This window comes from Thalia democratica, chromosome 4, assembly GCF_965202585.1.
Source record: "Thalia democratica chromosome 4, ktThaDemo2.hap1.1, whole genome shotgun sequence".
NCBI lineage: Eukaryota > Metazoa > Chordata > Thaliacea > Salpida > Salpidae > Thalia > Thalia democratica.
Genome location: NC_139168.1, coordinates 47,315,166 through 47,387,254, shown reverse-complemented (window position 1 = coordinate 47,387,254; position 72,089 = coordinate 47,315,166). Strand labels below are relative to the sequence as shown.

General features: G+C 25.5%; 2 protein-coding genes across 2 annotated transcripts; both read left to right on the top strand.

Annotated features, from left to right (window-relative positions):
- Positions 1-8,576: 8,576 nt before the first annotated feature.
- On the top strand, positions 8,577-17,915 carry LOC145834189 (cytochrome c oxidase subunit 5A, mitochondrial-like). The gene is made up of 4 exons (XM_082941563.1): positions 8,577-8,678; positions 10,916-11,001; positions 13,405-13,554; positions 17,629-17,915. Exons 1-4 carry the CDS (start codon positions 8,603-8,605, stop codon positions 17,749-17,751), a joined length of 435 nt encoding a protein of 144 aa, XP_082797689.1. The 5' UTR covers positions 8,577-8,602; the 3' UTR covers positions 17,752-17,915.
- Positions 17,916-41,633: 23,718 nt separating this feature from the next.
- LOC145834188 (ras-like GTP-binding protein RHO) lies at positions 41,634-51,623 on the top strand. Its single transcript, XM_082941562.1, has 4 exons — positions 41,634-41,819; positions 44,447-44,596; positions 46,649-46,806; positions 51,131-51,623. Exons 1-4 carry the CDS (start codon positions 41,664-41,666, stop codon positions 51,246-51,248), a joined length of 582 nt encoding a protein of 193 aa, XP_082797688.1. The 5' UTR covers positions 41,634-41,663; the 3' UTR covers positions 51,249-51,623.
- Positions 51,624-72,089: the final 20,466 nt, after the last annotated feature.

Below are 72,089 nucleotides of genomic sequence, written 5' to 3'. Positions count from 1 at the left end.
GCGTTTCACTGCTCTCAAATAAATTTAAGAACAGATCTACGGAGTCTATAAAATATTAACACACATTAGAAGCGCCCCTGAGTTGTAATTGTAGTACTTTAGAAAAGATCTTGAGTTAGATAAAAACTAAAGTTTTAAGGTATGAAAACTTTCTGATATCAATAGTTTTCCGCACCCCTACCAAAAATGTAAATATTGGTTATAAAAACCAACTAAAACAACAAAGAAAAATAACAAAAGCATAAGCGTTTTCACGACAACATTTTTAAATTTATTGAGACTGACAGAAAAAGAATATTGAAAGGTGAAGTGTAAAAATATTTAACAATGAAATCAATTGAAGTTAAAGATTTATGTATTGAAAAAAAATTGTTACATACTCGGACAGTTACTAAGTTTCAACGCTGAATGGAATATAAAACTTCGACTCTTACTGAAATAGATCAAAAATTAAAACTTTTTAAAATTAGAATCTCAGTTTTATAGTCCTTTCGGCTGTGAAATTTAATAACTGTTTGAGTTTTAAATAGATTAATAACTAAATCTAAATACAATGGTAACATACAAACGACCACAAACACTTATATCTTTACTAATAATTTATAAGATCATAATTCATAAAGTTATTGTTTAAAAAGAAGGTTAGTATCCTAACGGAAAATTTTTGTTAAGCGAGGTAAAAAAGAAGGTACCGTAAAAAAAAGCTTATTTGATTAAAAAGCGAAAGAACTAAAAAATTAAAATACTACTAAAGTTGTAAAACTTCGGAATTTATGTGGCAAGTGCATGTGATGAGTTCTATAAGTTCTTTTTCCTGGACAGAACGTTAAAGGTCTCCGTGGTGATTTAATAATCAAAAGGTATGTTCGGGCACCAGGTCCTAGGAGAAAATATTTTGAGCGGTTTTTTATTTTGATGTTGTTGTATAACAAATAATGTATTCACTGTATTGGTCAGAAAAAACGTCCTATTCTAAAAGGTAGTGTATACTTTGCACTGTATAGTACTTATATGCAACAGCAAATATAATGCATTTACAGACAAAATTTTGAAAGTACGATCACAAGTGATGTTAATAAAAGAAAAGCAAATAAAACTGCTCTACTCAAGAAAACACACAACTTTTAAATTCTTTATAAACAAGCACTAAATTATATTTAAAAACACTTCAAAGATCATTCAGAATTACACTTTATAGATGTTGACATATAAGTACTATACAGTGCAAAGTATACTCTACCTTTTAGAATAGGACGTTTTTAAGACAAGTTAAATAATAATATCAAACTGTACAGTATAATTTTTTTACAGAGCTCAGTTGAAGTGTGTTGACTCGTTTAACACACAGAAACATATGTCTATGTAACAAAAGAAGGATACTGTACAGTTTGATATTATTATTTAACTTGTCTTAATATTATCAAAACATAGTCGATGATATGTAAATAAATTGATAAGTCTAGCAATTCAAATTAAAATAACTTAGGTAAATATCAAATTTGAATCAAAAATTAGTTTTGTTTTTGAAAACGGAATATAAGCAAATGTTTCCAAAGTTAACAATGTAACCCTTTAAGTTGTAATAAGTAATAATATTCAAAAACAGTTTTTTCAAACAATTTAGATTGGCTCGTTTTGTATCAAAAGTTTCATTTTTTTATGTGAGACTTTTGCAATTATAACTTTTTTATACAGTTTTTACTTTTTTTTAACATAAAAAGTTACAAAACTACGTCATATTAGTTCACCATTATTCAAAAGTTTAGCAAAAAAACACAACTAAATCTACTTAAATTTGTTAAGTCTCTGGTTAGATGTTTTAATTAAACAATCTAAGCTTTTCTGAGTTTTATTTTTTTTTTCATGGGTTGCACAGGAAACAGGAAACCCGTTAAAACACGACCCTGGTCTAAAGACCTGTTTTACAAAAAATCATTTTGATAATCGAGGCATACAAGTATACAAAAATACGTTGTCTAACAATTTTTACGTTTTAATAGTAGTTGATGGCTCAGTAAATTGTGAATATTGAAAATTTACTTTTCAGCTACTTATTTAGAGTTTTAATTTATATTTAGCCTATATTCCGTTATTTTAAATAGGGTTGTGCACAATAATTGTAGCTCTGACACTTAAACGCTAATAACTCTAATTTTTTTCCTAAATAAACCGAAAATTAAATCTATTTTGTAACCTAAATATACTTAAATATGTAAAGTCTATGGAAAATAATGCTTTAATTGAATAATCTAAGCTTTTTTCCCTATATTTCTTTTTTCAGGGGGTGCACAGGAAAGCAGTCAAAACACGTCCTTGGTAAGTTGGTTCCAATCATTTTAATTGTTTAGATTTATCGTTTAACATTGTACTAGCACAGTTGATAGACAAAATATTACCCTGGAAAAAATGCAAAACTGTATCTAACTATTGTACGACTCGTTAACTTATATGTATTTTATGTATACCAGATCTTTGAACTAATTATTTTGACAATTTCTAAATTGTCCCTAAAAAAACTATTTTAAGTATGAAAACTTTTGTCATTAAAAAAAAAAAACTTTATTAAATTTTATAAAATAGAAAAATTTAAATCAAAATGAACTAACAGAGTTTTTGAAACCATCAAATTATGTAGTTAAAATTTTTTATATAAGAATAAAATAACTTGAAGTATGCTTATACTTTTCTACAAAGGATCACTTTATTTGAAGATTGTACATTTTGGTGTTTTACAAAATGATGTTTAAGGTCAGTATAATATACAATACCTCACATAGTAAGTAAAAATTTTGCAACTTTTTTAGTACTTTTGCATTTTCTACTTATGGTACATTTTGGAAATTCTGGCATAGAAATGTTTATTAAATTATAACTATATTAGCATTGAAATAATTGAATAGTAAGTTTTTGTATGAGAAGCTAATCTAAAGGTTATGCATACCTTGTGTACTTTTTTATAAACTTTCAAGTAGCTACTTTTTTTTTGGTATATGTGTTGGTTTATGGGTTTTGATTTTGCAACATTGACTCACTCAGATATTGGGACCATATGTTATTAGGCCACACTATTTCAGTGTTAGCTTTGTTGATAAAATTTGTATTATTATTGCTCTCTTTCCTGGACATGACATTAAACTGTATCCTGGTGTATCATTCAATAACTGAAAATTTTTTTTGTTCACCAGGTCCTTGGACTAAATTTTTGAGCGCTTTTTTTCCGTTTAATAAACAATTTTTAATGTTTAAAAAATAGATAAGCACTATAATTTCAAATAGTTTTTATACTTGGTTAAAGATATTATAGAAAATCTTCATGTTAAATTTAACCTCTTCAAAGCTGCTAAAAAACTTGATATATAAGAAAATTTGAAAAAAAATAGGAAATTTGAGCATAAATTACTGAAAAACCTCAAATTTTAACATTTTTACACTAAGACACAAACATTCTAACATATGGATAAGAAATTTTTTGTATCATCCAAAGTTTTCTAGATTAAAAACTTTTTTAAATAGCTTTACAGTATTTTATCTGTTATACTATTTACAGCATTGCCACAAAACCAGGAATTTGAGAAAAAAACCTTGAATTTTTAACTTAAAAACCTGGAATTTTAAACAAATTTTTAAGTCAAGTAGTACAATTTCAATTTTCACACAAAAATCTATCATACAAGTAAAAATTTTTTGTCATCATTAAAGTTTTTTTTCTTAAGAAACTCATTTTAAGTAACTTAACAGTATTTTTCAATGTTGTTATACTACTTAACACAGTTTTTAATCTCAACTTTAAACTAAAGTTAGACCTAAGAGAAATTAAAAAAAACAGTTGCAACCCTAAATTTAAGGCAGTTTTCTACCTCTAATTCAGTTTTATTAAAAATAATATACCAAAAAACTTGTAATCAAATAACCTTGAAATAAATTCAGAAAACAAAGAATAATATATTCTAAAACCTAAGCAACCCTGCCTATTTAAAAAATAAAACTCTTGATTTAAAATTAAATAAATTGACCAATTTAAGATAGTCTTCACATGTTGGCTACTGATTTTTTGATTTTTTTTACAGTTTTTTTGATCTTCCAGCTTTTCAAGATAACAAATTTCTTTGTATCTTTTGTAGTTAAGAATTAAATTTGAGATCAAAAAATGTTTCTCTAAAAAAAATAGTTGTTAACTACAAAGAAACTGTTGATGCAGTAACTAATGAGTAAGGATTTTTACAAACAGGGTTCAGGGTTGCTATACACTCAGAATGTTTAAAATTTTTTGAAAATCTCAGGAAATTTTGAACTTTTTTTTTACTCAAGCTGACTCAAAAGATAGTTTTTTTAAATAAAAAACTTGGGATAATTTTAAGATTTTCTTAAATCTCATGACAATTTTTTTGTAGATTTTGAACAGGGTTCCCACTTCCCTATAAATCCTTATAATTATCTTTAAATCCCTATAATTTTGCAATATACTGAAAAGTCCCTAGAAAAAATTGAAAAATATGTGAAAATCCTTACATTTTTTGCTTGGTGACTGAAATTTGAAAGCCAAAATAGCAAGACCGTGTGGTAAACAAACACATAAAATGAAAATTAATTTAAATTTTCAATCAAAATCTTTGCAATCTAAGTACAACTGTACAACTCTGTTGTGCCACCTAGCTGATATTTTTTCTCTTTTTATATTAAATACAATTTATCTAAAGTTTACTTATTTAACTAATTATAGCTCAAAAACCCTTGAACTTTCATAATTTTTTTATTAAGACTGTGCTTATAAACGGTTTATGACATATTTTACTTTCTGCACCTTGAAAATATGTTCTTATGTTTAAAATTCATTGTTTTTTTTTGATAGTTTCCCTATTAATTTGCTATTCTTTATGGATTTCCCAATAATTTTTTTTTTTGAAATTTTAGTGGGAACCCTGCTTGATGAAAACTTTTAGATTTTGTTGCAAAATGTTTTATTTTATAATTAATTTTGTTAAAGAACTAGATTTTTATTAGTTTTGAAACCTTAAAAAAAGATTCTAAAGATTTGAAAAAACTCCAGATAAGCCCGGACAGTTTTTGGCCATTCAGGAACGAGGCTGAAGTTTTATAGACATTTAAATTCAAGATTCTAAACACATTCTCATTTTTCACTTATATTTCATTACTGCACTTTAAAACTTAGTTTAAATAGTTTTTTTTTTATTTAGGTGTTTTGTATCCTTAACTTAAACCAAAACCACATAAATTTCTAACATTAAGTCACAATTTTTTTTATATTATTACCCTTACAACATAGTAATTAAAGATTAATTAGTTAATGCACACAAATAAAGAACTGTATGATTTTGCTGAAGAAGCATTGGTACATAAACCAATTTGATTTAATAAGTTTTTACTAACTTTCTGTATAAAATTAACTTCAAAATAAAATAAGAACATATATGTTTGTAATAAGTTTTAATGCACAATGAACTTAATAAAAAATACATTAATTTTTGCAACAATATTATAAATAACCATGTGCAACTGTGCATAAAATTAAACTTGTAAAAAAAAAGAACAAATTCTATCTAATAATAGCATGAAGAATTTTCAAGAAGACTTTGAACTTATTTGCACAAATCGCAATGGTAACTACTATTTTTTAAATTACCAAGTTCTGCTCTTGTATATTGTAGGCAACATTCATAAAACCAAATGCTGCAAATATCACATTGGATCTTAAAAACATACAAATTATTAGTTTTGTCTCTGAGATTAATATAGAAGTATAAATTCTGTTTATTTTTAAAAATAAATGTTACCTTTACTTACCCATCGCAGTGGACGAGGATAACCACTTAATTGTCTTGTTAACTTTTATTTTTTTCTTACTTTAGGCATAACTATTTCTAGGTCAGCTGCTGCAAAAGATTAAGTAGTAGTTTCTAAATCCAAGTTCTTCTGTTTTTTTGGCTTCCATACCTCTTCCACCGATAAAGTTCTGTCATACTCTGAACTTATTTTAGCGAAGTTATTTTAAACTTGTGATTTATTTCATGACCTATATCCCTACACCATATGATTGGTTAAAAACAATAGTCTCATATTTATTAATTATTTATAAAATATTTTAGCAGTTTAATATATAACTACATGCCATGCAAGGATTTATATGCTTGAAGTACAAAGTCATCAATTAAGAGGTGTGTGTTCTTTTTTAGAATTTGATGATTTAGAATACAGAACCAATTCTCCGCATGTGCATTAGTGTCCCTAAAACTATATCTTTTAGTGTTTGTAAAAATTATAAGTGTTTGTTTTGTGGTTTTAAAGTGTTTTTACTAGACTTTTATTTTTTAGTATTTTTGAGGTACCCTAACTATTTTATTTTTTAAAGTAGAAAATTAAATCTTGTTTTGTCTATAGTTCTATGCACATGAAACAAGGTTCTGGAGTTTCATTGCTCTAATGCGACTACAAGCAGTTTTAAAGTGTGTTTACTAGGCTTTTTTTTGGTATTTTTAGAGGTACCATAACTATTCTATTCTTAAAAGTAGAAAATTAAATCTTGTTTTGTCTTTAGTTCTATGCACATGAAACAAGGTTCTGGAGTTTCATTGCTCTAACGTGACTACGAGCGGTTTTAAAGTGTGTTTACTAGGCTTCTTTTTTATAGTATTTTTCAAGGTACTGTAAATTTTCAAGGTAATCTTGTTTTGTCTATAGTTCTATGCACATGGAACAAGGTTCTGGAGTTTTATTGCTCTAATGTGACTACGAGCAGTTTTAAAGTGTGTTTACTAGGCTTTTTTTTTGGTATTTTTAGAGGTACCATAACTATTCTATTCTTAAAAGTAGAAAATTAAGTCTTGTTTTGTCTATAGTTCTATGCACATAAAACAAGGTTCTGGAGTTTCATTGCTTTAATGTGACTACGAGCGGTTTTAAAGTGTGTTTACTAAACTTCTTCTGTTTTTCATCTTTTTTTTTGGTATTTTTTGAGCTACCATAACTATTTTGTGTTTTATATGTAGAAAGTTGAATCTTGTTTTGTCTTTAGTTCTACGCACATGGAACAAGGTTCTAGAGTTTCAATGCCCTAATGTGACTACAGGCTGTTTTAAAGTGCTGTGATGACTATAAGTATAAAATGAGAATTTGTTGAGAATCTTGAATTTAAATGTCGATAAAACTTCAGCCATGTCATTCAGGAGACTTTTTGACTTAAAAAGTCTCCTGAACATTGCAGGTTGCATATAAGTTGATACTTAGGATAACTCATTGTATTTTGAAGTTTATTTTCAAACTCAGGCTGACTCAGGATAGTTTTATTCTTTCATGAAAAACTCAAGATAGTTTTAGATTTTTTCAGTAATCTTAGGACAGATTTTAAATGAGATTTAGTTTCAATATTTTGTTATTTTATAACCAATTTTGTTGAAAAACTTGATTTTTACTAATTTTGGGAAGTTAAAAATAATTTTTAAGATTTGTAAAAACTCAGGATAACTCTGGACAGCTTTTAGACTAAAAGAGTGGCAACCCTGCTGAATACACTTTAAAACTTAAAGTAATAATTTCATGTAATTTGTCCTTTTACTATCTAAATTAAAGTGGTTGACTCATTACAGTTTTAAGCTAATATATGCATATAAAAAATAATTTAAGTTTTATGTCTGACTTTTTGACTAATTTTTTTTTCAGGGTTGTCAAAAAACCTGAAATCCAGAAAAAACCTGGAATTTGACAATTTGAACAAAAGTGACCTTGGAAAACCTTAAACTAGAGAAATTTTGAAAAAACCTGGAAAAACTGGAATTTAGAACAAAAGTCATTATAAAAAAGGATATTAAATAAAATTATACATATAAAATAATAAAATTTTTATTAGGTACAATAAATATATCATACTTTTTTTATATCATTTAAATTTTTGTTTATTACAAAACACTTTAAAAATAGCGTTACAGTATCTTTTAGATATTTTTAAAAATGTTTTAGACAGTTTTTTAACTTCATACTTAAAAAAAAAAATATTTTTATAAACTTAAAAACACTTTCAATAAATCAGAAAACTTAAAAAAAAATTAAAAAACCATAGGCAACCCTATTTTTTAAATTTAAGCATATATAGTTGGACTGTTTTAATTCATGAGTTAGTGAGTACAAAGCACTTTTTTGCTAAATTGATTTATGATCTCTAATAAAATAATTTAAAGTGACTTTTTTAACTTTTTTATTAATTTTTATGACAATATCAGTTTTGTTCTAAAAGCTTAAATACAAAATATAAGTATTTTTCGGTAATTTTCCATATTCAATTCAGTGTACTTATATTTTTTTGAATATATTTAAATTGACACCAAGATAACTCTTGTTAATTAATTTTAATTAATTTCTGAAATTAATGTAAATAAATAATTTAGTTAAACCAATTCAATTATTAAACACCATATCAATGTGTAATAATAGTGTGTAATAACAGCTAAAATGTTTATTTTTTTCAAAATAGCATAGTGTATTATTTATCTATTCTAATTAACAAAGTTGTAAAAAAAGATTGATCAAGTAAATTTTGTCATGTTTATAATAATAGCTTGAAATTTGTTTTAGGAATCAATAAATAAAAAACATGTTACGTTCAGTTTTTAAGTTAGCCAGAGTTACCACCAAAGCTTCAACACAGCTCAATGCTTCAAAACTTGCAGGTTTATAAAATAACAAACTAAAGCTTTTAAAAAAGTATTTTTTTGATTAAGCACACATCATTTACTACCTTATAAAACAAAGTAATTGATATTTTTTAAACTAAATATTGTATAAGTCTTTATCTAGTTACATAGTTTAAAAAAATTAGAGTCCAATAGTTTGTTGTGTTATTGTTTGTTTTATATGTACCAGGGGCAACTTGTGATAATGGATGAAGACTAGTTCAAATGCAATTATTTATTACATTTTGATTGACATTTAAAAAACACTATAGTAAAAACACTAAACATGATATTGATATACTTAAAGTAGTTTATGTTACTCCATAACCCATATAAAATCACTATGTGTCTACACTGGTACATATATTCATATAAGGCAGAGGTTGGCAAACTGCAGCACACAGGCAGCATTCAAATTTTTTTTCAACTAGTCTTAGTAAATTTTGTTTTGAAAAAAATACTTTAAAATTTTGGCGTTATCTTTAAAAGATAATCTGTCCCCTAAACTATTTTATTCAGAAAAAATTATATATTTTTTAAAACATGTAACCTACATGGAATTGTAGGTATAGTTAGTGTTTTCATTTTAAACAACATGAACCCATATTGCCTGATTGGTCTTTCTGGATCATAAATAAACCTAAAGGGCTTTTAAAAATGCAGATAGTAAATGTGAGTATTGCTTAACAAAAGTTAAATGAAAGCTTTATTATAAAATAAAATGTTTAATAAAATACTGTTTAATAAATAAAATGTACTAAATAATAAAAATGACAAAAATATAAGATTATGAGATAAAAATGTAAGAAGTACTGCCATAAAAATAAAAGGTAATATATTAGTTAAAATTTATCTGGGTTAAAAATACTGTCTTGGTCTTATTTAACTGTTACCTAAAAGACTGGTGGTTATTAGCCTGGAGGACACCACTTTTAACCTACATGGAATCGTAGGTATGGATTATAGTGTACTTACACTATTATCCATAATAAATAAATAATAATTAATCTAGCCAATACTGTTACTAGTATTAAATCATACTTAGGGCTCTATACAAAACTAAGCATGACATGAATGAACATATTTTATAAAAAGAACAATTGCAAACACAAACAAACATAAAGAACCATGTACAATATAAAAAACTTTCTTCTCAAGAAGTTTTATTCGAACCTTTAAACACAATTTAAATTTAAGAGAATACACTTTAAGAAATGTATAAAATAATTTTACATTTAATTATTTAGAATTTAAATCAAAAAATTGCTTATAAGAAATACCATTGTTTAAAAATTAAATTTACAATAAAACAACAAAAAGTACAAATGTCTACATGTTAGTAGCAGCAAGGTGGTCTAGAATGAATTCCTGCTCCAACTGATAAGAGTTTATATTTGGGGATACAAACTTGCATCAGTTAACTTGTGACTGCTCTTTATTTTCTCCTTATCTTAACTCTCATAATTTCATCAGTAAAACATGTGAGATTTCTCTTTAACACTTAGACCTGGTTTTCTTAAAGTGGGCCTTGATAGATATTCAGGAGGACATGTGCAGTTAAAGAGCCACAGGGGCTGTTAGGTCATAATTCAAAACTTACACTAGAATTCTGGAGTTGTTGATGTAGAGTAAAAAGAAAGGTATTAGGTACTTTTAATGGTAGTTTTGAGATCTACACCAGATATTCTGGATTTGTTGATGAGTAGCAAAAATAAATCTTGTTGAAGGGGGCAATAGCTTTTTTAATTTCTTTAAAGAGGGCTATTTGAAAAAAAAAACCGAAACCCTGACTTAAATGAACAAGAACTTGTGAAAGTTAAGAAGTATAAACTAATAATCCAAATTTATAGAATCTAAAAAATTTAATTAGAAAAATAGATATAGCTAAAATATAAAATAAAACAGTTCACAATAACTAAACGTGTAAACAATTGAATGTTCTTCATACAATAAATCTATAAAATCGCTTTTAAACATTATTGAATAAATTAGTATTGTAAATTTTAATAATTGTATTTTATAATTTATAGTACCAGGCTTTTTTTTTAACTTATGAAGTAATGCTTATTTATAATAAACAAGGTGTATAACACTATTGCTGTAATAAATTATTTTTTTTTAAATTTTCAAGTTATATATGTATTGTTAGTTATTTCACATTCTTACCAAAATATATAATTAATTTAAGAGACAACTGCTTAAAACAAGTAACTTTAAAAAGTACTCGTTCTTAGGTGTGCAATCATTAAGAATGAGCAGTTCTGTGCAAATAACTGATCAAGAAAGAATTGATCAATGGGTGACATACTTTGAACATCCGGTTGGTAAAATTAATAGTTTTAAAATAATACATATCAATTGTTTAAGCATAAAAGTTGAACTTTTATAATAGTAAATATTTGGCATTCAAAAATTTAATTTCTATAAAAAGTTTTTTTGATGTATTTTTTGTTGTTGTTTTGTTTCTTAGTTTAACTTATTCAATTTTTATTAAACATAAATTACATTTCTCATATTAATAAATAAGTAGCAGAAAACAGTTGAGTGAATTTTTGTTTAACGTTCAAATTTAGGAAATCAAAAACATAAAGTCATTAAACTATGTTTCAAAAGGGAACAAGTCACTTTTACACAAAGTGAAGACTCGGGCTAGGGTCAGAGTTAGGGTTAGGTTTATCGTTAAAGTCTGGTTATATTGATTGTTAGGGTCAGGATGAATACGTCCAATGTGACACTTTGCAAAAGTGAACCTATTTCAACTATTAATTTATTCAACTTTTTTATACTATTGTTGATTTTTTGTCTCTTGTTGAATAAGCTAAAAATACTATAAATGAAAAATAAAAATTTTTATTTTGATAAGTTTGAGGGCAAAGTTTATTTTTAAATTTATGTTAACTTTGATCCAGTTTAGTTTCAGGAAAATTTTACAAAATGTTTGATTTTAAAAATATTAATTAACTTGTTTAAGTTTTATCTATGACTAGTGTCACTTAGAATGTAAATATTTTTATTTAAATTTGTTGTTTTTTACATTTAAGTGCTTTAAATATTTATTAGTATTTACCAGGGTTGCCACATGGTCAAGAAAAGTCAGCAAAATTTAAAAAAATGACAAAAGTTAGGAAAAAATGGGGGGTTTAAAAAAAAAAGTCAGGAAATTTGATAAAAAAAAAAAACAGATTTGTCAGTTTAAATTTACAAGTTTCCTTATTTTCCAAAGCCTTCAAATGGTATAAATTAGTTAAAAATATTTTTAAGTCAGAAAAAAATTCCTAAATTTTCCTAGAAATTTACAAAATTATTTAATTTCTAATGCCTTCATCTAGTATAAATTAATAAAATATACTTTATAAAACTGCAAAATTTTCCTGTTAACATATTGAACAAGTACCTACTTGAACAAGCAGATTTTGTAAGCTTTTTAGTATTGATGATCTGTAGCAAGGACACTTCCATAGTGAAGCTGTGATATATACACAAAAGTTTAAATGCAAATGGTGTTCATGTACTCTGTCACTGTCAAATATAGAAAAAAAAGCACTCACTGTACATATGAATGGAGCTGGACATAGAAATAAAAGGCCAGGAGTTCACCGAATCCAATCATTTTTCTATAATGCTGGATCAAGCTCCAGTGGGGTAAGTGGTGAGAGCAGCGGCAGAGTAGCAAGTTGTGAGAGCAGTGGTGTAAGCCCATCAATAGGTTTGGTAAGTAAGTCACAAACCACAACCGCTGAAATTTTATTGGCATTACATACTGTCAAGCACAATTACTCAGCTAGTTTGTGTAATAAACTGGCGGAGCTGAACAAAAAAATGTTTCCTGACAGTGCAATAGCACAGTCATGTCAGATGGCCCGAACAAAATTATCATACATGATAAATTTTGGACTTGGACCACATTTGGAAAACACATTGCTGGAATAATAATGGACAAGCTGTGTTTATAAGGTAATAATATAAGCATTTTGCTGATAGAGCTTTTTATTACAAATACATTAATCATACACAGATAGTTCAATATATGTAATGGAAGTTTGATGATTGAATTCAGCAAAAAAATGTTGTATTAACCTATATTTAAATAAGATTGAAAGTTTTATATAGTTTCAAGTGTTAGATGATGTATTTTAGAATAAGTTTAAATTAAGAGTTTGATTTAGAAAAGTCAGGAAAGTTTTGGTAAAAAGTCAGGAATTTTTTCTCAGCTTGATCTGTGTCAACCATGATTTACCGAAATTAACCATAATTTACTTATTTTTCTACTGCTTTACTTGGGAACTGGTCAAATATGCACAAAGACATTAACGCAAGAAGGTTCTCAAATGCACGAAGAGACACTTTTGCATGAGAGAAAAAAAATAAAAAGAAAAAAAGTTACCGACCGAGGGTAAGGGTTAGGGATAACAGTGATAGTAAAAATAACAAAAACAAAATATTCAAAAAAAAGTAATAAAAAGAAGTGCAAAAACGTCTTGGTGCATATTTGACCCTTTGTGCATTTTAGACTCCTACCCACTTGACTTAAATTATTGCTGTTGTGTGGATACAGTTTATAAAAAGTTTTCAAAAATAGTTTCACATATAGATCCTCTTTTTAAGTGCTCCGTTGTAAATTTCTTACTATTGTATATCAAGATATTTTCTTACTAAGAAGAACACAGTAAAAAAAAATCAAAGTTAAACTATACCATTGCTTTATTGTATTTTTTGCTTACAGGAGACTGATAACTGGAATATTCGTGTTGCTTACGAAGATATGATGAAAGAAGATTGTTATTTGGAGCCAGAAGTCATTCGTGCTTCTCTCTACGCAGCCAGAAGAATCAACAATTTGCCACTTGCCATTCGCATACTTGAGCTTGTTAAAGTAATTTATCACTTTAATATAAATAATGTTGTTAAATAGATTTATAAGTTTTTCCAAAATACATTTTTGAGTTTAATTAGAAATGGATCATAGATTTCTATTTAACATAAAAAGTCATATTGAGACCAGTCATTAACTAAATATTAAGTAATTTAAATTTGTAAAGCATAATGTTTTTTTTAAAACAAGGTTGCCAAAAAACCTGGAATTTGAGAAATTTTGAACAAAAGTCACTACAAAACCTATTTTAAACAATTTTTGCATGTTAAGTATTTAAATTTTAATTGACCCAAAAAATCTATCATCTAAATGAAAGGTTTTGTCATCATCAAAAAAATATTTATTAAAAAACACATTTAAAGTAGCCTTGTATCTATTTAATGTTGATGTACTAATTAGCACAGTTTTTAAACTTAGCTTTAAACTTTAAATACACCCAAAAACGTGTAATTTTAAAAACTTAGAAAAAATTCAGAAAATCTGAAAAAAAAGTTCAAAAATTTGGCAACTGTGGTAAAATAAAAACTACAATTTTATAACAAAAACAGTTTTGAAGATCACCTGAAGTATAAAGCTAAAAAACCTAAAGTGAAACTATTTTAACCTATTGTTTTGTATCTTTCAATTTATTTAATTTTCTCTACTTAAATAAAAAAGTATTTAGGACTGTATACCATGTTTCATTTAAAACAATAAAGTATCTAGCGTAGTATATGTATTGACTAATTCTTCAAAAACCTATATCTTTTTATGTTTTGAAAATTGTTGTCGCTATGGAAAGACCTCAAGTTTTTTGTATTTTATTATTATAATAAAAATACTCTGGGTTGCTACACATTCAGGATAACTTAAGACAGCTTGATTTTTTTTTAATCTCAGGATAACTCAGGCTAGACTTTTTTTTAACTGAGGATGATTCAGGCTTTTTTTTTTTAGTCATAACTACTATGGCCAGATTGGTTTTTTTATAAAAAACTCATGTTGGTTTGAAAAGATCAGTTAAGATAAGTTTTGAAAATCTTAGTTAAGTTATTTTCTAGATCTTAAATGAGATTTAGTTGTTTAAACTCCAATATTTTGATTTTCATTTCCAATGTTAAAGTATTTAAAAAACTCAGAATGTCTAAGAGAGTTTAAGGTATTTAGGTACATGGAATTTTTTTTTGACTCAAAGACAGGCAACCCTGGATAGTGCACCAGTATTTCAGAAACATAATATTAACACACAAAAATAAATCTCAAACAAAAGCAATAATACCAACACAGTTGAAAATTTATGCACTGTTTAAAAAACGTATAAAAACTAAACAACCAACGTCTACATTCAAACCGTTTTTATAGAACCACTTTCATAACAAAAACACTACAAAATTTTTTATAGGCTAGGAAGTAAGTAAATATGAGCAAATGTATCAGAATTATAAATTAACTTTCACAAACAAAAACAAAAGACATCCATTAGAACTATCTAACTAAATATGGACTTAAAAAGATATAAATGTAGTTTACCATATAATCAAGGTTCCCAAAAAACCTGAATATATCTGGAATGCGACTATTTGGGCAATAAAAACCCAGAATTTGAAAAATATTGGAATTTTGAACAAAACCAGTAAAAAGCCTAGAATTGTAATAAAATTTTTAAACAACTTTTACAAGTAAAATAACAAAACTTGCACTGGATACAAAATCTCTATTATATACAATTTTTGTATACTTCAGATTGTTTATTAAAGAACTCATTTAAAGCAGCATTACAATACATTTTCAGTAGTTTTATACCATTTAAAACTTTGAAATTAAAAATTAACTAAAAAACCTTATGCTTTCAAAAACCTGGAAAAAAACAAAAATCCTTTGGCAACCCTGTAAAATGTAATGTAGCTAAGCATAAGCAAAATTCAATTCTATAAATGGGTATTATTTATGCTCACTAGAAAATTAAAACCGAAAAAGCTAACAAGCTAGGTATTTAATAAAATATATGAAGACAAAGCATATGCATCCATTACAAAAAAAAAATTGTCTAAAACACAGCCAGCCTTAAAGTTTTACACAAAACCGTTCCGTTTTTATTAAGTTTTTTGATCAAGTAAAAAAATTGACTATGGGTGATTATTTTTACTTGATTTTTTCTGGGTTCATTTTTTGCTTGGTAAAAAGTTATTAGTTGTTAATCAAACATTTGCTTCAAAAAAATAATAAAATAATTGTTAAGTGAAAAAAAAAACTGACCAGGGACAGTAAAAAAAAAAAGAATAAGTAAAGCAATATGAAGAAAAAAAAAGTTACTGACTAACGGTAAGTGTCAGGAGTAACAGTTATAGTAAAATAAAAATAAATTATTTTAAATCTGTACAAAAGTGTCCCGCATATTTGACACCTACCCTCCTCAAGTTAGGCCATATGGGGTCATTATTTACTTAAAAATACCTAGGGTTTTTATTATTACTTTTTCAAACTTTTCGGTCATTTTTTACTTGATCCAAATTTTCTAATTAATTAACTCCAAGTTTTACCAGTCTTTACTGATTAACTAGTCTGCAAATTAAATGTACTATAATTGTGTACTAAAATAAAATGCAGTAAATGATCTAGTTTGACTAAAAGATTATTACTTTACGACTAAAACATTTTCCCACCAAATAAACATTACTATGAATAGGACTTGGTGCATAAAGCAATTAAAATTGATACACGTGTAAATTAGTGTCTATTTTATGTAATGTAAAAATTATTTTATTTAATTAAAAACTGAGGTGGGAAAAATACTTCATGTATATTGAAAAAAAACTACCTTTAAAATATTGTATTGTATCCTGACTTCAATATTACTAAGACATTTAATTTAGTAGTCACATGTTAGCTTTATTTTATTTAAACTGGTGAGCTTCTTAATGCTAGTTTTTATTTGGAATAGTTTTTCATACTGTATAAGTAACTGGATTAATAAAGCATTACAAGATATATCAATTCTGTTAAGTTTCATGTAATGAATATTAAAAATACCAAATATTTAGTAGTTTAAATTAAGTAAAAAAAATATATTTTTTATATTTTGAATTAAAAAATAACAATTTCAAATCCAATTTAGTACTAATTTCACATTCTGAAAATAGTCCTATGTAAAACCTACAATAATTTAAACATAAGAAAGTCTTTGATTTTTAAGAGAAGTTTTAAATACGTTTTGAATTTGAAATTTTCTCATTTTTTTTTTAACAAAAGTGAATCTTTTAAATATATTCATAATGTCTTTAAACTTTTATGCATGATAAATTATTTAAGTTTATTAGACTAAGAGCTCTAGAAAAGTTATAGATTGTTTAGTTAAATTGGATATTTTACCTTAAAATACTCTATAAAATACCTATATTACATCTGAAATAAAACTTGATAATAGTCAATTATTTAAAATTAAATTGTATCAAAAAAATGAAACATTTTTAAAGAGGATAAACTACAATTACCTTTGATATATCTGATTTTACTTTTTATGGATTAAACTGTTGGTTTTAACTATTTTGATAAACAAGAATTTATGTGAGAAAACAATTATAATTAAACATTTAAAAGCAAATAAAAGATGTCACTTTTTACAACAATGGGTAATTTAAGCATGTAAATTAATATTTTTAATTAAAACATTTTGTTTGTTGTATTTTTATGTTTTAGAAATCCAGGTAACTTATTTGAGTAATGAAAGGGTGAAATTATTTACTTACATAAACTCAACAATCTCTTTTTTGTGAAAGTATAAAGTAATATTTTTTTAACTTTGAGAAATAATTAATGTTGTAAAAAAATCTGTCAAAAGTCTCAATAACCATTTTTCATCATTAAAATCTTATCTTAAGTTTAAAATCTTACTAAAAACTATGTATAAAAAGCTATACAAGTTATCTAACCATTGTATAACATAACTCAGTTGAAAAACATTAGTTAGTTGAAAAACATTTCAGTGTTATTAATACACTTCAATTTATAAGTGAATGATTAAAAATTTTATTTTGACTGTATGGTTAAAGTTTATCTCTTTAATTTTTAAAATGTTATTCTAATAATATTTTTTAGAAAAAGTGCAAAAATGATGCAGATGTTTATCTGTGGACTATGCAAGAGTTGACTCCCACTCTTGACGATCTCGGTTTAAAAACTGTTGAGCAATACGGATTACACCAACCTACTGAAGATTAATTTTTACGCTAATCGCATGTTTCTGGTTTAATAAGAATTTCTTAATAATCACAATAAAAAGTTGATTAAATTCTAACTGAAAATTCACTTGATATAAATTTGTTTTAAATGTGTTCTATGACATTCGTATCTTACAAAGCTTAATACATTACAGTTAATTGGAACATACTTTGAAAATACTTTTATATAATATTTAACAAAAAAAAGTGTAAGTTTTATAACTCAGTTGTCTAATTTGTATCAAACATAATTTACAAATAAAATCAAATATAAGATAAAATAAACTACGACTGTTTTGAACCTGTTGTGGTTAACAACAAGGTTGCCGCACACTCATGAGGATAACTCAGGATATTTTGAATTTTAAACTCAGGCTGACTCAAGATAACTTTGTTTTTTTAATGAAAAACTCAAGATATTTTTAATTTTTTTTAGTAATCTCAGGACAGATCTTCAATGAGATTTAGTTTCAATATTTTGTTATCTTATAATTAATTTTGTTGAAGAACATGATTTTTATTCAGTTCAGGAAATTTTCAGGTCGCCTTGCATAGTTTTTTGACCTAAAGAGTTGCAACTATTAAATATTTTATCATAAAGTAAACTGTTCGTAACGATTAATACTGAAAAAATAAACAATAATATAAACGAAAGACTAAATTTTTAATTTGATTTATGTAACTAAATAGTTTGCTACTACCGCAAAGAACCATTCTTAACATCAAAGTAGAAGTTTATTGAACTACAAATTGAACAAAGTAGCTTTAAACATAACCTTGAATTTATTGTTGACATTTAAGATTATTTCTAGTTTTAGTCTTAGCTTGATATATTTAAAAAGTTAAACTTGTAGCTAAGTTAAAACTAAATAAATAAAAGAGTCATGCTCTAGTAAAAAATCAACATTTTCCTGTCTTAAAACTTGCGAAATTCCTTGTAAAAAACAATTTTTATTTTCTCTAGTTAATTTTGAAACTTTTTTCTTCTCTCTGAATTTACTTTTTAATTAGTTTAGAGTTATCTATGTTCATGTTCTTAATAATTACCAGTTGTAAATTAATTTATTACACTAAAAAGATAAATAATCGAACTCCTTTTTTTTTATTAAAAACTGTTTAAAACCAAGAGGAAAAAAGTGAGATAAAAATGTATTTGCGAATTTCTTTTAAAATAGTACATAAAGACTTGTATAATTTTTTTCCTTAGCATCAAAAAAGTTTTGTTCAAAGTAAAATACAAAAACTAAACATAAAATAATTTTATATAGCGTGAACTTTTTTCTTATGTTCGAAGAGCATAATTTTGTAATTATTTTAAGCGAACTATGATCTAGGCCTTTTTCAAATCAAAGCTAGTAATCTACTGGATTAATGAAATTTAATACGGATCTAAATATTAAAAATTTTTGGTTGTTTGTAAAATATAAAGAACACAGCGTACGTATAATAAATAAGTTTTATGTCACTACTAGATAATAATAAAGCATTGAACCAATTTTTCACGTGTTAATAAATAAATTCAATTGTAATGTTGACAAACTTTATTCTAAAACGACCATAAATAAACATGTGCTTAGCAAAAATTTGAAGCGACAAAGTGAAATTACATTTTTTAGTACGATTACGAACTACATTTACGATATATTTTCTTTGGGAACGGGTCAAAATTGCGCGAGAGTAAAATTAAAATATCTAAAAGATAAATTAATAATAAAAGTTACTGACCGAGGGTTAGGGGTAACAGTGGTAGTAAAAATAACTAACAAAAATTGTTATTAAAAGAATATACTAATAAAAAGCTAGGGTTAGGGGTAACAGTGAAAGTAAAAAAATTAATCAATAAGAAAAAAAAGCTACCAAGGGTTAAGGGTGACAGTAAAAAAAATAAAAAGTGTTTTTAAGGAGCTTTGCGTTATAAGTTTATTGTCAATTAAATATAGATGTTTTTTAGAAAAATTGTTAATTAATTCAGATCCTTAGCTTTAGTTTCTTATTCACAATTTGTACCTTATTTAGTTCAAAAAAACACTCAAGAAGGTGTTATATTTTAGATTAAACTTTAATAATCTCAAAAAATAACTGTTCAGTATGGTGCATCTGTTGCCCCGACCCTTAAGTTTCCAAATGATATTTTTCAGCGTAGGGAATCACATAAAAAAACAAAACAAATAATATTATATTCCTAGCTTTTATCACCGTTGCGCACTTAACATTTTTCTGAAAACAACCCCTATGTAAATAATGGGAACGGGTCAAAATTGCACGAGGTTAATAAGTTGCATAAAGACAAAATCGCACGATGATACTTTTGCACAAAGACAAAATTTCGCGGAGAAAATTTTGCACCAAGGGTCATTTTTGCACGAGAGTAGAAAAGGAGAAAAAAAAAATATAAAACGGAAAAATAAAATATATAAATCAATAAAAAAAAAAGTTACTGACCGAGGGTTAGGGGTAACAGTCATAGTAAAAATAATAACTAATAAAAATTACAATAACAAAAAGAATACTGAATGAATAAAACTTAAACAATTAAAAAAAAAGCTTACCGACCGAGGGTTAGGGGTAGCAGTGAAAGTATAAAAAATATTGTAAAAAAAATTCAAACCGTGCAAAGTTAGTTGTCTGCTCGTGCGAAAGTGTCTTCGTGTAATTTTATCTTCGTGCAATTTTGTCCTCTCGTGTAAAAGTGTCTTTGTGCAAAAGTATCTTCGTTCAATTTTGTGACTTCGTGCAATTTCGTCCCCTCGTGCTATTTTGTACGATCGTGCAAATTTGACAGATACCCGTAAATTATTTAGGACCTTAAAAATTCAACTTTTAAGTTTTTAGCTGAAGTTTTTTTTAACATTATACAAGTTTTAAGACGATTTGAAGAAAGTTTTATGGTGAATTTTTTTTGTTTTCTGTACTTTTTTATCACTTTTCGTTGTTTTAAAGTTTTTTTAAAAAAATCAAGATGTGCCTCCGTGAAACCTTCTTTAAATCACTTTAAAACGCGAAGAGTGTGTTTTTATGATGATTGCTACATGTACAAAAACTTGCAGCTAAAAATTTAAATGTATAATCCCATACAATTTATATAGGGGTTATTTTCAGAAAAAATTTAAGCGTACCACGGTGGTAAAAGCTAGGAAGCTAATACTTTTTGTATTGTTTTTTTATGTGATTCCCGGAGCTGAAAAATATTATCGTTACGCTTTTTAAATATTTTCATTTTTGAGCGGCAACAGATACACCCTGTTGTGCAGTCCACTCTAGTTACGTCCAAAAGTATTAAATATTTTATTTGAATTTTTTATTGATGTTTTTTTGTTTTTAAGAAAATATAACTCCATAAAAAAGGTTGACCCCTTATACTTCTTATAAGTATTAATTATAAATAAAAAATAGTTTTTTTATCTATCTATTAACAACTAAAAAGAGTAAATTAAACAAAAGGAAAACTTTTTAAAACATAATTAAAATAAAATTGATTGATAAAAAACGTAACACTTCAATAAAAAATATCGTATTTAGTTCACTCAAAACAGAAACAAAGCATTTTTGTAAATTTTCACAAAACATTTCAAACAATACAAAAGAGAATAACAAGCGTAATATACAGTTTGAGATCAGTTTTTTTTTTCTTTTTCTAGAATAGTATAAAATTAGTATAATTTTTAGATAGAAATATTTGTGCTATAACTTGTTTGATCATCAGACCACAAGCCTTCGGTAGACTTAGACCGGTTTCGTCCTTATTCTGACTCATCAGTGAGTCACAACTGAAAAACTTGCAGTCACCAATCTACAAACGAGCTATAATGACTCATCCTATGATAAAACATGAAGCAATCGTTTGCTGGTACCAGCAAAAAATGACTGGTGACTGACTGGTGAGTTCAAAAAAGGACGAAACCGGTCTCAGTCTACCGAAGGTTTTTGGTCTGATGATAAAATAAGTTATAGAACAAGTAATTCTATCAATACATTAAAATAGTTTTATGCTATTCTAGAAAAAAAAAGTCTACCGTAAGCTTGTGGTATGATGATCGAATTGGTATGATCAAGCCTTATGTTAACTTAAGCTTGTCTCACGGCACACGAAAGTCCAGGTTTTGGATCTGTAAACTTTTCTTAATTTTTTTGTTAGTACAACTTATAATAGAAGTTTTCCTAGTTGAGAAACTTGAGTAAAAGTTAACTAAATTATAGTACCGAATAAAAAAAAGTTAGTCTGAAAACATAAAAGCAGCTTAGTTCTAATTGTCTTAGAAAAGTTCTTAGTTTTCATAATTACTTCTCTCAGCTTTAAACAGTACGTTTTATCTTTTTAAAAACTGTACTAAAACATAGTTTAAAACTTGTCTTTGGACCAATTTGGAATGGGCAACAGCCTGTAGGTTGGGTCTGACCCGTCAAGCAGAAACATCTTTTGAGCGAAGAACTTTTTTGTTTGAAGATGAATTGAGCAAGATAAAGAACATTTAGCTTATACGTAACAAATGTGCTCTTCAAATGTTTTATTAAATTTATATACAATAGAAGTAATACTTGTTTAATGATTAATTCAATACGACTTTGCGTTCAGAAATTTATAAGAAATATATACTGTACAGTTTTTCAAAACTACGAGATAAGCCAAGTTTTATTTTATAATATGTCCGTCCCAAAAAAATTCTGTGTAAATCTCGTCAACCGTAGACTAGAAAAGTTTCTTACTCCTATCGTAATTAGCTAGTACATTAGACTACCGCTTAAGTACGCACTTTTTTTGGTACTCACCTCGCCTTAAGTACGCACTTACCTAGAAAGACAAAAAAATTCAAATTTTCTTAGACTTAGACTTTTTCTAAAGACTTGTTCCATAGAGTCATTTTCTGACGCTTTCCATCCATTTTTCTAAATTTTTCTAAAATTTCAATTTTTTTTTATTCAAAAACTTTCAGAATGTCTGCAAAAGAAAGGCTAATTTTAATGTGACATAATACAAAACTAGTTAACCACAAAAACTAGTTACAATTTTTCTAAAGTCAAAACAAAAATATAAAAAGAAGCAACAACAACAAAAAACTAAAGTTAAAAAAAAATAATGAGCATCTTATCATTGTGCACTTATACTATAAATGTTTCTAATGATATAAACTTTCTTATAAAAACAGTCCTGAAACGTTTTTCTTTCAAACACAAAAAAAAAACAAACACTTTTTAGCTAATGGAAAATTATAATAAATGTATTAACTAAACTAAACTTAGCTTGACTAGCATTATGTAGAAACTTTTTAATAAAAAAAAAAATCATTTAAAATCTATTAAAAATTTTGCAGATTAGAATTATGTATCAAATGTTATTTAAAATAAAAAGACTTGTTTATTTAGTTTAATTATTTGGTGGCTAGTTGTAAAAAAGAAAACAAACAACTAAATTTCATATTATACTATGTCGTCAAAAAGTACGCACTACCCGTGTTAAGTACGCACTTTTTGGTCGGGTTCAATTTGCGTACTTAAGCGGTAGTCTACTGTATTTATTTCGGCTATCATCAACGAAGCTGAAATGTTTTGCGCCATCAATGATAAATAATTAACTGCGTCACACGTCTAACACTAACAGTTATCGAGACACCCGCAACTGGTTTCGTCCTTATAAGGACTCATTTGGCAAGTAAAGTCGCGAGAAACCGCTTTTGATATAAACCCAATCGGGTTTAAGTACATAGTCACTGAAATAAGCGTTTCTGAGCAAAGTTAAAAAAGTTGACGCAGCTGAATCGTAATTTTTTTTTTCAATTTTGTTAACAAACGGTCGCTCCAGTGCTTGTTCACTTTAGCTCTCTTAGTTAGATTTGAACAGCGGCTTCTTTCAAATTGCCTAATGATTCCTTATAAATACGAAAACGGTTTTGGTTTGTCTCGGATGCTGTTGTTGATGATTATGTGATAAAACTTATTGTTTATAATTGAAGACAATAAACGACACAAATATTCAGTTCAAAGTGTAGTTTAACATTATACAATTTAAAAATATAACTGGATAAAGTTCCAGATTTGGTAGACCACTTATTTTAGTACGGTTGAAATTGCTTATCTCTACTTGATTTAAAAGTTTGTTATTAGTACTCATTAATGTATCTTCTTTTTTAAAATTTTAATTTACTTACTAATTTATTTGTGAAAATTAAAAACTTGTACATTGTGATAATATATATTTTTAGTTTCAAGCAGGGCTGCTTGAAATACAGGTATAAGAGTTTTTTTTTTTTTGGTTTTTTAGCCTAGAATTTTATTCTCGAGTAGTTGTGTAGTATTGTTCTCATAAAAGTCTGACTATTATGCCTCTAAGTTTTATTGTCAAAATGAATAGTTAACTTTTTGCTGTAGTGTTATAGAAAAATACCAAGTATACAAAACTTTAAGAAAACTATACAAATATAGTTTTCTAAGTTATTTATTTTTATTATAGTAAAACGATGAAAAAATATAAATATTTAAAAATTACTTAGTCTTAATTCTAAATAGTTATTATTGACAAATTAAAATTATAATATTGTCAAATACTTTATATAATTAAAAAAAGATGAGTTTATTAGCGTTTATAAAGTACTGAGATCTATTGTAATTGTTGCTTTTATAAAGACAGTTGTTTAAGTTTTTGAAGTATGATAAGACTCGTTAAAACTTTTTTTTTAATTAGAGTTTATAAATAATGATAATCGTGTAAGTTTAATTATATAAGAAACTTATAATCTTATATTAGTAATCTTATTTTGTTTAATAACAACATAACAAGTATAATTCATTAAGGTTATAGTTTATAATACTGTACAATGTGCATTCTCGCTAGTAAGCCATATTGGGCAAGTTTGTTTTGTAATTATGCCCGGCTTAGCCTTAGGCCGGACACCAACAAAATATAGCTTTGTTTTATTAATCTGCAAATTATATAACAAAATGCACACTGTTTTTTTTTGTTAATTTAACTAATTTTTACGTTTTCAACGAAACAATCGTTTAAAGTAGACAAAAAATAAACAAAACAACATTTTAACAAAACCAAATAGTACAAGTTAGACATGAACTTGAAACTAGCATATTGTTTTCATTACGGGAATATAAATTAAAAAAAAAAAAACATTGGTTTTAGCCAGGTTAATTAAAGTTTAAACTTTGATTGAAACCGGACAGATAAACAAGTACCATATGTACAAGGACCATTGTACTTGTTTTTTATAACTAGTTTTAGTAAAACAAGTCAAAATATATTTATATTAAATTAAAAGTATTTAATTTTATTTTTTTAACTATTTTGTTAATTCACACACTATTTATGATTTTATAAAAAAAATAGTAAAAATAAGATAATTAATTTCTAAATATATGATTTAGAACTTCTGACAAACCCAGTTTAGCACGTTACATAAGCCTTTTATTAACGTTTTTTTAAGTAAAATTAATAAATTTAACAAAATAAATTGCTTCATTCTAACTTTTACAAAAACTTAGTCTATAAGTCATTATTTTCTACAACTTAAATATGAGTTAGAAAATTGTAATTTATTTAGATATGGGGAAAACTTTAACTGCAAATAATGATAAACAGCTTATATATTGTTATTATTACTATCATAGTTTATTGAAAGACAAAAAAGACGATCAATGTATTTGGTTCAAGAACCTGGTGCACGAAGAACCTTTCGGTTATAAAGTCGCACACCACGGATACCTTTGAATGTCTAGTCCAGGACATTACATTTATTTCTAACTTGCAATGACTAGCGTCCTTAATTATCGAGTAATTTTTTGTTTTTAATTTTCTGTTTATTTTGTTATTTATAAGTTTAGTAGAAATGAATCACTGAATTATTGTCGGAAGGAATTTTGTTGTAATTAAATATTACTTGAAACTTAATGAAAATAAAAGTTTAAATTTTCAAAATATTTGTAAAACTTTAAGCTTTTCGAGTCAACGTGATTCTTTATCGAAAGTTAAATGAAATTTAAAACATTTTAGGCTTTGTACAACTACGTCATAATTAGTTTAAATTTTATACCAATCTTTAAAACTATTTTAAAATTCATTATACTTTTGATAAAGAATCAAGTTGATTCGAAAAGATTTTAGTTTTACAAATTTTTGAAAATTAAAAACTTATATCTATTTAGTTGCAAGAAGTTTTTAAATCACAGAATATTATCTAAACTCGTCGATAGAAATTTCTTAGATAAGTTGAACTAGAAAGCTATCTAATATAAATCTTAAAAAATATTTAATACTTATGTATACCTTTTTTTTTTCAAAAAAGTAAAAGAAAACAAAGTTTTCAATAAAAAACTAAAAGCCTGCGTTTTTTGTTAATGCTTTTATCATTTTTCAATCGTAGATTTTGTACACTTTTACCGTACTATAATTTAGCTTTATTTAAAAAATATTCTTTCTTTACCACATCACCTTGTTAATCATTCTCATTTTTAATCAAAATTTATATAAGGAAATATTTTATTTAAACCTTGTGTGTTTTAATAATCGTAAAAAAGTCGTTGTCTACTTATGATTTATTAGACTAAACGGTTTTTTAGTTTAAAATATGTGTTTAATTTTTGTAACATAAATTAAAATAAAAAATATATCTCAAGAAATACAAATTTTTTAATATTTGCCTTCTTAAAACATTCAATCACTAAAAAAGTATTCCAAACTTTATTGTTTAACTAGTAATTATTATTCTGAATATTTATTAGATAAATTACTTTTATGTTTTGCTTTAATATCGAACGGTGCATAGCTGCATTTCTGTATTTATTCTTAGATTTCTATTGTTTATAAAAATATTATTTAGGAAATTAGTAAACTTTGTGAGTTAAAAACTGAGGTTTCAACGTCATATATTTTGATTTAAAAAAGTAACTTTTGGTAGTGATTTTTCTCAATTTGTACCTATAAATACATACTTTTGCTGTAAAGTTATTGAAGCGTTACACACGTCACCTTCGTTGCTGGTTCAATGTTTCCGCTTTTGGCTTTTAAATAGGTGTGGCAAGGGACATTGTAATAAAGTTTTACTTTTAAAAGTAAGAATCTGTAATAATCAAATATTTATTAAATTAAAAAAGCAGTTTTTAGTTATTTTAGAATAAAGTAAATAATAAAAAACATTGTAACTTATTGAGTAACTATTAAATTTTTTTTTGTGTATGTGTTTGCCATGAGTTTTTATATTTGAAAATCAAACTCAAAAGAGTTTTCAAAGCCTTGTGACAATCAATTTATTAGCAATTACTTATTTTAGTTGCTTTTAGGTTTATTTGAAATTGATTTTATTGAAAATTCATTGTATTGATTTTTTTAAATTTGCATTGACTATAAAAGTAGTTCAAATACATTAAAGACGAAATGCATAAAATAGCATTTTTTTCAGAGACTAAATAAGCTTTAAGCTAATTAAGTACAGTAAAATGTTTATAAATTGAAGTGATAGTTATAGTAGTTTTGTATAAGTTCAATATCATCAATGTAAGTAGTATGTATTAAAAAATTTTATTATTAAAACTATTTTGTGCTAGTTTTGTAAATAATTTTTAATCTTAAACAAGTGAATAAAGTTTTTAAAACACATTTATTTGTTTAAAAATTAGATTATATATCTAAAGATATTTAAAAGATTTTTTTATATAAATTTCTTTTTTATTGTTGTACCTTTAATAAGTGACCTTAATAATTGCTTTTGCAAGTAGCAATAACATGTTCAACTAACATACCATTGGTGTTAGTCTTGTGTATCTGTTGTAGTTTCAGTTAATTTTTTTTACTGACTTTGTACTGTAAGAAAAAAAGAAAAATATGAGTGCTTACAACTATGGTCAATGGATTGGTGTGTAGAAAGACCTTTCCGTCATCAAGCTTCACACAAAAAATTTTTGTAACTTTGATAAAATTGAACTTTAAGATCAGTATAAATAAATTTTGTTTTTTATTTAAATTAAATAAAGAAATTAATTCTAAAAGAAAAAATAATGATATCCACTCTTTTTTAAACAAATTACTTCCAATATTAACTATTAAAACCATAGTCTACCATAAGCACCACACCGTCTCCTCCCAAAGATTTCAATTTTTATGATCATGTAAGTTCACATTTTTCTTTTTGCCCTCTCTACAAGAGCAACCCTAAATAATGCAATAAAGGTCAATAATAAAACAAAAAGGGAGAAGTGGTAAAATTGCTATAACTAATATATTTTCCTTTTATATATGTAAAAACAACATGAGTATGAGCATTAAAACAGAGTATAACCTATTCTAATAAGAACAAAAATATCTTATAGTATTCCAATTTAGACTAAAAAGCGTAATCAACCAAGAAATAATTTTGTGTTATATTATATAAAACAGAAAATTAAATTTGACCTTTGTCTGATTGATATGTTTATTGAACAAAAAAAGCGCTCAAATATTTGGTCCAAGGACCTGGTGTACAAAAAAATCTTTTGGTTATCGAGTCATACACCAGGATACAGTAAAGTCATGTCCAGGACAAGTATTGATTATTAAGCAATACATTTAGTCCAGATTGAAACACTTAAGATATTTTTGTTCTTCTAAGCTTTTTGGAATTTCCTCCCATACTTTACATCCAAGATAGGATAAGGATTTAGAACCATAAAGACTATATACTCTAGAAAAATAATAATTTTTCACTAAAAATCTTGTTGAATGAATGTGAATTTTGTTTATATTTGTAAAGTTAAGCTTGAAATTAACTGGCAATATAACTTAATTGAATTTGTACATAAAGACTCCTACTCATACAGAAAGATGTTTTTAACATCTAAGAATAGTTAAAAAAAAATTATACTGCTAATACTTTCATTCCATCTATTAAAATGCATGCACCTTATTGCTCTATTTATAAGTATATTGATCTCAGTGATTTTAGTTCTACTTGCCTTACCCAACAAAGTAATTCATATTTAACATGACAATAGATAAATAAAAGTACAAAAAATAAACCATTAAGTTAACTATTCAGAAGATTGACCATAAGCAAAAAAATAAGAAAGTTTTTTTTTTAGGCTGGCCAAAGTATCATTATAACACAAAAATTATAAGTTTGAAATCCTTGAAAATCTTAATGATTTTTGTAACTTTCCATAAAATTTTTTACTATACTTAAATTTAATTTCTACTATACTTAAAATTTCTAGGAATTTTTTACTTATCTTAAGTATTTTATTAAACTTTGTAAAGTCTATTTGCAAGCAGCAAATAAGTATTTTTTTAAGTTAAATTTTTTTTAGTGTTTTCATAATTACATCACTTTAATCTTTGCTGCATATTTTAACATAACAAGATAAAAAAAAAGGTATTTTCACTTTTTTCACAACGTGATCTTATTTAGTAGACCTTTAACTAAGCTAGTAGTTGCATTTTACAAATAAAAATCAATAAAAAATCTGAAAATACCTGGAATTTTAAACAATTCTAAAGTGTGTTCACAAAACCTGTAATCCGGAAAAAGCCTGGAATTTGACAATTCAGGCTAAAAGGCTTGGAAAAACCTGGAATTTTAACAATTTTTATAAATTAAGTAGTAAAATTTTGGTTTATGACAAAAACTCTATCATAAAGATAAAAAAAATTTGTCATCAGTAATTTTTTTTTTATTAAAAAAATATTAAAGTAGCTTAACAGTATCTTTTCATTGTAGTTATATTACTTAACACAGTTTTAACCTTAAACTTAACTTTAAACTATAAGAAACCCAAAAATGTGTACATTCAAAAACTTGGAAGAAATTTCTTAAAAAGTATTGGCAACCCTGATTTTTATAGTAAACTAATGAAGTTTTGAATTGACACAAAAAATCTATCATATAGATCAAAATCTTGTCATCTTAAATTTTTTTTTTTAATAAAAAAACATATTTAAAGTAACTTTACAGTATCTTTTCAATGTTTTTATGCTATTAACACAGTTTCTTACCTTAAACTTAACTTTAAACTAAAAAAAAAAACCAAAAATGTGTGCTTTTAAAAACCTGGAGTAAATTTTCCAAAAACATTTAGTAATCCTGAATAAAAATGCTTTGACACCCTATGGACTTAATGCACAAGAGCAACATAATTTTAAGGAAAAGAAATAATGTTATTATTTTTTAATCGCTATTTTTACTGCATTCTTTTTCTATTTATTAAAAAAAAATTAAAAGCAGTGTTGTACACACTTAGACTACCTCTGGCTAATTTGAATTATAAAAAAATCAGGATAACTCAAGCTAGTTTGATTTTTTTTGAAGTTTAGGCTATTTTTCTAAAACCTGAATGAGATTGAGTTGATTGAATTTTTAGTATTTTATAATATGATAGTCAGATTATGATCTTTTAAGTATTTTTGTAATTTCATATTGTTGATTACAAATATTTAAAAAAATGCATTGACACTTGCTCTACTTTAATATACTGCATGATAATCTAGAGATGGGCAATCCTGCTTACTAAGCATATATTCTGGCCTGCAATGTATTTTTTAGTTTAAAAGTAATTAAAAAAAAATCATAACAAAAGTTTAAAGTACTATCATTTATTTTATAAATATTCAAAATATAAATTTAAGCGTTACTAATTAATATTCTAGCAAAACAAGTACACTGGAATATATAATAATAACATATTCAAACCTTATTCTTTCTTTATTACATTAAATAGCTTTGTTGAAGTGTGTTAACTGTTCTGTAACTGTTGTAAACACACAGAAACATGTGTTAGTGTAATAAAGAAAGAATACTGTCTGAATTTGTTATTACTATTAATTTTATATTCATTTATGTTTTCAAGTGCAATTTTTCAAGCTTTTAATGTCTGCAAAGCCTTCTTTAAGGGCATAGGGGGGGTAAACACCCTTTTTTGGTTTTTGATCTTATTTTATTAAGTTTTTACTAAGCTACAACATGCTTTTTACAGATTTAAAAAATTCAAAATAATTTTTGAGATATAGCCGGTCAAAGTCAGAGGCAACAATAGGATCCTTATGGAAGGCGCAAACTAAAACGTCAAATAACTAGAAATCACTAAAAATCTATCTCCTCTTACGTTTTTTAAGATAACTACATGAAATTTTCAGGATATGTTCCTTGCAGTATTTAGAAAATTCTGTCGGAACAGAAATTAAAAAAATTAAAAAATAAAAATTTTAAAACAAAAAAACAAAAAAAAACTGTTTTTTTTGTTTATTTTTTATATAAAATTTTTATTTTTTATTTTTTTAAAAATTCCTTCCGACAGAATTTTCTAAATATATCAAGGAACATTTCCTGAAAGTTTGAGGTAGTTATCTCAAAAAACGTAGGAGAAGATAGATTTTTAGTGAAATAGTCTATTTTTGCCGTTTTAGTTTGCGCCTCCCATAAGGATTCTATTGTCGGCTTTGACTTTGACCGGCTATATCTCAAAAACTATTTTGATTTTTTTAAATCTGTAAAAAGCATGTTGTAGCTTAGTAATAACTATATAAAATAAGATCAAAAACCAAAAAAGGGTGTTTACCCCCCCCCTATGCCCTTAAACAATTCTACATTTAAAAGAGTTTTTTTAGCAAATCTAGCCCACCTACTAATACTTTTAAAATTACCCTCTCATTACATTGATAATATATATTTAAGCCATAAGGGAGTATTTGAAATAATTTATTCTTTTTATTTTTCTAATTATGAAGAACCAGTAGCTACTATTTATTTTTTACAGCTTTTAGGTATTAAAAATATTTTTTTGAGGTATAATTAATAAGTTGTAGATTTCAATAGTGTTTTATGGAAGGTACATATCAAGGCAAAAAAGACTACTTGGTTAAAAACTTATCATCTCTTAAATTGTTTGAGCAACTATTTTTAAATTTTCTCTGTATAATGTTTATAAAAACATAAACAGCTTATTTTGGAATTTTTAAGTTTCAACATCAAGTTTAATAAAAAAGGTACAATTTTTTTAAAAATTATAAATTTTTGTTTTTATTAAGAAAGTTGTTGAGAAAATGTTCTTAATATTGTAAGGAATTTAAATATTGGTTATGACCATAAAAATGTTAGTGTAACTAAGTTATTTATATTTTAGCTTATTATATTCCAACTTCTAAAAATTTTATTCAAATTTATTTATAATTCATCAATAAATGATTATAGTTGTTTATTATAACTATTTATAATTTGATTGCTGTATATAAAGATTTAAAAAACTCCTTATTCCTAATTTTGCGTTTACATTCTTTTAAGCTTTAAATGTTTTCTGGATTGTTATACCCACAGACCACTAAGGCTAGTCAAAATCTCTTTTATTTAATTGAAAAACTTCGATTGAACCAGACTTGTTTGCAGTTTTTGCAAAGCTCAGGCTATTTATTTCATTTTCTCCAAAATATTAGGCTATTTTATAACATTCCAAATTTAACTTTTTACTTTAGAATTATGATTTTTTCCAACTGTTATGTAATTTTTTGTTATTGTAATGATTTTTAAATGTACTGAAGCTTAACTTAATATGCTTTTGACTCATTTTTTATTAAGCTAGTTAAAGCTAGATTTTGTAGTTTTTATTTATTTTGGTATATTTCATAGTGTTTTTTAAAAAAGTGTTTATAAGCACACTTACAGTTATGATCTTGAGGTACAAAAAAAATGTGTCAGAATGGTAGTTGTAATGACCTTCTTAACAAACTCTGGCTGTTTTTTGCATGGATAATATTACAAAGATAACAATCTTGTAAAATATATGATAGTTTAATTCAATTGGTCACCCTGTTATTTAGATTTTATTATTTTACCATAAAAAAACTAACAATAAACGGTTTTCTAGTAGTTTTATTATGATCAACTAGAAGTTTATGGTTAAATTTTGTATTTACAACCATCTGATACTTTTTGTAGCATTAAAAAGTTCTGAGTAAGTTTTAATAGATGAGTAATGACTTTTTTATAAATTACTAAATTAAAAAAAGCATTACTTAATTAAAGTTTATTTCCTTCTCAAACTTGACTTAATAAGTAGTGGATTAATTATTAGTTGAGATTTCATTTAGAATCCTGTACATGTATAGTAGACACATACATTAAAAACTATTTCATAAGGTATTTGTATAAAGTTTAATAATTTAAGAATAAAAAGTAATTGTTGAACTTATAAACAAGACTTTGTATGTTATTGTATCTTAATATAGTCATGTAGATTTTCCAAGTTTTTATTTTCTACTATTAACCTCTTTTTAAAGCCATGTGTTTGAAGGAAGACTCTAATATTTATATAGATTTTAGCAGGGTTATTATTTCATCAAGTTAATTTTAGACTAAAAAAAGCCAGACTAGTTTAATATTTTGTGCCTTAAATAGTCTGGATAAATTTTACTTATATCAATCTTGCACTAGTTTCTATTTTTATTTAATCAATTTTAGTTAATTTTTGTTTCATACTTATATTACACCTTTATCTAAATAAAAAGTTTATTACTTATTTGATGGTCATTTTGCACATTTTAACCTAGTTTTTAGTAATGCTCAAAATACTTACTAGATTTTTACTTTAACATTAAACTTTGATTAGTTTTTGGTTACTTAATCAAATTCTATGCTTAAGAGTAACACTATATTTATTTATCAGTTGTAGTTAAGTTATTTTGAAAAAAAAAAGATTTTCACTAAAAAATTTTTACTAAAAATCTATCTTCTCCTACGTTTTTTGAGATAACTATTCTGTTTTTGCAGTTTTAGTTTGCGCCTCCTATAAGGAACCTATTGTTGCCTTGGACTTTTACCATCTATATCTCAAAAACTGTTTTGAATTTTTTAAATCTGTAAAAAGATCTTAAGGCTTAGTGATAAATATATATAAAAAATATCAAATTGTATAAAAAGTGTTTATGTCCTTTACATCCCTATAAATTTGCAATATTCTACAAAATCCCTATAAATCTCTAGAAAAATTGAAAAATATGTGAAAATCCCTAAAAATTCCTATAAATTACTTTTTTTTGTTTGGTGATTGAAATTTAGAAGCCAAAACAGCATGTGGTGAAAAAACACACAACATTTTTTATATAGTTTTTAATACTATATACAATTTATCTAAAGTTTGCATATTTAACTAAAATTAGAGCTCAAAAACCCTCGAACTTTCGTAAATTTCTTATTAAGACTGTGCTTATAAATTGTTAATGACAGATTTTACTTTATGTACCTTGAAAGTATGTTTTTAACGTTTAAAATTCATTGTTTTTTTTATAAATTCCCTATAAATTTGCTATATTTTATGGGTTTCTCTATAATTTTTTTTTAAATTTTAGTGGGAACCCTGTATTCTCTATCTAAAAATGTATGTGGTCTTCATTTTATACTAGTTTTATATTTTGATAATTAAATGTTTAACTGTATAAATTAAAAAAAGGGTTGTCCTAGTTTCTGTATGAAGTAAATCTAAGAAATTTTTTATTAGTAATTAATAAAGTAAAGTATTAGTTATATTTAGGTAAAGAAAATTATAATTTGATTCAATCAGGGTTGTATAAAATTATACATGAAGTTTTTCAGTTGTTGTTTCCATTTAAAAATGTCCTAAAAGAATCTATAACACTTTCAAATTGTAATTTTTGCAATAATTTTTATCTTATAGTTTTACATTTTTTATTCTTTTTTTCTTGTGGGTTTAATTTTTTTCAAACTATGTACTAAACACAGAATTCTCTTTATTTTACCATGTAACTATAATTAAAAAAAAAACTTAATATCACAATAATATTTAAGGAATTTTCCTATGTTTAAGATAAAAAAGGGAAGCAGAAACATTGAAATGATTGTTATATAATTTAATTAAATGTTTAAAAAAAAAAAGTTCTGATTTGTTTTAAGTATAACACTTTATTATTATTTTGATAGCGTACCTGCTATTTTTAACTAGCTATTAGCTGAAGCAACAAATTCTGATGTTTAGGGGGCAGAGCAATATAAATTACCTATTTGATTGTTTTTATCTTTAAAAGTGGAGTTTTTGTTGAAGTTGATAAAATGTTTGAAGTTGAAAATTAAGTTTAAAGTATTAAAGTAGTTTATGATGCTCAGCACCCTCTATAACATCATTGGGGTAAGTAATCAAAATTTTAATATATTGTGTTAAAGTTTTAATACTAATAACTACAGGGTTGCCACTTTTCCTGGACACATAGAAAAACCTGGATATTGACAATTTAGGCAAAAAAAACCTGGGAAAACCTAGAATTTGACAATTTAGGCAAAAAAACTTTGAATTTTAACAATTTTCACATGTTCAGTAGTAAAATATTGATTTGACTCAAAAAATTTATCATATAAACAAAAAATTTTTGTGTTAAAAAAAAATATTTTATATTAAAATACATATTTAAAGTAGCTTTATATTATCTTTTCAATGTTTTATACTATTTAACACAATTTTTTATCTTAAACTTAACCATTAACTAAAAATAGACTCAAAAATGTGTACTTTTAAAAACCAAAAATTTGTAATTTGGAGAAAATTTGCCAAAAACATTTGACAACTATGCTTATCACTTTTTTATTTTTTGAGCTAAAGATCTCAAATATATTAAGAAAGTTATTTGATTAAAAAGCATGTTGGATTAAAAAAGTACAAGACATACAAAAGAAAAGTTTTGTTTTTTGATAAATATTACAATTTTTTTTTTTTCAATTTAAAAATTCTTGCAGGCTAGTTGTTTAAATATTCTTAATAGACTAACTTTAAAGTTTTGAACAAAATTAGTTTTAAAATGAAGAGAAAAAATATTTAATACCTTTTCTTTTGCCTTACATACTGAATTATGGACTTACTTAGTTGGATTCTCTATACATCAAGAGCTTCTTTTAACTCTAAAAAATTGTATGATAACTAGAATAAAACTACAAAATAAAATCATCTTTAAAAAACAAGGTGGACCCCTATGGTTTTAATAATACAATTGTATTGTAGTGGTATAGGTAGCTTATATCATCATATGATCAAATTTAAATTACATAAAAACTCAAGTTTTTTATTAGATAATATCATTTTTGCATAAACTTAGGTCTAAAACAATCTAAGTTATAATTTTGCAGGGTTGCCACACACTCAAAATAACTCTAGCTAGTTTAAAAGTTCTGAAAAGTTTAGGCTAACTCTGGATAGTTTGATGTTTTTTAAAGCCTATAATTACTCTGGCTTATTTTTTTTGGGAAAAGTTAGTTGGTATACTTTCCTAAATATCAGGCTAGTCTCTTTAACATAGGTATTTTTTTTCTAGAATTTAGTTTTTTATTTAGCCTTTTTTAGTTTAATGTTATTTTTTTATTATTTTGATATTTTTAGATACTTAGCTTAATTAATTGATTATTTTTGTTTGTTTTATGATCAGGTTATCATTTTCTACTTTTCTATAAAATTTTACTAACTCCGGCTAGTTTTTGCTCACTCCAGCTGGCTTTTTTGTCTCAGAGAAAGGACAGGCTGATCTTGTATAAAACATTGACAACTTTTATTTTAGAATATTTGTGAAAATTTTGTATGAATAATAGAAAAATGCTACATATAGAATAAAGTGTATTTTTTATGACTACAGTTAAACATAAAAAACAAATTCTACAGTTTTTTTTTCTGATTTTTAGATTTTCTTTATTTATCACACCTTATGACAGTGGTTCCCAACCTTTTTGATCCCCCGCACCCCTTAACTCTCTTAATTTGATCTCGCACCCCTAACACTATATGCTATAGTTATCTATTAAAAACTTGATTATAAAACCATTAATTTCATTATTTAATAATTTGTAATCTAATTTTTATGATAGTTGACACATTGAAAGATATCTTTTGCTTTTGTAGTTCTATTCAGATGTTCACAAAATAAAAAATCTTTTTTTTATTGAACCATCATGCACATATCTCACTAGTACAATCAATTGACTACAATTTTCAACATAGGTTGATTCGTCCAACCGGAGAGATTTTTTAAAGAATTAGCTTTGATTTCAACAATGACTTGATCCAAAACATATGAACTTAAATCTTTAATTTGACTTTGAATAATATTATTAGATAGCGGCACCAACTCAAGTTTTTTTGAAGCTTCTTTTCCCAGAAGATCTTCTGTCATTTGTAACACACATGGCTTTATCAACTCTTCAGCAATCGTAGAGGATTTTTGGATTAAGCTACGTTATACGCCACATGGTAAGAAGCCAATAAAAGAGGTTTGCCAGCAGTTACAAAACCGAATTTTGGAAGTGTTTCTCGTGATTCATAGCGGATCCTTTTAGATTTCAATGACTCAAAATCATGACTTAAAATATCTGCTCCATCATGTCGTTTGTTAAAATGTTCTTGCAACTTAGATGGCTTCAAATTTGAGTTCGAAAATACAATGTTACATAACATGCATTGCGGTTTTTGCAGGCATTCAACTGTTTCAGTGCAAGTAAAACCAAACTGAACATAACTTTCATTCCACTTCCTTATCTTTGACATGATTAAGTACTAATTAAATTAACTGTATTCTAAGAAAAATAAAAAAAAGTCAATTACTTTTTCATTTTATTTTATAAGATTTGAAAAAATATTAGAAGTGAAGAAAAAGCACTAGAAAAGAAATAGATATTTAAGCTTCAACTTAAAACTAAAATTTTTGAACATTTTGTAATGAATATATGTACTTGAAAATAAAAATAAGCTGTTCTAAGTTAAGCTTATGTAATGTTTTATTTTTAAAACTATTAGCAGCTAGGAGGTTTCAAAATAATAAAGTTTTGAGTTAAGATTTTGAAAAGTTAAAAGATATTTAGTCTTAAATTGTCAAAAAGATATGTATAAAAGCAAATACAAAAAAAGTTTGTAGGCTTACAACATAAATAGAAAAAAGTAGATTGAAAAAGGTAAACGGTTTAAGTTCAAAAAAGGAATTAATACAAATAAAGTTGATGCATTGAATACTTTTGCTTATCTATAAAAATTTGTTTCACTTAAGCTGAAAACAAGTTTTTATAAATGGTATAACATACAGTAATTGTTGTGAACTTTACAATTTACTGATGTTAAATCTTTAAGCACCACTTTCTGCACAACTAAGCTTAATAAAAGATTACATTATAAATGTGATAGACTTAACAGAACCTGTTCTTAACAGCTAATAAAAAACCTGCTAAGGATACTAATTTTTATTTAAGTATTTCAATTAAAATAGACGCTAGCTCATAAACTGTTTTAAACAATTAATTGCCATTTAATAAGATAAAATATTTAAAGAATAGATGGTTAAAATTCACAGGTGTAAATCTCTAAGAAAGCTTTACTGAAATGTTAATTCTAAACTAACAGCTATTAAATGAAATTAGTAAAATTAATTTACTTGTAGAAAAGCGCTCTTGCTCTTTGACGTATTAATAAAACTAATTTATTCAGAAAATTAGCAACAACTCATTTTTATAACAAAATATACTTTTTAACTTTATAAACTTTATCTGAGAGTGAAAATCTCCTTATTTGTTTTACAAAAATGAAAAGCCATCTCGCACCCCCTGGAATGCTGCCTCGCACCCCCAAGGGGTGCGAGCACCCCTGGTTGGGAACCCCTGCCTTATGAGTTATACCTTGTATTTTACCCTTTAATCTTAATTTTAGTTTTTTGACTAGATTTTTTATATCATTGTTTTAAAAAATTGTAAGTGTTTTTTGAGATAAATGAAAAATATAAGTTTGTAAGTTCAACAGTAAAGGCATGCAACTTAAGCGCCAAAAAGTAACTTTTTTACTAAAAATCTATCTTTTATAGTTACATTCTCTTTTGTAAATTTAACAGTTTGATTTTAACTAATTTTCAAATCAGTGAAACTTTAAGAAATTTTAATTTAAAGAAAGTTTTCCATTTTGTTTTCAAAACTAGATTTTATTAATTAAAGTTAAATTAAAAAAACTTATGTTTTTGTGTCAAAACTTTATTCCGACTCACTGCGTTTCACTGCTCTTAAATAAATTTAAGAACAGATCTGAGAGCAATGAAACACCGATAGTCGGAATAAAGTTTTGACACAAAAACATCTGTGGTATATATTCTGATAATATTAGCTTATCAGGATCTCCAGGATTTGACGCCTTTTAACGTTACATCTTAAAAAAATTATTAAATTCACATAAGCTCAAAAATGCATGAAAATTTAATTTACTTTAAAATATCTGAAAGTTTGTGGTATCTTGCTCTTAACTCCAATTTTAATCTGTAAAAGTGTACAGTAATGTGCTTAATTTTTTTTTTATTGTAGAAACAGGATTACCACACACTTGGTATAACTCTAATATTTCAAGGTTTTTGAAAAACTCCAGATGAAATAATATAATTTTTAAAAATCTCTGGACAGTTTTTTGTTATATATTTGAGATTAAGTTCATTTAGTTACAATTATTTGTTATTTTATAACCAATTTCCTTGAAAAACTTTATTTTTTATTTGTTTTGAAAAGTAAAAGACATTCCTATAAGGATTTAAAAAACTTAAGATGACTAAGGACAGTTTTTTTGACTCAAAGGTTAGCAACCCTTAAAAACTTAATGTTTAACTTTTTTTTTGAAAAATCTTTCTAACTTTTTGTTTGACAACACTTTTACTTAATTACTAACTAAGGTAGCAAAAACATAGTAGTCTTAGGTTAACTTTAAAAAAAAACTGCTATAAGTTTATTTTCATTTGTCATTTCTAAACATTATTTCAAATGCTTGACTGTTTAGAATTTAAATTTTCATTTAATTATATTGCAAAAGTATTTAAACTAACTCGTTGTTTAATAATTTTATATATAGTTAATAAAAAAGAATGGTTGAAAATTTTATATTAACCATAGTTTATGTTCGTTACTTTATAAAAAATTATTTTATAAAAGTGACCAAGTTATTTGGTTTAATTTCATTGCACTACTTGCTTGTCTTGTAGTACAATGAAAGTCTTGTAGTATAATGTAGTACTTGCTTGCTTATCTTAATAATAATTTGAAATGAAATGACTGAGTTTTTTATTATGCAAATAACGCTTTTGAACAAGAATTTTATTATTTAATTTTTGGAATTTTTAAATTAAAAAAAAAAAAGCTATTTAAATTGCAATGAGTTTCAAATGTAGTTTTTGTATTTTAAAGTATAAACACTGCATTCTTTTTAAAATTATTAGGTACTTAATTAGTGACTACCTTTTTCAAAGTGATAATAACAAAGTTCAATAGAAGTTAGTTGTTGAATTTTGTCTTTATTAAAACATTGTATATTAAAACTACTTTTTTTTTAATAAATGAAAATAAATGATTAAGTCTTATAGTTATTTCGAACTGTAATAGTTATTAGTTTAAAATGTTTGTGTTTCAAAACAAGTATAATTTAAAACTTATTCTAATTAGAACTTTTTATGACCTCCTTATTTAAACTAAATCTATTTTTTAGTATTAGCATTATAAAAATATGGCTTCAAAGCAATAAGTTTTTAACTCAAAATGTTTTTTTTTCTTTATCATTTTCTTATATTTATATATCTGAGTTTTAGCTGTAATATTTTTCGAAATTTTGTTTTTGTTTAAAGAAAAATGGCTGCATTGAGAATTATATTTATTATGTATATATTTGAACGCAGTACGTTTATATAAGTAAATTATTATTTTATTCTGTAGTAAAAAGTTAAAGTTGTTAACTTAAAGCGGCTTGTTAGTTTTCTAGTGTTGTTATGTGGGCTGGAATATTCTCGTGATAAACTTAGAAAATGCTTCTCATATTTAAGAGATGAAAAGCAAAGGTGGGGACTTGTAATAATCACTCAAGCATTGCAAAAATGCTAGATTTGTTTTAGCAAACTTCTTCTCTTTTTTTCTTTCTCGTTATAAATCACCGGCTTTGCTCTGCGTATTCTCCCACTCACATTATATTGCCAAGTATTGTTCTTTTTATTCAACCCGTAACCTTATGTAGTTTTTAGCTTTTCATAGTTATATTTATATTTTTTTCAAATTTTATATAAATTTATTAATTTTAATAGAAGTGAAATATTAATTTGAAAATTTTCTTATCAAATAGTATCTAATTTTATCAAGTTTATTTTGAGTACTTCGCTTTTTCTCAAAACTATATTGAAGTTAGATTTAAAGTTTCATGATAATAAAACTCTACTATTTTGCGTTTGTTTTATAAGTATCTGAATTAAAAATTATTGACAACTTTTGTATTACCTAAAGTTTTTAAGGTTACTTTTAATTTTTGTAAAACATTCTATTAAAATAAATACGGATACTAGCATTTTTATAATGAAATTAGTACTAAATAGCTTTATTTTTACTTTATTTTATAATATTTAAATTATTCATAAAAATATTAAATTGAAATTAGTAAAAAAATTTATAAAGGTAGATATGAAGCAAGAAAAAAAAAACAATAATAGAGTCTGTTTATAAAACCCATTAATTGAATTTAAGTATATTATGTTGATACATCATGAGCTTATCATTGTTTATATTATAAAACATAGTAATTTACACAATTAATAACTTAAAATCTTTAGATTGCGTTATATACTGTGAATTAGTGTTATGTGATTAAATTTACTATATATTGAGAAAATAAAATAAATTACTCAGTACAATCATTTGTAAGTAAATAGTTAAGTAAATTTAGTTTGTAATTTAAATTCAAACATTAACATAATATTAAACTATAACACAAAATTACTTTACTAAGCATTTTTTATTTAAGTAATTATGTAAATCATTAGAAGTTAGTTAAAGAAGTGTTATTTTATATATCAATAAAGAAAAAAAGTGCACACACTTCTTTGAAAATAATGTAACCTTAAAAGTTTTTATTTAAAGTACTAACAATTTGTTTTTTAACAGATAATAATTATTTATTTAGTATAACTCAACTAAAATGGCAAGCATTAGAAAAAAACTTGTTATTGTTGGTGATGGGGCATGTGGAAAAACGTGCCTCTTGATTGTATTTTCAAAAGATCAGTTCCCTGAAGTGTACGTACCAACTGTTTTTGAAAACTATGTTGCTGATATTGAGGTTGACAACAAACAAGTTAGTTTTGTTTTATGTATAATGATAATCATTCTTACAATGATATATATGAAAACAAATTCAATTTAATTTTTTAGCTAGTTAATGTCACTGAAAAGAACTTGTGAATGAATTCAGTTTATTTAAAAAGAAAATGAATAATTGTTTCATAAAATTAAATTATTAAGATAACATTTTTTTAGTTAAATATAAATTTTAATATTAAAAGAGTTGTAATCAAATGATTTCAGTAACATTTGTTTTAGCTTAAAATCATAAATCAGTTAACTTAAATATTTATTATCAGTTCAAAGTTTAATTCAATTTGACATCTATCATGCAGTATTTTTTTCATTTGTAGATTGGTCTGAATTGTTGGTATTTTAAAAAGTAAAACCACCTACTGAAAGCAGTTAAAAAAACCGTTTTTTGTAATTTACAAATAAATACAAAAACAAGTAAATGTTTTAAAATTTTAGGCAGTTCTTGAGTTATAATTGTTTTTCAATTCTATTTGCAAGTCAAAAGTTATTTAAATTCTTATACACAGTGGAACTTATAGCTTATATAAATAAGCACATATCGATAATCCTTTTGCTACAGTTTTGGTGTAAAATTATTTCTTTTTATATTTAAATTTAAATTTGTCAATTAAGTCAGAAGAGATTATGAAGTATAAAATAAATAAAAAATACAAATACAGGTTTTTAAGTATTTATAAGCTGTTTTAGTAGACACAAGGGGAATGCAACTGCATATTAACTTTTTGTTGTTGTTTTTATCTAAGTTTAATTGTAAAATTCATTTTATAGTTGATTAATATTATCAAAGTTTCTAAGAAAATTATTGCAAATAAGAACAATTACAATTTATAACTGTAATAAAGTGTTTATTTTGTATGATTTATCTATGTTTATGCTACTTGAACAAAATAAAACATGAAAGCATTAGCTCAAATAGAGATTAAAGTTAGATTTAAAATAAAATGTGTCAAGTGTTAATTTAAGTCAATAAGTTTGTAAACTTAACAAACAACAAAGAATTTGAATTTTCTACTCTTTTTTTGTGACAAACTTTTTATTAGGTATTACTACGTATTAGCAAAACTACTTGTTTTATTTTAAAGAGTGTTAAGCAACTAAAATAATCAAAATTTGCTTAAAATATTTTTTATATGAAATACATTTATTTATCAATTTAAATAAAAGTTATGTAGACATACTTTATTAATAATTTATAGAATATGTAGTATGTAGAATATAGTTCTTTGTAGAATATAGAATTATAGAAACAAGTCTTATTTTAAACTTATAGTAAATAATGTGACCAACTGTGATACATTTTCCTTTGTAGTTAAAGTTTAATAAGTATGTTTACATTTACAATATAAGGATTTTTTCTTAGCTGTTTAAATAACTGTGTATTATACTGTTTAAGAGTTTAAATTGTGTCAAATTTTTTTTTAATAAAGAATCTCAAACTTAATTAGTCATAGTTTTTGTATGATTTATAACAATAAAAGTAATATCTTATAAAAGTTTTCTTATAAACAAAAAAATTAATGAAAATACTTGAAGTCAAGGTTGTTGAAATTATTAAAGTTCTTCTAAAAACACCGTACTAGTGTAGGGGTTGGCAAACTGCGTCCCGGGATTTATGAAAACTAAGTGTGGCCAGCAAGCATATATTTTTATTATGAATGCGGCCCGAAAATAAAAAGTTTGAAATCTGGGTTTCAAAGTGAACAGCACAAAGAAGGTCTTAGGTATGATGTTTCACAGAAAATTCAAAATTTACACTTACTTTTTAGAATAAAGAGAATAAATTAAAACTACAATCCTGTGAATATTTTTCTTTTCCAAATTTGGCAAACGATCACCGAAAGCCTGCCGACCTGCACTAGTGATTAGTATTATTAGCTGACTAAAAACAGCTTGAATGTTTATGTTTGAATAAAAGTAAAATAGTTTCTGCTTTTCGTTTAGTTTGTTTTTATCTACGAATTAGTCTGTTTATTTAATTTTTATGTTCAATCTTGCTTAGAATTAACCAAGTCATTTAAATGCTGAACTTTTTCACAGCTTGAAAATTTAAGAAAATCTTTTAAACTTAATAATAAAAATGATTATCCTTAATTTGAAAATTTCTAAAATTAGTTCATCTAAAAATAAAACTATTTGTACCCATAACTTTTTTAAAGTAAGCAATATTGTATATTTATACTGTTCGTCTACTGTAGGAGTAAGTTACTTTTCTATGTGCTGGGCAAGATTTACAAGTAAAATTCTTTTATAGGCCAGACTTCTTAAAAATGTTTTAGTGGATCGCATAATTTAAAAAATAGTTCTACAATTTTTTTTTATAAACATTCAATGATTCAATGAATTCAATGATTGCATATTATTTGATAAGCACTTATTTGTACTGATATTCAAGTTAACAACATATTTGAAAAAATATTTTTAAAATTTTACAACTATATTTTAGTTTTACACTCTTGAAGAATTCGTTTTAATGATACAATCTGAATTGTACTATAACATACATGTTTTCAATTTGTTTATTATAAAAGTAAAACAAACGTGTTTATTAAAGTGTCATCTAACTTCAAATTTCTAAAGTAAATATTGTTATGTTTATTTAAATAGGTTGAACTTGCTCTGTGGGACACTGCTGGTCAAGAAGATTACGACAGATTAAGACCTTTAAGTTATCCGGATACTGATGTTATCCTTATGTGCTTTAGTATTGATAGCCCAGACTCACTTGAAAACATACCTGAAAAATGGACACCAGAGGTTAGTTAATTAAGTGTTTTGATTCATATATCAAAGTTTATGTAATAATAAATATGTGCATATGCATACAATTTCACTATTACATAATGAATTAATTTGCGGTTTACAAAAGTGATACTTAATTATTTATAAGTGCAAAATGTCATAGGGATAGTTTTGTATTTAGGCTGTTTTGTATGCATGTCTTGAAAATTAAGGTTATTGTCTTAAGATTATATGTTTATTTTTTGTTAGTAAAAAAGGGGTATTTCTGTAAAAAGAATGTAACTTGTTTTAATAAATTTTCGTTAAATACATTTATATATTTTTTGGGTCAAATGATCAAGGTGGTACGATCAAACCTTTATTTTAACTCGAGCTTGTCTCATCGCATATGTAAGTACAGGCTTAGGCTCTGTTAGATTTTAGTCCATGTTTTCTTTGATCGTTTATATTTTTAAGATAAATTTAGTCTATTTCTTGAAGTAAAAAAAAGATTTTGAGGAGATTTGGTGATTTTACAAATCAAAACAGGGTTGCCAAAAAACCAGGAGTCCTGGAAAAACTTAGAATTTGACAATTTAGGCTAAATAAAGCTGAAAAAACCTTAAATTTTGAACAAAAATCACGAAAAAAACCTGTAAAAACATGAAATTTTAAACAACTTTTAAACTAAGTATTATATATACTAATTATAATACTTACTATATTATATAAGACCCAAAACATCTATCGTATAAATAAAAAAAATTCTCACCATCAAAGTTTTTTTTATATACTAAACATATTTTAAGAAACTTTAAGATTTCATTTCAATATCCTTATACTATTTAGCACAGTTTACTACCTTAAACTTACTTAAACTAAATATAGTCCCTAAAACGTGTAATTTTAAAAACCTGGAAAAGTTTTGAAAACCTGGAGAAAATTTGCCAAAATATTTGGAAACGCTGTCAAAAGCTCATTGTTCAGGGTTGTCTGAAAACCTGGAAAAACCTTTAATTTGACAATTTAAGCTGAAAGACCTGGAATTTTAAACAATTTTAGTATGTTCAATAGTAAAATTTCGATTTGACACAAACATCTATCATATAGTTAATTTTTTTTGTCATTATTAAACATATATTTATTTGAAAAGACATTTAAAGTAGCTTTACAGTATTTTTTCGATGTTTTTATACTATTTAACACAGTTTCTAACCTTAAACTTAACTTAAAACTTAAAATAGACCCAAACATGATTTGAAAAACTTGGAGGATATTTTGAAAACCTGGAGAAAATTTTCCGAAAATATTTGGCAACTCTGTTTGTTAATTGTTTGAAAGAAGTTAAGTTTTACAGATATATTTTAGACAAATTAATAGAGTAATCTCATGATTTAAGCTCCTACTTGATTGGTTTAAATAATTCAATCTTAAATACATCTCATAAAATTATAGACTTTATTATCATGTTCATATTTATCAAAAATTAGGTAATTGAGTAAAGGTCATATGTGTATAATAAAAGAAATCATCATTTTTTACTTGTGCACAGCATGTAAAGCACTAACTAGTTGTTGAAAACAAATAAAAAGGTTGACGGTAAATGGAAATTTTCAACTTGCTGGACACACTATATATGTAGAAAGCTGCTAATTTCTTAACTTCTAGATATAAATCTTATTTATTTATAAGTGTTATTTAAAAAGATTACGGTTTATTAAGCTATAAAGACCTTAAATTGAAGTTATTTATTATATATAGATTTTTATTATAGTTATAAACAAAATATGTTATAAAAATGCATAAGGTACTACTTATAAGAAGAAAAAACAATTTTTATACAGATTTTTGTCGAGTTAAAATTTTTATTCTTTTTTATTAAAAATAAGTGTTGTTTAAATTGAGATATTGTTAAAAATATAGTTTCCTTTATTTTTAAACGGTTTATTTTATTCAGGCTCATTTATTAACACTAAAGGTTGAATTTCATGCATGATACTAAATTTTCATTCTTTTTAAAAGAAAACTATTTTTCTTTAATAGTAATATATTTTTAACTTCTTTTGTTAATGACAATTTAATTTTCAGGTTCGTCATTTCTGTCCCAATGTACCAATTATATTAGTAGGAAACAAAACGGATTTGAGAGTAGACGAAACCACCAAAAGAGAACTATCAAAGATGAAGCAGCAACCTGTAACTGTTGAAGAAGGTCGAAGCATGGCTGATAAAATTGGAGCTTATGGGTATTTTTTTGCTTATTGATACTATGGTTATGAATATTATAAAAAAATATGTGTCAAAATATTTTTACTGTTATGATTTTGCCCATGCGTTTTAGTTGTTTATTCAATAAGTTATTGTTTTTACACCATCACTTGAAAATATGCAAAAACTTATACATTTTTCACAGCGTTTTGTTGTTGAAGTGTTTAATAATATTAAAAGTATTTATTTAGAAGTTTGAATTTATCATAATTTACTAAATTTAATTCTATGTAAACCACTATTTTAATTACGAAACAAATATACTTGTATTTCTTTTAATTTTTTTACAAACACTTCAAATTACATTACACTATAAATTAGTTAAATTTAATGCTAATGATTAGTAACTTTAATTTTTGTAATCTAAATGACAACGAAACTCTAGGTAGAAGGTTTTACACAATACAAATATCAAACTTTAAATATCTAAAACTCAAATAAGTTGTAATAAACTAATTCATTAAAAAATACCAAAGAATATATTTAGTTGAATTTATATTATTTAGGTTTATCATAACAACTAATTAAAAGACTATTTTAGTAATAAAATTGTTGTTGATATTATTTTAAAGATAATTATATTTTAACTATTAATCTTGTACTCAATATCACTCAGACTAATTTTATTTGCTTTTGTTTATTATTTATTCTTTGAATGATCAAAAAAGTTATGAAACTTAAGTTATTACAGTGCAGATTCATTGATAATTTAAGAGATAATAGGGTGTCTTAAAAGTCTTTCGTTTCAGCGCTTGCTTCTATCATCTTATGCAGTGAATTTTGCCTAGTGCTAGAGCCGGTTACAGTTTGCTTTTTCATCCAACTTATTTATCACAAGTTCCATCTATTACTACTCATATAGTTCTTGTTCCTCAACGTTATATTTACATGTATCCCAATAGCTTATAAGAAAACTTAGCTTATCAATATAGAGATAAAACGAAATTTGGAAATTTATTGTTATTATGTTTATAAAAACGCAGCCTGTTTTTAGGAAGCATCGTAAATGTTGTAGTCTAATACTACCATGATTATATAAATGACAATAGGAATGTGTCAAACAAGGTTGTGTCTTGCACTTTTTTATCTTCATATTTTGCTTTTAAACCATAGGTAGATAAAATACATTAGCAATGCGCCTGCACTAACTGATGGCGAAATGTTTTAAATGTAATTAAGTTGTAAATCACCTTGCTTTATTTTTCTTTTCAATTACAGCAAAGTTGTGATAGTTTTCTTGGAATCTTGACTTAGCTTATATTTCTTTTTGTTTGAAAGTTCATTAAATTATCTCTGGTAGTCAATGGGTTTTTATTCTAATACATTTTTTATTAGCGTTTAATCAGGGTTGCCAAAAAACCTGGAATTTGACAGTTTGGGCTAAAAAACCTGCAGTTTGAGAAATTAAAAAAAAACCTTGAATTTTAAACATTTTTTGCATGTTAAGTAGTAAAATTCCGATTTGACGCAAAAAATTTATCAAACAGATAAAATTTTTAGGTCATCATCAAAATTTTTTAAAATAAAAACACATTTAAAGAAGCTTTACAGTATCTTTTCAATGTTATTATACTTTTTACACAACTTTTTACCTTAAACTTAATTTTAAACTAAAAATAGACCTTAAAATGTGTACTTTTAATAACCTGAAGAAAATTTTAAAAGTTTGCCAAAATCATTTGGTAACCCTGTTTAATTTCTATCAAACAATAATTTTTTTTCTTATATTGATAACAAGCTTTTTTTTGACAAATTTTTGACTATCTTTGACGTATTTAATAATTATAAGCTAAAACAATTATTTTCCAACTCTATCAGTTTGTGAATTTTACTCTCCGTTTTTAATTAAATAGATACATTTTCAAAACTTGAAATAGTATTTGCATTTATACAGGGTTGCCACTTAAGGCCATAGGGGGGGGTCCACTTTGTTTTTTACAACTTGATCTTATTTTGTAGAATTTAATTTGAGCTATCAGACACTTTTAACCGCTTAAAAAAACTCAAAGTAACTTTTGAGATATAAGCGATCAAAGAAAGGGCGTTCAATATGTTCCTTATGGAAGGCGAAAACTAAAAATGCGAAAAAAGACTATTTCACTAAAAATCTATCTCCTCCTTCATTTTTTGAGTAATCTTTCTCAAATTTTCACAGAATGTGTATCATTAAACTTTAAAGAGATCTATTGTAAGAAATTTTTTAATTTTGAGTAAAAAAAAAATTATTGTCAAAAAACTACCCTTTTTTTTAGTTTTTTGTGGATAAAATTTTTATTTTTCAAAATTTCAAAAATTCCAACAGTACAATTCTTCAAAATATTAAAAGGAACATTTCCTGAAAATTTGAAGTCTCTAGGTTAAAAAATGAAGGAGGAGATAGGTTTTTAGTGAATTTTAAAATTTCCGAGAAAATTGACCCCGAAAAATATGCGGTCCATACGTTTATATTGGAAAATTTTTACAAAAAGTTAAATATCTCAAAAGTTAAATGATATTTTTGAATTCTATAAAAACTGGCTTATAGTTTGTACTTTAAGCTTTCATATAAAAGCCAAAGTTAATTTTAGTAAAAAAAAATGTTGGACCCCCCCCTATGGCCTTAACCTGGAAACCTGGAAAAACCTTGAAAAACCTGGAATTTGACAATTTAGGCAAAAAAATCTGGAAAAACCTGGAGTTTGAGAAATTTTGAAAAAAACCTGGTAACACCTGGAATTTCAAACAAAATCACTAAAAAAACCTGGAATTTTAACAATTTTCATATGTACGGTAGTAAATATTCAATTTAACAAAAAAATTCTATCATATAAATAAAAAAAGTTTGTGGTCATTAACAATTTTTTTATTAAAAAAAATATTTAAAATAACTTTACAGTATCTTTTCAATGTTTTTATACTATTTAAACAGTTTTTTACCTTTAACTTGACTCTAAACCATAAATAGACCTAAAAATGTTAACTTTTAAAAACCTGGAAGAAATTTGGAACACCTGGAAAAATTTTTGAAAAAAACGAGTGGCAACCCTGATTTATAGTTTGTGTGTAACAGAATACATTTTAAGTTAACACAATCTTAAATTTATTACTTCAAATGTTTAAAACAAGTCATTGCCATCCATATATATACATACATATAAATATACAATCGATTTGTGGCATACTAAAAGTAGCAAGTTATACAAACAATAAATTTATTTTATAAGCAACGTATAAAAATTAAAGCTATTAAAATTAACTAAATTAATTAGAAAAGCAATAGTATGCTATATTCAAGTATTCTGAGTTGTTTCAAATTATTTTTACTGCTTTAAAATATAATTTTAATTAAGAGAAGTTTGATAAGACCTATCTGAAGATACCTGGAGTTTGTCCTTTAAGGGCATAGGGGGATATAAATTTTATTTTTACTAAAAATAACATTGGATTTTATATGAAAATTTAAAGTACAAACTGCAAGCTATAGAATAAAAAAATCTTATTTAACTTTTGAGACATTGTAATTTTTATAAAAAGTTTCCGATGGACTGCAAATTTTTTGGGGTCAATTTTCTCGGAAATTTAAAAAAGCAATAAAAATCTATCTTTTCCTTTATTTTTTGAGCTAAAGACCTTAAACTTTAAGGAAACGTTCCTTTTATAATTTCAAAAACTTTGAATGTTGGAATTTTAAAAATATTAAAAAATAATAATCTAGAAAAAAAAACCAAAAAAGTAGGTGGTTTTTTTAATAAAAATTTTACCTTTCAAAATTAAAAAAAAAATCTGCATTCATTCTTTTTAAAATTTAATATAAGACTTGCTGTGAAAATTTGAAAAATATTGTTTAAAAAATGAAGGAGAAGATATATTTTTAGTGAAATGGTCTTTTTTCGCCTTTTTAGTTTGTGCCTTCCATTAGGAACCTAATAAGGTCACCAACTTTAATCGCTCATATCTCAAAAATTGTTTTGAATTTTTCAAGCGGTTAAAATGTCTGATAGCTCAGATAAAACTATGAAGTAAGATCAACTTGTAAAAATCAAGGTGGACCCCTTAATGAATGATTACAAATTAATGGCAACAATGTAATAAATTTAAAGAAAGTTTGTACAGTACTGATGTAGTTTTTAAAAGTAATTTGCAGTGTACTTAAATTAAACTTATTGATACTTAAACTATATAAAAAAGATTAAAATTTTTTAAACTACGACTACATTTTTTTACATTAAACATTTTTTTACTGTGATAAGTTGTACCGAACTGAATAAGGTTGAAATTTTATTTTATATTGTTTTATAATTTACCTCGTTTAATTGCAAACAGATATATGGAGTGCTCAGCTCGCACTAAAGAAGGGGTAAGGGATGTTTTTGAACTCGCCACCAGGGCTGCTTTACAGGTGAAAAAACGCAAGAAGAAACCATTGTGCGACATTTTGTAAGCGAACTAGTCCTTCTTTGATGTCATAGAGTCACCCATTTTTTACGCTTCGGTGCGCGCGAGACAATTTTTGATTTCCTATAAATATATAAAGCAAGATAAATATTTCCATCCTTACTTTTGGAAGTAATTTTTTCAGTAATTCCTCAGTTTTTATTTGTTTTGGAACAAGAAAAATTCATTTTTTTTGCAAGTTTTACCTGTTAAAATTTGAAAAACTTGAGTTGACTAACTTTGCAGAAAATATAAATTAAGCAATTTTTGTATTATTTTCGTATTAATATGTGTGTTGTTTTGTTTAGGTTTTCTTCTATTTTATTATTTTATCGCGTTTAAATACTGGATTAAAATCGACGAAATAAATTCTTTATGAGTAGTACATTGAAAAATTACATGTACCAATAAAGATAGCATTACACGTACAAGCTATTTAAATGGTTTATAATTATACGAGGAAATTTTTTATGAGTATTTTAATAACAATTGTCTATACAACCTATTGATAATAAGTAAACGAATAATTAAAACTTTGTTTTAACGTTACACGCTGTTACTGTAGATGTTATAAAAAGTTTGAATTCAACTATCTAATTAGATAAAACACCTACTGACTTTTTTCTTTACTACTCTATTAATAAAAACAATATGCATTTAAACATGTTATATTATCTAAGAAATAAGTGTGCTATCTAAACTTTCAGTTACAGTAAGACTTCTTAGCCTTAACACCACACGGTAATGTTAGGTATGAGTTCTTTAATTTTTAAATTAAGTATTACATCTTTAACAGGTAGTTAATAGTTTTAACAGGTAGTAATAACGGTCTAAAATGTAACAAAAAATACATTACTGTATTAGATATAATTAAATGACAAATGTTTTTAATAAAGTTGATGTTTGGGGATTCTCAGTATTGAAGTTTCTAATTATTGAATGCATAGGAAGTAAATTTATATAAATAACTATTCTATTAGAATAAAATTTTAAAAATAAGCCCTGACGAGGTCCTTGACCGAAACTGAGTTTGCATTAAAAAATCTTGAAAGAATTTAATAAATATAACTTCTCCTCTAGAAGTTGAGATCGTTTTAATAGTTTTTGAAAAATCAAAACATATAAATAACTATGTTGTAATCTATTTTTGTTAAGTTATTATAGTTTTAGTTTTATAAAACCAAGAATTGTTAATTTAAATTTATTGAAAAGTATAATAATTATTCATTGTCAGTAATAAGCATGTTGAGTTTTTTTATAAATGATTTCCTTATTCGTGTTTTGATTCAGTTAATTTTCAATGACGTAATTTGAAATTTGGTTGTGGTCTTAAGTTTTTAATAAGCATAATGTTTTGATTTGATACAACTGAAAAGCATAAAAAATGAATTTAATGATTTTAACTTAAGATCTTATATTGAAAAACCAGACGATAATTTATTATTATATTGTTTATATTTTGGAAATAAATATCGAAGTGGAACACAAACTTATAGGTACAGTTAAAAACTTTATTTAAAATGTATGTAACTTGCAGCATGTTAGCCTTTTCTGCTTGGATAAGCGTCATCGAAAAATCAAGGAACACCATTAAAAATTTATGTTCTATCTTGGAAAACATTAGTTATTCACTTACGTACAAAAAAACATACGTTAAGTGTTAATAATAAACTAATATTAAAAAACCGGCAAGGAAAATTATTTTATTATACTTGTTAAAAACGCATTTAAAGTTTAAAAATAGCTAGAAAACTAATTCAAATATAAAACATAATTAAATAGAAATTTAAAATTTAAGTAGAAATACGAGTTTAAGAATGGTTTACTATAATTTCTTACTCGCAATCATTTATAAGCTGATCATTTCTAACCTAATCATATCTAACCCGATCACTTCTAACCCAATTACTTCTAACCCAATCATTTTTTACCCGATTAATTCTAACCCGACCATTTTTTACCCGATTAATTCTAACCCGATCACTTCTAACCCGATCATTTCTAACCCGATCATTTCTAACCCGATCACTTCTAACCCGATCACTTTTAACCCGATCACTTTTAACCCGATCACTTTTAACCCGATCACTTTTAACCCGATCACTTCTAACCCAACCACTTCTAACCCAATCATTTTATACCCGATTAATTTTAATCCGATTAATTCTAACTCGATCATTTCTAACCCGATCATTTCTAACGTTATTAATTCTAACTCTATCAATTTTAACTCGATCTGTATATATTAGTTTATTCTTTGTTATTTCAGAATAAAGATTTAACTAATCTTAACAAAATTGTTCTTTTATTGAAAATTAGTTTACTTTGTCTAAAACAAAACTTTATGTTTAGAAATTTTTACTTTAAATATAAATATTTATTATTGTAGGAAGTTTGCTGTCCTACGCTAAACACAGTTGCACAACCTTTCATTTTAAAATAACTTGAAGCTTGTTACCACCAAAAAACTTCTCTGCCAAATTAAGCTAAACATACTGAGACGATTTAGTAAATTTTTTCAATGATTTTGTAGAAAAATAGTCTAAATAACGCACTTCTACATCAAAACAGGGTTCTGGGTCACTTTTATTAAACTTATTTAGAACATACTAGAATGCCTGAATTAAATCAAACAAAAAAATTCAACAACTAATTTTCTTCTCGTTCAAACATCAACCCGATATACACATCCTCAGTTTTACAGTTGTTTTAGATATTCTGATAATGTTCATTTCATTTGTTTTTATTGCTTTCTAAAGCATAATCGATACAATTAAAATGAACATTATCAGAATTAAAGTACAGACGAATGTATAAAATACATCAAAAATTTAAATGCTTTAACTAGAAACAAAGTTTAAAACCTTAAGTCCAAAGCACACTAACAATACAGGTCAAATGAATATCTATCAAAAACATTGAGAATGGTTGTAAAAACATGTGTTTAATATTTACATATGCAGCTAACTATAGAATGAACAAAATCCTTAATATTAAATCAAGTGTATTGTAAATTAAAAAATAAATTTTGTATTGCTGAAAAGTTTTAATGAAATAAAAATTAAAGGTAGATTCAAAAGCTTTTTTGATATGCGTTCAAATTACATTAGTAGACTTGTTGCTAAAAAAGATGCATAAAAACTTCGATGTAGTTTTTATGAGTCTCTTCTTAAACTATTGATTTGACTATATTTATTTTTTAAATGGTTTTTTTAGTTATTATTTTGTTTTTATTTACGTTATTTTGGTTCTTTTTACTAAAGTAGATTTAAAATAATATATATGTCAGCTAAAGTACTAATTTAAGTCGTAATTAAAACATTTTGGATATCATATAAACTTAAGTAAAAGTTTTTAAGAAGATTAACTAAACGAGATTTAATTACTCTCAGACTTGTTATACAAATAAACAAGTCTGTTTAAGTTTTAGTGACTTTTTTTGCTCTAGCACTAAGTAGGAATTTATTAATTAAATTCAAGACGGTAATCTGACGTAACATACTTCTGTGGTCTGTTACATGACAATCTGTTTTATTAGCTAGGTTAAATATAAAAATTATGCTTTTACACTTTATATAACAAAATTATTTAGTTTATCATAATGATTGTTTAAATTCCATTATCTTATTTGGCCTACGGAAGTTAAAGAACGAATTGTATAAATTTTTAAGATGTAACTGAATCTAACCAACTATTAAATAGTAAAAAATTAGTCAACAATTATACAATGTTTACGACAGACTTACAATGTAGTTTATAGACCGTAATATGTTGATTTTATCCTAATATTAAATATGTAAAGCTTTATTTTTAAAAATTTACTTTTGATAAAACTTATATAGCTACGTAAGTTACAAGAAGATCCAACTGAAATATAATTATAACTACTTACTTTATGAATTCTATTAAGAAGAGCTCAAAATATTGTCAAACGATTTAGTAAATTGTATATAATTAAAGAATTATTCATAAAATATAGAGTTAAATAAAACAAATATAAATTTATCTAAGTTGAATTGAGAGCTATCTGAAATTTTTAAAATTAATTTAATTCGACTTTTTCATTGAGTTTTGTTGATATTTGGTTTAAATTTATAAAATTTCAGATAGTTCTCCATTCAACTAAGATAATTTTTTTAGATAGTCCTTAAATCTGGTTAAATTTCAACTATTACATTAACTTAAATAAAATTAGAATTTTTTTAACTTTTCAGTGACTTTAAGTATTGTAAATGTTTTGTTGATAGTTGGCTTAAAATTCCAATTTTAGATAGTTTTTAATTCCATTTAGATAAATTTCAAGGTATAAATATGTTTTAAAATTTTAAAAAAGCTCTTAATCCAGTTAGTTTTTTTTTGACTCATTATGTTAATTTAATACAATTCGTTTGAAAATTAGTACTAATTTTACCTATTTATTAGTACTGATAAGCTTGAATTCTCGAAAATGTAACATTTTAGTTTTTTGTTTAGATTTTCATGCATGAATAACTTTTTAAATAACATTATAAATAAGCAGCATTGTTATGTGCAGTTTAGTATTTTATGTAACTTGAAAAGGTCACAATTTTTTGTCACCGAAACCTGGTTGTAAATAAAATATTTGATTTACACATTTTTATTTACTGACTGGGTTAGAAACGATCGGGTTTAAATGATCAGGGTAGAAATGATCAGGGTATAAATGATCGGGTTAGATATGATCAGGGTAGAAATTATCGGGTTAGATATGATCAGGCTAGAAGTGATCGGGTTAGAAGTAATTGGGTTAGATATGATCGGGTTAGAAGTGATCTGGTTAGAAGTGATCAGGTTAGAAATGATCGGGTTAGAAATGATCGGGTTAGATATAATCGGGTTAGAAGTGATCAGATTAGAAATAATCGGATTAGGAATGATCACGTTAGATATGGTCGGACTAGAAATGATCAGGTTAGAAATGATCAGGTTAGGAATGATCGGGTTAGGAATGATCGGGTTAGAAATGATCGGGTTAGAAATGATCGGGTTAGAAGTGATAGAAGATTAGGAATGATTGGCTCCCAAGAAAAATAGTCCTTCGCAGGCATCATTAAAATGAAAACTCGTTTGGTGGCTTTGGAATTTAAAAAAGCTTTACTTAAAAACCAAATATGCAATAAAAAATTACGGAAAAAAACTCGGGACAGCTTACTCACAGCAAAGAAAACAGCGTATTAGTAAAGTTATACCGCGAAAAATCTTTAATTTGCTTCTTATAGATAGTTTATTTTTATTTAAATTAACATAATTGGCAAGAAAGTTTCGCTTGTTTGACAGATTGGGCCCGCAGGACGCCGTAATCCGAGCCTCTGCAATATTCTTCTTTTTATGTAACTAAATTAAAGTTAGTTATTAAAAATAGCACAGAAAAAAAACAAAAAAAACATAATTAGTTTTAGCTAGGTACTTTAAAAACTGTTGATATGACGTTACTAGCAAGAAAACTTAAAATAAACTAATATATACTATTAAGAATAAAACAAACACATTTCATTTTTCTTAAATTTATTTGAGTACTTTCAAGTAAGTCTTTTCAAAAATTTTATTTTACTAAATCAAACTAAATTAAATTTGAAATAAACCTATAATGTAGTTAAAACGTTTTAGTTTACAAATATAAAATGACGTAAAAATGAATTGTACAAATTCACTAGAAGCTAAAAAGAATTAATTAGTATAAGGACTTAAAAAGTCTAATTTGATATACGAACTTTTTCTGCTTACATAAACTGGGCCTAAAGATTGAATGCATAAGGCATCTAGAAAATGTAGCTGAAAAGAGTTCTCCGCTTTCACTAAAATTGAAAAGTTATCCTTTTATAATTTCTCGCACACTCATGATTGTCCAACAAATGTTGTCCAATCGCAGAGAAGTTGTTTTTCGTAGGTTTCTTAGAACGACCATCAAACCAAATTCAAAATATTTTTAAAGGTTTTAAAAGGAACTTTCGATAGTTGTTTTTACCAGCAGCTACTTGTATTTCTGCTGAAACCTCTTTCTAAAATGACAGACTTTGTGTAAACATTATCAAGAGTATTAGTAGCGTGTGCACTGTGCAATAGTCATCTTTATACTTTAGTGGTTTTTAGCATGTTAATAATAGGTTTAATGTAGGTAAATAAGGACCAGGATTTTATAAGTACACACTGCCGGTTGAGCACGTATTTTACTGTTTTCAAAGTGTGTACTCAAGCGACAGTTTACTGTATTATCAAATAAATAAATTAATAAACTTGCATATACAGAAAAAAGTAATAATATCTATAAAAAAATCATTTTTTGATATCGTAATACGCAATGAAAAATTCTAGAAAATTGCTACAAACTAGACCAGACCAAAGTCATCAAAACCAAACAAACATAACTAATAATAACCATCCTTGAAGACGAAAGTATTTACAAGCATTGTTTTAAAACATACGAAAATAACATCTCGATGCAGCCTTTTTTGATTTCATTTAACAACTGGTGTTTTGGTAAAATATACCTCAGTTCAAGCTTGAATCTCCTGAGAAAGCTTTGATGTTTTAAATTAAATCTTTTTACCCTAATAAGCTAAAAACTTAAGACACTACAAAAGTTGTTAAATAAATTTTTGTTTTTGATTATTTTGTTGAATAGTTTTGTGCTTTTTCTATATCTTTTATAAAAGAACTAAAACAAACTAAATTGTTTTTTTAACTAGTATTACAAACACAAACACTTGTATTTAAAAGAACTTTCACCGCTTAGTATGTTTTTGTTGTTTTTAAATACTTTCAGCACAATTTTTAAAATTTATACTATTAAGTAAATTAACTTCATTATTTTTTCTGTTCTACATAAATCTATTTATAGTTATATGTAATTTTTTTTTGTTACGCTAGATATTAATTACTCCATAAAAAAAAATACTTTTCTTTAGCTTTTTTAAGCTTCATGGTTTGTTAGTAAAAATTTTTTTGAGACAGGTTTACAAAAATAATTTTTAGGTATAAGAATCATAAATCTAGAAAATATTCTGTAATTAAAGAATAATAAGAGTGTAACATTCTAGGGTTGTTGTTGTGATTTTTTGTTGTAGCACCGTGAACACTTGCTTGCGTATTTGAGCATACGATTTTCCTACACTTTGTGATTTTTATTGTTGAGATTTTAGCCTTGTGAGTGTTCTCAAAATGGCGTACCACTGAGGGTTTTTTATTTGTTTAAAAGATAGTTTTTGCTTTTACTGTTGGTTATTTAAAAGTTAAACATTAATGGAGCAGGTAAAATTACACATGATGTAACACATTAGCTTTGCCAAAATAAATGAACGCCTATTACCCTTGATAAACTTATTTCATGAATGAATGCTAACTTAAGATATACTCTTTATTTGTCAGTTGTTTCCATTTCAACAAAAAATGTAATGTTTTAAACTAAAAGAAACTAAATGTTTGTTATTTTTAATTAATACTTTAAAGTTATACTCTTAAAAATTATTTTTTAATGGCAGCCTAGATTAAAAGTTACTTAAATTAAATTCTTATTGTTGTTTACTTTTATCGCAGACTAATGTTTATATATTAATTGCACTATATAAGTATAATAGACATATGTTTTCTTTTCAACTTGCTGAATTTTTTTATTAGTTATTATTTTTTATTCGGTAAAGGACTCTGTACGTTTTAATCTCATAAGAATTGTAATAACAATAAATATAAACTACTAACTGACAAGTATATAGTAAAAGAGCATATTTTTCAATGTATTTATATTTGAAAGTATGTTTTAAAGCTGATTCGTTAACAATACCAACAAAACAGCAAGAAAATGTTTTCTAAAACTACTTTTATTTGTAGTTTGATATATAAGTATCTTTAAAAATTATTTTAGCAGAAATAAGAAACTTTTTCATGCTTCATAATTTTATATTTTTACTTTAAAGTTTTTGATAAAATTTTTAACAAGAACTTAAACTATTAAAGATTAAATTACAAATTTTAAATAGTTGAGGCGTTTTTTTTCGGTTGCATAGATATATATTAAATACTGCTGTTTAATACAATTTGTCCACAATAAAAATAAAACAGCTTGGTATGATCAATAAAAAATTGAGCTTGAAACTAAGTTTTTACCAATTATATATAAATTTAAAGACTGTAATCGTCATCAAAATATCTTACTTTTTTAGACGTTTAAAAAAAAATTAAACTAAGATTGGAAAACTATACTATTAGAAAATATTTAATACTTGCTTGTAAACAAAATTCTTTTAGTAATAACTATTTTTAAATTTTTTGTTTTTTACAACTATTTCGAAACTAAAAATATTTCGGTTAACCTTAACACCTATCAATAGCTTTAGTCGAAATTAAAAATAAAAACTTTTTGCTTATTATCTTTTAGTTTATAATGAGCTAATTTTTAAGTGTTAGCAAAAGTGCTATTACAATGCTTTTGAACAAAACGTTTTTGTACACTACCTTTAAAAATTTCTTATACCATAATACAACTATTTTTGTTCTCAAAAATAAAAAATATTTATTAAATTTATACTAGTTTTAAACCTGCATCTATTTTGGTAGTAAATATAGTATTGTAAACAGTTTGATCTACATTTTTCTTTGATAGAAATTATAAATATACCTAACTATTTTATTCTAATTATTCCAATAAATAAAAATTCATCTTGACAGTTTTATCTAATCACTGTTTTTGGTGAAAATTAAAATAACTTAGTTCTCTGTTTAGTTCAGTGTATTTTATCTTTATATATTTCTATAAAATCTTTTGAATTAAATAATTGAACAATTTATTGATCACGATAATAAACCTACGCTCAAGTATTACGGTCTAAGGGTCAGGTGTATAGAAAGACCTTTCGGTCATCGAGCTACACACTAACTATTTACTTTATCTATTTTGTCTTATAAAAAAAAACAAAAATAAAATATTTTGAATTAAGAAATTGTAATTATGCAAAAATAAGTATATAAGAAGAAGAAAAACACTCATTGAAAAATAAAAAAAACATAATATGATTTTTTTACTCAGTATAACTTATCATAAAAAAACGGTATTAAAGTCTTATTTTATTATAAAAATAACTTTAGCTGACTGGCTTATTGTTTAAAACTGTAAATGTATACCTACAAACTTGAATATAACAGGATAAACCACATAAGCAAACAACAAAAGAGATATACTAAAAATGTTTATACAATAATTTTCTTATAAGAATAAATTAAATACAAAACTCGCTAAAAACTAGTTATGTGCAAAAAAAGATATCAAAGTTACTGAAAAAGCTACAACGGCTTTTTGTTTTTAAGCATTGTGGAAAAGATCTTTGGAGGTTTTATACTCATTCGGTTAAAACAACTTGCAAAACACGTATATCTATAAAGCAAGACAAATCGTTAATTTTTTTTTTCGTGTTTCAAATGAGAATTGTAAGCTCGATTATTTTTTTAAAAGCTTGTTTGTTCTATATAAAATAAACAATATTTTTTTTCTGACTTTTAGTTGACAAATTTTATTTTCGATATTTTTGTTTAATCTAAACAAAATGTTATATCTATAAAGCAAAAAGAATCGTTTGAGATGTATTTTGTCTAAATTTTTTAAGATTGTAAGCTCTATTAAATTTTTAAGAAAACGTGTTTATTGCGAATAAGTGTTCAAAAACGCGAACACCTGATTTTGAATATTTTCGAAAGTTTAGATTACTCAAGAACAGTATAATAAAAAGAAACTGAAAAAGTACATATTGATTGTGAGTCAAGATCTAAAAAAGATAGTTTTTTATAATCATAAGCATCTCTTGAACAATTCAAATTGCAAGGAAAATTATAATGATGATAGATAAACAATTTATACAAAGAAAAATTATGTAGCACTTTTCAATTTCAAAATAGCTGCTCCTTTTAACTTTTGAACTAAAACTCTATTAAAAACATGATTTTTTCAACTTAAAATTATACAAGTAACATGGACGGGTAATGCTTAATTTACTTATTAACTCTGTTTCGTCACCTTTCAAGTTTGTTTAGTTTTTTGTTTTTAGTTTATTCTGAACTTTAAGTTCTTATATAATTTTTTTCGTTTAATTCAATTTTTTCAATTAAAAAGTGAGATGTTCAAAGTATTTTTATTAGACGTAGCAATGTTTACGACGTTTTATTTAGACGATATTAAAAGATACTTTTAGTTTTTAGCAATTTTCGCTGATAGAGTATCAAACAAAAATATTTCAGATAAATCTGGAATTTAAAGTATGGCTAAAATTTGTTTTTCTTTGTTTATCAGCACTATAATAAAAATAAAAGTTCTAAGTAACTTATAAAAGTAAAGTGCAATATATAACTTGAGATTAATACTTACATGTTGAAGTAAAACTATAAGACATACCAATGTTTTTAAAAGTGTGCCACAACTTAAATTAAGTTACTAACGTTTCTAACTTGATATTTTACTTCTAAAGAGTCTTAAATACTATTTTTGTTGTTAAAAATTACTTCATGTCGTATTAAATAAGTTAACTTGTTTTTTCTGCAACATCAAAGCTAAAAGTTTACTTTTCGTTAAAAAAATCTAAAATACCGATAAAAACTTTAACTTAAACATTCTATGACGAGCTATTTTTTATTCTTACGTTAGTTTTATTATTAACTATTAGACTGATGTAAAGAAAAAATTGTGGAAACCTTGGCTACTAAATTTTTGCTTACGTTAGTGATTCTTAATCTAAGAAAAAAAACATCGTTGTTTTATTTTTTACGGTGTATTTATAATTTTTAACTAAAAAAATCGTAGGCTTAATGAACATAAAAAGTAGATTGTAGCTTTAACGTCTTACATGGTTATTATTTTTTATTTTTAGCTAAATAAGTTTACGTTTTACAGTTTTGAAATATGTTTTCAATTCTTGTTTGTTAATTTTTAAGCATCGTAAATGTTTTACTTAATGGTTGATAGAAAAAAGCCTTACGCTGGCATTTTTAAAATAATTATAACTAGGAGGATGTAGTATACCTTAAAGTAACATATAAAGCTAGAAGAGCAAAAAAAGTCTACTTAATTTAAAATTTATATTCAACAAGAAGATTTACTTTCTTCGAAGTAAAGAGTTGCGACCTCCTTGTATGCAGGCGCATTTTATTAGGTTGAATGTAGAATTGAACAAAATGCCTCAAAGTTGATGAAAGAGTAGAAATAATATTGTTTTTTTTTGAAAAACACCTGTGAAAACATACTAAGGAAAATGGCTTGATCAAAAAATAAGTTAATTTATTCTAGGTTAGTTATTACATGTAAAATATAGAAGCTGGTACAACCTTTTCTATCTCAAGAACTAAAAGGCATCATCAATATCGACTTGCAGTTTTTTCAAGTTATAAAAACTGACAGAGTAACTACTAGCTAGCTATAGTTCTTTAGACAGAGCAAGCATCATTAGAATTGAGAAACCCAAGCGGAAAATAAGCATTGAAATCCTAGAACCACCTTGCTCATTAGTGATGAAGTCAACAAACTTCTGATATTCCCCTAGATGATTCTTGCAATTCAGATTTGGAAATGGTTTCAATTAACAATCTTCCAAATAAACGTTCACACAAGCGTTTTGTAAAAAAAAGAGGTGTGTTACTTTTTTACCTTCTGACTTTCTTATATACGACAGGTTAGTTGCAGCAGTAAAAATAACTAAAACTACTCTGATTGACTTATCAAAAATTGTTTCTGTTTGAATTGATGTTGGTGGTGGAGTTAAAAATTTTGCCAACACAAGTTCTTTATATATTGTAAATGATTTTACCAAGATAACTAAAGTAGTTTCTTACGGTAGAAGAGTTAGTAATAGAATGGTAGGTCTTTTTCAAAAAAAAGAACTCTGTAACCACCATTAATATGGCTTTTGACACAACAGCTGCAATACAGGGCGCTACTCAGGTGCTTGTGTGACATTCCAAAACTGTCTTGTAAATCCAATATTTTGGCTAGCTTATCGACATCATGTACTAGAGCTGCTACTAAAAAAATTTTCTGTTTTCTAGCCAAAACAAAATCAAAAAATCCTAAATTAGAAATCATTAAAAAATTAAAGAGGCATTGGAAAAATATCTTGCAACAGTTAGTTGGAGATTTTGTTTGTTGAGAAATTACTTCTGAAATTCTTCCAAAATATCCAAATCTTAGAAATTGCCTTGTCTGCGTGATGATTATAAAGAGCTTTTCAAACTAGCCTTGATTTCCAATGGAATTAAACCTTCGCAAGCTTTCACTCAACAACGTCCTGGAGCTGTATTCAGAATAAAGATGATGGATGAGTAAAGTCGTTTATGCTCTTAAGATAGTTTTGTCTTCAACTATTCATGAGCTTTGCCCTATTAACGTGGCAGTCGTTCAGGAGGCAATCTAATGTATGAAGATGTATGGCAAAGAGATCTCGTAAACATTTTTGGACGTCGCTAAGGCCTTCGATTCGGTTGACCACCTCAAGACCATTGAGACGTTGATGCACATGGGCGTGCCGAGGTGAATGCTGGTAGCAGTCGCTAACCTGTATCGGGGCAACAAGGTCACTCTGAACGGTAGGGTGATGTACGTACGCAAAGGAGTCGTCCAGGGTGACCCGCTGTCGCCGACTATATCCAACCTAGTTTTAGACCAGATTCTGTGGGACGCTCTCGCGGGATCGGATCGCGTCATGATGACGGGTTCCGTCACAAGCACGCGCTCAGCTATACGGCGTACGCGGACGACACCTGCAGCGCTGCAGCGCAAGATAGACCGATTGACTGCTCGAATGAAGCCTTACGGCTTGAAGATTAGGCTGGCAAAATGCGCTGCCGCGCACCGAAAACCACCAAAACCAAAAACCGAAACCACCGAAAACGGCCTCTGGTACGTTGCCAGCAGGCCGAAGATCACGCTTTATGGCCAACGGGTCGCCAGTCTAACTTCCGAACAGCACTACCGCTACCTCGGTATCGAGTTGCACCCTGAGGAGAGCAATCATCTGAGCTTAAACATTGAGAGGCTGTTGGGTAGGACCGAAAGCTGTCGGGTCACGGTGCGAAAAGAAGCAGCACATCAACGTGTTTCCGTGTCATCAGAAACAAAAAAATAAACCTCTACTTCTTGGTCTAATGAGAAGCAAGCTCTAGCAAACTTTATTGGAATTGATTTTGATTTTTTCATTATCAAACCTCCAGAACAATGGACGATCGATAAAGATTACTTAGATGCAAAAGCAATAGTAAGTTACATAAAGGTTGACAACGAGGAGTTAAATTGTCCAGCAATTTTGTAACTCCTTCGAGAATTAAAGACACGCTTTAAGACATTCTACTAATTATCGAGAATGGTAGGAAAAACGTACTAAACCCAAGAATAATCTTATAATTAGAATAATGCCATAATATAGATATAATCATAATTTCTAATAGGCTAACAGCTAAGAAGCTTCTTGTTATATTGCTGTTTTTTATACAAGATTTCGCATTTAAAAGATTAAACTAAGCTTTTCTACAAAATTTTAATTTTTGAGGGGCAAAAGATGCTTTTTTTGGGGATTGATTCGGGTCGGAAATGTTGGATTTGATCAGGTGGAAAATGATCGCGGGTTGAAACTGAGCGTGTCCTATTAAAATGGAAACAATAAAAACCAAAAGTTTATCATACTTATACCAAACTTAATGTAGTAGTAAAAAAATGAAAATTAATTTCAAAATAACGTGCTAAAGATGTTTATTCGATTATAAATACTTTTTTTGCTAATATATGAAATAAATAAGAATAGTAATTTTTAGTGGAGTAGTTCAGTAATCTTCTTTTTGACTAAAAATGTGGCTACTTTAAATATTTGTAATCGTACTTTTGTTCATTTAAGATTTTAGGGTAGAAAGTATTTTTTCTCCACAAAAAGGATCTTAATGTAAATCTTAAAGTATATGCTATAAGTAAGCTTTTATAGAATATAAAAATTAATTAACTTTTTAGATGTAGTCATTTTTGTAAAAGTGTTGGATACAAGCATTTTTACTGCAACTTTATTATCATGAACTTTCTTCAAAATTTAAAAGCTGACTAAAAAAAGGTATCTTTTTCTTTATTTTTTAGGTAATTGACTTCAGACTTTTAGAAAATGATCCTTGCGTTACAAGAAAAATTTCATTTTAGGGATTTAAAAAATGGTTGAAAAGCATGAATAACAGAAAAAATTTCCGTTGAATTATAAAAAATGATTTAATACGATTATATATTATCTAACTTAGGATCGACTGAGAAACTTTGAGAAAAAAATGCTTAAAAACTGTTGGATAAAATAGATTGCCAATAAAATAGCCTTTTTTGTCTTTTAATTTGATACATACTGAACCATTGATACATACTGAACTCTCCGACTTCTTAGCTATATATTTTAAAGAAAATTTAGATCTAATAAACGATAAAAAGCATAGTTTAAGTTAAAGATCTTTAGTAATAAATCAACATTTGAAAAAAAGTGAATTACTCTTATGGCGTTAATAAAATGTATCTAATTTGGTGTTTTTAAAATAAATAAACATTGTTTGAAGAATTTGAGAACATTTTTGTGCATACTAGGGTAAAAAACTCAATAACAAGATCAACTGCAATAAAAAAATAAGTTGCAGGTTTAAGATAAGTTTAACTTTAGTAATTAAAAACAACAAAATAACTTTATGTGAATGTTTTAATCTCAACAAAAACATATTTTCGATAAATTTTTGTTGTGTTAAAATTAGTCTGGTTTTTCGTTTATTTTAACTCCTTAAAAAACTAAAGAGTTAATGTTTGGATAAGGGTTCCTAAAACTCGTTGAATAAACTACAAAGATTTAAAGTAAAAAGTAAAAATCACCCCCTACATTCAATGTACTTAAAGCTAAACATTTTAAACTAAACTACGTTTTGTACAGGTTTTTCATTAAACAAATTTATATTGTTGTAGTACTATATTATATAAAACGTTTTAATACATAAGACAATAAAAAGATAATTTACTAATTTAATTTTTTTAAAGCCTGCTAAGAAAGCCGAAGAAAACATTCAGACAAGTTTGAAGTAGAAAATTTATTTATTTTAATTTTGTTTATAAGTATATTTTTGCACAAGAAAACAATATTTTGTATAGCACACTAGTTTCAGTACTAGGCTACTAATACTGAGTTGCACTTTTAATAACGAAAAAAATGTATATTTTTACGGTTAGGTCACTTTTACATTTTTTTACGTCTTATAAAGTAAATTGTAAACTAAATGTATTACAACGACAAAAGAAAGCTTTCACAAGTAAATAATTTTTCTAGAAAAATAGTTTTAGTACACAATAAAAACAACAAATCTAAAATGTTAAAAATTTACTTTGAAAATAATTCAGTGAAAATAAATCAATAACAATTTGTCAAGATATAAAATGTTTGAACATAACCTTTTAGAGCAATAACTAGCTGAATATTTTTTTTTTAGTTAATTTAGTTGTATAACAGCTGTTCAAATATGTACAGACTAAATAAAAGTATGGTTGATACCTTTCTTTATTAAATAACATGTTATTTTAATTTCAAATCAAAACATTTATTTATCTGAAATCAAAGCATTTAAGATTTTTCAAATACTTTATTTGACTGTTTTAGGTAATAATTTTTATTTTATTCTCATCTGGACATGACATTAAACTTTATCCTGGTGTACGACTTAATAACCCAAAGGTTTTTTCGTACACCAGGTCCTTGGACCAAATTTTTGAGCGCTTTTTTTTCGTTTAATAAACAATATATCTGTGATCCATATTTTTCAAAAACATAATGTTTAATAACTTAATATTAGTTCTAAAAGTATTCAAGACAAAGTTCAAATAATTTTCGTTTATTGGGTACATTATCCGTAATACAACATAAAATGTTTTGTTTTCATATACTTTTTACCACAATAAAAAAAAATCTTATTTATGAATATTCTTTATAAATATGAAATTAAAAAACGTTGTGTTCTACTTGTTTGCAATAAAAAAAAGAATCAACACTGTTTAAATTTACAAAATTAAAACACTAATCAATAACGACAAAAAATATTTCTTTTTACTCTTAACACGTGAAAATTTATAGAATAAAAATAAATAAAATAAGTTATTATAAATATAAAATTATAAAGAAAACTCCTTAAAACTGTTTTCTCTTAAAAGTTGAGTCCTAAAAAGTATGCATCAATTTATTTAAGTTTCTCAAAACTAAATTTTAAAAATAGAATTGTTTTAGAAAATTTACTTTAGCAGTTTCCATGCATTTTCTACATCCAGTTGTGTCTAAATTTAGCAGAGTTTAGCGCTTAACTATAAATATCGCATCAGTACATAATAAATTAATTGAGAATCTACACTTAGTGCTTTTTTTCTTCTTTCGTTTAAATATAAAAGCGTTTGAATCTTTGAAAAATAATTTATATAGTATAGGTTGAGTTTTGTAGATGACAAAAAATGATTGAAATAAAAAAATCTAATAAATAAAAAGTTCAAACTTTTGAAATGTTTGTTGAATAGTATGTCTTAAAAGTTGTTTATTTTAGTACAGTATTCTTTTATTAGTTAGATAGCACGAGAAAAAAATAATAAGCTTTAAAGTACAAACCTAATAACTAAAATCGCTTAACTGTTACGTGTTCACAATAGCAATAATATAAAAACATTAACATAATTTTTTTTGCAACCAAAAATTACCTGTAGTTTAGGCCACAAATTAAGTAATCAATAATTTCATTGCTCAAAAATTTAAACTGATCAATATAAAAAAAGGTATATAGACAAGGAAAATAATTTTATTCAGTCAAAATACTTTATGATACTTAAGTTTTAAGTTGTTGTTTAAAACTTCTATTCTTTTGTTTTTGCGATCTAAGATAGTTTTATTTTAGTTTAAGTAAAACTTTAATATAGGTCTTGTATAAGTAGTTTTGTTCAACTGCAGAAAAAGGTATTAAAAAAAACTGTATTTTACAAAGTTGTACTTAAAACTGTCTAGTGTAAAGAGTATAACTAGTAGTATAATTATTTTTGATTCGTTTAAAATCAAATGCTTTTGGTTTAATTTATATTTACTTGAAATACTTATATGTCGTTTAAAACAACAAAGTATTTAGACATAGTAAGTAAAGGCTGATAAACTTTAGTTGAATAATACTTAATATTTATTAAATAAAATTAGAAACTATTATCTAAAATTAAAAAAATTACATTTTAAAATCAAATTTACATAGGATTATTTGTTATAGTTTATTGAGTAAAAAACATAACTAATCACATTTTAAATACAACTTCCCTAATTAGTTTTAAGTTGGCATAATTTTCAATAGTTCTCAGATTTATTACAATATGAAACAGCAAGCTAACAAAAAATTAAACATATACTCTATACAAAAATTTTACAAACTTTGCTCAAAATAATAATCTTTTCAATATAATAGTTAATATAAGTTTTGTTTTATTAGTCTAACTGTAAGAGGAACAAAAAAATAGTAAATTTCTTCTTATATAACTTTTAGCATGCTAAACTAGTTATCAAGAAAAAATAGCGACACATAACAATAAATTCTATGTTGCTACTATTGTAAAAGAATAAAGTTTTTTACTTCATTCATATAAAAACTGTACTGATAAATATTTAAAGTTTGATTTCATACTTTATTTAAGAATTTAAATTGTTATGTTGTAAATTAATCAATGAATGGCTTTAAAGCAGATGAAACTTATAACTAAGTTTGTTATTTAAAGAATAATTTAGAAATATTTTTATTATTATTGTTTTGATATGTAAAACTGCATAAGTGGTAAAATTTTGTTTTATTTAAAACACTTACCGTTCTGTTTTACTGTGTAGTTTTTACTCAATTTTTTTTATATACGTTACATTTGTCATTAGTTTATTAATTTTGTAACTTTAATTAAGAAGTATATTTAGAAATAATGTTTTTTGTTTAGAATATCTTTATCAAAAAGCAATAATCGTTTATAAATATATTCCAAATTTAAGCTACTTAAAAATGCTATAGGGATCCTTTAACAATAAAATGAAATATAGATCAACGATTTAAGTTCGTAACATGCTTTTTAATGAACTATAATCTTGTAAACATTTAATCAATTAAACTATACGTAGTTAAATTTTTGATAGTCTTTAACATAACGTTACAGTCGAAAAGTATCATAGAACTAAAATAGAAAGTTATTTAAGGTGAAAATCATAAATATTAAAAGAAAAATGTTCAAAAAAAGTTCAGAATTATAAATACAACTTTGTTTAAAATATCACAAAGACTTTCAAAAGTTATGACTGAAAAATCTGATAAAGCATCAATCATTGAAAATGAAGAGCAAAAAACTGTCCCCGAAACATCAACAGTTCAGTCGTCTTGTTTGATACCGAACTTTTACCAAAACTTGTTTGCTGATTCTCAAGCATTTCGTCAGTCCTTTTTGTGGAGTCAAGCGTTTATTTATGCTTTCAAAATGTACAACTCAATCATAGTTCAAAGTCATAACACTTCGTATTTGCGCCATTATTCTCAAGTATTTTTATTGTTTAGATAAAACAAAGTTAATGTAATACTATAACTTTCCAATGTTTTTTTAAACTTTTTAATTAAACTTAACATTATACTTATTATTTTTGTAGTGCTTAATGACACTTTAGACATGATAATAAGAAAACATCTTTAATATGTAATTTAAGATGTTTTTTATTCTTCAGATTTGTCAAAACTTTTGCTTTGGACAGCCGCTTCCTTCAATTTTAACTAGCTATCTAAAATTTAATCAACATAGTGCTCATCAAATAGGTATTTTTTTCTTATAATGCTAACCTTAAGTAAGAAAACTTAAAAAAATCATGTTTTTGTCAATGAAAAACTATTTGTAAATGAAACTAAGTTTGAATTTCAAATTAACTTAGTTATTTTTTTGGGCTTAACATGTTTTTTTTTTTTTAAGTTTATACTTTTTATAGTTATAGTAAGATTTTTTTAAGAGCTGAAGATTTTATATAAATATAACTATAAAAAGTTATTGAATAGAGTAAAGTAAGCTGTTGTAGGAAATAATATCAGAACGTATCTATTTTTATTAAAAAAATTTTAAAGTGTGAAATTTTGTAATTGCAATAAGTTTTATTATTCTTAATATTTTTTCTTCGAAAAAAAAAATTTAGGTACAATGTATTTTATATTTTTAGAAAATTTCTAAACATTTAATATTATACTAAAAAGCTTTAAACTATTGATTTATATATGATATTACAAAAATAATGATATATTATGACATTATCTTATGCTTTTCGAAAATTGCTTATATAAAACGAAATATAATATAACACTTATTTATATCAGACTTATTCTTGATGTGTAAGTTATAAATTCGGTTGATAGCTACTATTTTTGTACTATATACACCAACTGTTCTAAACTATGCTTAAATGTAGGGATCGGCAGACTACGACCCGCAGGCCAGATTCGACTAGTCAAGCTTATATTTTTTAGCTTGTATAAAACAACCGAAGTTTCAATTCAGACTTAGAAGTTTTTATAAAAAGAAAATATCTTTTAAATTGATTAAGAGTTATAACAAGTAGTAGCATTCTACTTGTTTAAAAAGTTAGCATATTAAGAAAAAGATTAATAAAAGACTAGTACTCAGAAATTGAACAGAAAAATGAATATAGTATAAAGGGTAGTATATAAAAGTTGTAGTTCTACTTGTTATACTACCTTTTATACTATACTTATTTGTTCTGATCAATTTTTGAGTACTAGTCTTTTATCAATGTTTTTCTAAATATGCTAACTTTTGAAACAAGTAGAAAGCTACTACTTAGTGAACAAAAACTAACTTAAAGCTTTTTTTCAGTTCAAACCATTATAAATTGAGTCTAAGTGTAATAAAAATATCATATATAGAATTTTTGTGTGACGTAGTATATTAGTTAAGCTAATTAAATACATGCTTAAACAAAAAATTACTTTTATTTACTTATTTTTTTTGCAAATTATTTTGAAAATACTTTTAAATAGTATGTGTTAAAAAAACTTTAGTCTTCATCGTACTTTTGATAAACAAAATGGCAACTTTTTTTAAACTTTGTAATAAAACCTAAACAGATAAATATTAATTGTTTGTAATAAATTTTTACAGACACTTCAAGGTTAACGCGATAAGTCTTTATTAATTTTAAGTTTCAAAGTAGATGTGCTTGATAATTAGATAAGTGGTAATTATTAAAATCCACCCACGTTCAAAATCCAGCCTTTTTTTTCTTTATTTATTAATTAATTTTATATATTTTTTGATTTTTATTTATTTATTTTTTATTTCTTTTTTACTATCACTGTTACCTTTAACCCTTACCCTCGATCAGTAAGCTGAGGTGGATTTTGAACGCGGGTTCATTTTGATCACGGTCGGATTTAGATCGCGGGTGAATTTTGAACGTGTCTCAGATAAATTTTGTAAAACCTTTTACAATAAAATCTTGCAAACTAGAATTAAGTTATAAAATTGTACAAATAGTTTTGGTTTACATGAAAATTTAAATTCCGACAGTTTTAAATCTTGTGACAGTTTGAAAAGACAAAGTCTCAAAAAAAAAAATTGAAACTAAAAAAAAGTACCAGTAAGGTCAAGAATTAAAGGTTATGATGATTAAAAACATAAAAAATATAAAAATAAATAGTTTTTACTCACTAAGACTTAAGAAATGCTAATATTTGAAATTTTGTGCATTTATAACTTTAGTATGAGATGAATATAATATAAAGTATGGTTTGATTAACTCTAAGTATTTGTACTGTTTCAGTT

Coding starts and splice junctions, on each gene's coding strand:
- LOC145834188 (XM_082941562.1), top strand. CDS start 41,664: ATGGCAAGCATTAGAAAAAAACTTGTTATTGTTGGTGATGGGGCATGT. Junction 41,820..44,446: donor TTGAGGTTGACAACAAACAA/GTTAGTTTTGTT, acceptor TTATTTAAATAG/GTTGAACTTGCTCTGTGGGA. Junction 46,807..51,130: donor GATAAAATTGGAGCTTATGG/GTATTTTTTTGC, acceptor AATTGCAAACAG/ATATATGGAGTGCTCAGCTC.
- LOC145834189 (XM_082941563.1), top strand. CDS start 8,603: ATGTTACGTTCAGTTTTTAAGTTAGCCAGAGTTACCACCAAAGCTTCA. Junction 8,679..10,915: donor CAATGCTTCAAAACTTGCAG/GTTTATAAAATA, acceptor ACTCGTTCTTAG/GTGTGCAATCATTAAGAATG. Junction 13,555..17,628: donor GCATACTTGAGCTTGTTAAA/GTAATTTATCAC, acceptor AATATTTTTTAG/AAAAAGTGCAAAAATGATGC.